The following is a 72,089-nucleotide window of genomic DNA, read 5'->3' as shown; positions in this document are numbered from 1 at the left end:
AAATCTGTCATTGAGTCATCATATATATGCACTAGGTAGGGAAAGTGACAGAGACAAATAAGCTGCATCTTGAATGAGGAGGGGTAGCCCCCTCTTTTTTTCTGTCCTTTCTAATTAAAGGGCAAAGATGGGCTAAATTTTCCAAGTGATTTTGGCGCTTTAATTTTTCACTGTCCACTCTGGCACCTTAAAGCACCAGGTTTTCACAGGGTTAGTGCTCAGCACTTCAAGAATCAGGCCCCTTTAGGGTATCTTGAGTTGGGTGCCAAAGAACTGATGCATCCAAAATGATGCATTCACTTTGGAAAGTTTAGCCCATTTTAATAAGGGAACTGTACTCCCCTAAAAATTTCCTTTATTCAATACAACTCCTACTGATCCGGGATTTGGCTCAGGTGTCAGAACCAAGGTTTACAAGTTCTTGAATGTAAAGAAGAAAAGTAGGCTTGAAAGATTTTAATTGGTTTCACCGTATGCACATAAACCGACAAAGCCACATTTCCATTGATGATAATCAACATTTACAGACAAAGAAAGAAAAATGCTGCTTGAGAACTTATTGGTTTGATTTAAGGGTATTTACTTTGAAGTGATGTTGACAAAAGTTGTGTTCTAACAGTTACCAAGCTTCAACTTTTTGAGGACTACATTGGTGTGAACTTGGGACCTTTAAATTTGTGCCTGCAGCACCCACACAGTGGAGTTACAGCATAGCACTCTGGTACACACTGCTAGTCACACCTCCTTAGTCCAAACTGCAGGGCACGGTAGACATGACCTTGGAGGCATGGGGATGGAGGAATTCTAATGCCCAACCGTCTTCCTTCTTTAGTGTTCCAGGCACCTTTAAACATAGTTTACAGTCCCAAACTGGGGACCAAAAAGAGGAACCTGAGTGGATTTTCACTATATGCACATTCATTTTATCTTTTTAGGTAGGCACTAAAATTATGCAAGATGAACATGTGTAATTTTCAAATGAAGATTGTAAAACTTTGATTACTTTTAACGGGACGCTCCAAGAACTATTACAGAAGATGTTATTTAATCTTCAGCTGAGAGAGTTCTTATCCCTGTTCATGTGTTACAGCAGTTGTGTTTGTGTGATGTCAGGCAGGCCAACATGGCCTTCTGGATACCACACTATTCTTAGTAAGACACAGGCATGAAAGGAGGAGGAGATTCTTCAAATATAGTTTAGGAGGCATCTGTGAACCAGCAGACACAAGAGATTAGACTTAGACCATTCTGTTCTTGTGCAATGCTCTTAGCAGTCACACAGACCCGAAGGCCAAATCACTACAAAACTAGGTCCCAATGATTCAGCCAGGTACTTAGACACATGCTTAACCTTAAGCAAGTGAGTAGTGCCAGTGAAGTCAGTGAATTAAGCTTGGATTTGCCACATGGCAGTGGAGAGAAGTACAGGGTCTCTTAAGTGTGCTAACGTCAAGAGGAAGCATTTCTAGTTGTGACCCAACTGAGCTTGTCAAATATGAGCTAATGAACCATGTAGAGGGGTGTAAATTCTAGTGCGCACTAGCGTGGTGTGTACTAACTAGCCCACATGGACCCTGCTAGTGTGCACTAAAAGTTCTAGAATACACATTGTTGTAGTACTGTTTGAAATAGGACTACATTAATACGTCCAAGGGAACTTTTAGTGCACACCAGCAAGGTCCATATGGGCTAATTAGTGCATAGCATGCTAGTGCGCACTAGAATTTACACCCTTCAAATGTGGGCTAACACACTGCATAGACAAGCCCTGATTTTACACCATTTCCAGAGCCCAAAAGCTTGCTATCCGGCTGGGATTCAATCAGAAGAATAGCTAATAGATATTTTATGGGTTTTGAATGTTAATGAATACATTACCTTACATTTTTAGGGCCTGTCCTAACTTCCATTGAAGCCAACAGAAATACTCCAATAGGAGCTGGATTTGACTAGTATTCACTTAACCCTTTCCAAATATATCAGATATTTTCAATGAAAACTGAATTTCTCTATTTACAGAAGAGAACACTTCAGAATTCCAGAATTGTACATTTAGCTACACATTTAGCTACACTAATGTTTAGAACCGGTACAAAGAACACAGGGGAAAAGTTACACAAACATTTAATCCTCCCGCCCCATGTATACTGGGTTTTCATTGAAATGCAAAACAAACTTGTGGCCTGCTCCAATGACAATACTGTACTTGGCTCTTACAGTGCTTTTCAGTCATGGCTTTCCAAGTAGCAGATGGCGTATTTACACGGCAACCGGAAGGGAGCCTCCCAGCCCAGGTCCACAACCATGTATTAACAGGGCACGTGCTAGTGTGCTAAAGATAGCTCTGGACCTTCAGATGGGACATCAGAGCCATATAGGCAACACTTTTGCTGGTTTGCCACAGACCTTGGCCAGGTCAAAGCCTCTGTTCACCATCTGTAAAATGGGGCTGAAACTTCCTTATTTCAGAGATGTTTTTGGGTGGGTGGTTGTGACGTGCTTAAAATACTATTGTGATGAAAGGTAAACAGACAACAGGTTACATTCTGAAAGATGAGAGAGAAATAAGGACATATCTTCATTAATGTATTCTTTTAAAGAGCAGAATCCCACTCCATTCGCCCTCTGAGATGGCCTCATATATAGCAACATTGTGAACCTAGAAGCGACATTGTTATGGGGGAGGGATGTGAACTGTGAATGTAGCTTTTACAGCGCTCATCCTAAAAAGCTATAAATGTTGACATGCATTTAGTCAATATGCCTTGAACAAAAGAGGACATCAATGAGGAAATCAGGACTCATGAATTACAAGCTCTTTTTTATTGAGAAAAGATTCATCAACCTGTTGAAATACGCAGACACATCTGATGTGTTAAACTGTTTGCTGGGAAATGGTCCTTTTCACGTGTAATATGTAATCTTTTATTTTTAAAAATGGCGTTAGTGAACTGACTGGTGAAATGGCTGTCAGATCACATCTGGCGCTCTCACTGCGTTTTGAAGTGACATTCCCACACCCTGGGTAGTGGAAGACATGACTGCACTATGAACATTCCCAAAGACAAACACCACAGGAAAGTCCTGCATGCTTTGGCAACACCATCAGGGAGCCTGGCAAAGATCACTCAACACGGCCTGTCCTCCTTCCATCTCTGCTTTACCTTTTAGTGCCTCTACGATAATGCGAGCTAGCAAGCATGCTCATCGTAATCCTGGCAAGGCAAAGCCAAGTAATATAAATGACTCTTGAGAGAGAAGAACAGATTCCACATTCCAGACGGGTATGATCAAATGTGTCACTCCTAATTTTTAAAAGGAGGTGGTCCTAGGAGTTCAGTATAAGTCAGAAAAAAAAGATTAGAACGCTCTCTTGCATGTACATCTTATATAATTGGATGGTTCAAAAACATTAAGAGTTGTTTGAAAGTGAAACAAGCCACCTTTTGAGGCTCTTAGGGTGTGGATTTTCAAAAGACCTTACCTGATTTAGGATCACAAGTCGCACTGAAAAGCAAAGCTTTTGAAAATCCTATCCTTAGTGTTAGAGTGCTTGTACAGAAGACTCCCGCACATATAGACCCTTTCCTCCATTACTGGGAGCTCCCTCTACAGCTACGTTCTACAGCAGGGGCGGGCAAACTTTTTGGCCTGAGGGCCGCATCGGGTTTCGTAAATTGTATGGAGGGCCGGTTAGGGGAGGGGATGGGGGCCCGGCCCCCAACTCCTATCTGCCCACCCCCCGCCCAGGAATACTGCCCCATCCACACACCCCTCGTTCCCTGTCCCCTGACTGCCCCCGGACCCTCGCCGCCCCATCCAACCCCTCCTCTCATTCCTGACAGCCCCCCCAGGACCCCTGCCCCATCCAACCAACCCTTCTCCCTGTCCTTTGACTGCCCCCGGACCCCCGCTGCCCCCATCCAACCCCTCCTCTCATTCCTGATGGCCCCCCGGGACCCCTCCTGGAGCACCGGTGGCTGGCGGTGCTACAGTCGCGCCGCCCGGCTGGAGCCAGGCCATGCTGCTGCCGCCACCACCCAGGCCGGGCTCTGCAGCTGCGCTGCCCCAGGAGCTCACAGCCCCGCCACCCAGAGCATGGCGGCGGCGCGAGTGAGCCAAGGCTGCGGGGGAGGGGCCGGGGGCCAGCCTCCCAGGCCAGGAGCTCGGGGGCCAGGCAGGACGGTCCCGCGGGCGGGACGTGGCTCGTGGCACCGTAGTTTGCCCACCCCTGTTCTACAGGATCAATGAAACCACCCACTGGGAGGATACTCGACTGACTGGGAAGGATGAGAGCAGGGCCGGCTCCAGGGTTTTGGCCGCCCCAAGCAGCCAAACAAAAAAAAACAAAAAAAAAGCCGCGATCGCGATCTGCGGCGGCAATTTGGCGGGAGGTCCTTCGCTCCGAGCAGGAGTGAGGGACTGTCCGCCGAATTGCCGCCGAACAGCTGGACATGCTGCCCCTCTCCGAAGTGGCTGCCCCAAGCACTTGCTTGGTAAGCTGGTGCCTGGAGCCGGCCCTGGATGAGAGGGATATTATTGCTTATTTCGATACCTAGGAGGTGTGCAGGTACTATGGTAAAGAGCACCTACAGACAGGCAGACTCTCCTTTTAATCCTTTGTTCTCCTTTAGGAAGGACCGAGTAGGAACAGAATTATGTAGATTACAACACTTTCATTTTCTCTAACAGAGAATTGATGGTCATACAATGCTAAATTTAACACATGTCCATTTCATTTGAATTATTTTAATCTAAATTAAACAATAGTGACTGAGAATCACTAAGAAGGAAAGGTCAGTCCACTGGATGTTTTATAACATGCATAAATTAAGCCCTTCATCTCATAGTAGATGTAGGCCTTATTCAAATGAGCAGATCCAGTGATTTAACTGGGAATATCCATGTGAGCAAGGGCTGAAAGATGTGGCCTGTAGTATCAGAAAAAGAAAGAATGATCAGGTCTAAATTTGTTAACCATTATTTTATTGCTGCTTTAAAGGTAAGGGAAGTGCAGAAGCACACCAGAGTGGGGCAATGTTTAGACATGCTGTTCGATTGGCCGGCGTAGAGAGAGCTGGGGCAATTGCCAACAGAGTTTTTAGCACTTTAGCTGGCCCTAGAATTAGGGTTACCATACGTCCGGATTTTCCCGGACATGTCCGGCTTTTTGAGATTCAAATCCCCGTCCGGGGGGAAATCCCAAAAAGCCGAACATGTCCGGGAAAATCCAGCACCGCTGGGCTGGGGGCTGGCCCGGGGCGCTGGGGGGCCGGGGGATGCTGGGGGGGTGCGCCGGGCCGCCGGGGGCCGGCGGTGCTGGGCGGCCGGGGGGGGGGGGGGTGCGCTGGGGGCCGGCGGTGCTGGGCCGGGGGCGCGCTGGGCCGCGGGCTGGGGCCGGGGGCCGGCTCGGGGGTGCTTGGCCGGGGGCCGGCACCCCAGGGCCCGAGCCGAGCCAGGCTGGAGACGCCGGGGCCGGCCGCCCGAGGGGGCCAGACTGGGCTGCGCCTCCTCTCTCTTCCCCCCCCCCCTTACCTGCTTCAGGCTTCCCGCGAATCAAATGTTCGCGGGAAGCAGGGGAGGGGGCGGAGTTGGGGCAGGGACTTTGGGGGAAGGGGCGGAGTTGGGGCAGGGGGCATGGGCGGGGGGCGGGGCCGGGGCCCCGTGGAGTGTCCTCTTTTGGGACACTCAAAATATGGTAACCCTACTAGAATCCCTAGGTCCTTACACATCAGGAATTCAAGGACTAAGACTGTGCCTGGTTCCTGTGCAGTGGTGCATGGCAGGAGAAGTTTCCATATGCCCTCTTGCTCATCCATGGTTCAATGTAATCTGGCTTAACAAAGGAGACACAGTTTAGGTAGGTAATCCTCCCCCGGAGAGGTAGTAGCACTGGCTATGTGTAATAATGCTGCTCAGGGTGTGGATTTTTCACACCCCGGCCAATAGAGTTAAATTGACCTAATTTTCTAGTGTAGGCCAGACCTTTGTAACACAACGCCAAACATCATGAGATTTCTCCAGTTGGTAATTAGCTGCCTATTAAAGAACAAACATTAAACACAACTGCATAGGATACATACAAATGACTGCTGCTCCCACCTGGCCTATATCCCTGTCACTTTAATAAAAGTGAAAGAAGGAACATGTGCTTGAGAAACTTGCACTACAGACAAGAAATTCCTTGGTATGCTTTATATACTAAGAATTAGGAATTTGGATTGGTAGAAATTTGATCATGAAATGATGGGAAACAAAATTAAATATAAAAGATTACCAATAGCTTGTAATAGAAATAATCCCCTCAAAATCAATTGTTACTGCAGCAAACAAAAGTGGTTTATTAGCTAATCAAATAGTAATTAAATGTCCCATTGATTCCCTAAGGATTGCTGGATGAAATAACTAACAAGGAAGTCTGTAATGAACCCGGTTTAGCCCCGCCCAACTCCACTGTGGAAACATCAGCCCTCACCTCTGTAAGACAGACCTCAGGTTGCCTTTGAGCGGAGTGCTTTCCTGAGCAGAGACAGTGACTTGTGCCATATGATGTGTGAAGGAATTGTGTAACTGGAGCTGTCAAGAGAGGGGAAACTGGGACTTCACTGCACGAGGCCTTGGATAAAGTCCAGTGTTACATCTCTCATGGCTACCGAAACAGACACCGAGAAAAAAAAAAGTGCAGGACATCTAGAGAATGGGTGAAATTCACCTAGTACACAGGGCCACCACAAAGGCTATGAACCACTTACATCCCATTTGAGCTATGGGCTTGGCTCACCATTTCTGAATATATTTAGCACTTGTATCATAACATCTTAATCTTCCCTTCTCCTCAGAAATGTTAGCTAACTCACCCTCACTAACCTGCTGTGCTGTATTGTGGAGATTGCTATCTAAGCTTTTTGTAGAACAATCTGTACGCTTGCAGGGAAAGATACACCGCACTGATTAAATACCAATGGCCACGTATTCAAAAGTCAGTCTGTTTGTACATTTACCCCTTTGCACATGCACGCCTTTTCACGAGCAGGGACACTGCTGAAAAACTTGAGTGCAACTGATGGAATTTCCATGTACAAAATCCGCTTGTGTATGTCCATGAAACTGAAGCTAAGCACAAATGGAATGCACATGGGTCGTGCGTGTAACCCCTTTAGAGGGATGCTTCTGAAATAACACACAGCTCACCCCTGGACTATACAGCAATGGCTACAGAGGTGCAGGACTCCCTTTCCCAGATTGCCTAGGGTCCAGGGTGGAGCTAGAACTGGGTAGCAACCCTACCAGAACCTATCATAAGCCACAAGTCAGAGACAAAGATTTGGTTTTGGCTGTTGTTGGAGCAGAGCAGAGCGAGATTGAAGCATCACAGCCCGGGAGGACCTTTCAACCCTCCACATTCCTACCCAAGGGGAGACTGAGTTTTTTGGGGATTTCTGGGACATTGAACAGCGTCATCTCAGCAGAGACCAGAAACCCAGGAGGCTGAGGAGAGAGTGATGGTCAGGCTACCAAGAGCCAGCTTAACTGCACATTAGAATCCAGACCAGAGAGCCTCAGGGACAACCTGGCCATCCTTGGGGTGGATACTTTGTAAGAACACCCCCATTTATTTATTTAGATATTGTGCTTTCAGCGCTGCACCGCCCATCGGAGACGGAGCCTAAACTCACTATTTGCCTAGGCAGGTGCTGGGATGGAGCATAAGGCGGCTTGTGCTGGCTGTAAATGTTGGGTGGGGGAGAATTTATGTATTTCTGTTTTTGTCTTATTATCCTGACCCTTTTTCGGTTGTCCCTCATCCCAAATCCTAATAAAGCCCTGATTCCGGTTTTCTCACTCTGGGAATAGGGATAGCTATTTTATTTTGGGGTTCTATGATTGACACTCTTCTGTATAAAGCAACAGAGGGTCCTGTGGCACCTTTAAGACTAACAGAAGTATTGGGAGCATAAGCTTTCGTGGGTAAGAACCTCACTTCTTCAGACGCAAGTTGCTTACTTGCATCTGAAGAAGTGAGGTTCTTACCCACGAAAGCTTATGCTCCCAATACTTCTGTTAGTCTTAAAGGTGCCACAGGACCCTCTGTTGCTTTATACAGATTCAGACTAACACGGCTACCCCTCTGATACTCTTCTGTATGAGATTGGGTGTTGAAAATTATCCCAAGGGCCAGGCCCTCTGTGTTCTCTGCACTAGGAGGGGCTTATTTGGATGGAGGCACCAGACACTCTTATAGGGGAGTCCAGAACCCATGCCACTGAGGAGAAAAGGGAGAAGGCTATAGCCATGTCTCAGTGTAAACACCACAGGCAGAAATTACTTCCCACAAATGGCCAAGTTAAGTCCCCCTGGAGAGTTTGGCACTTGAAGTTCTTTCCATTTTTGTTATTTACCCCAGTCAAAGTCCACCTTCTGCAATAGCTCATTGTGATGCTAACACAATAATACAAGGACTCCAAACTGACAGCGCAGCAGCAGCTGACAACGTGAGATGTCTTAACTCAGCCCTTTTCCAACAGGAGGGACATTTATAGGAAGACACTGTCACTGGGTTACATTAGTACAGTATTGCAAACTCAGTCTATCACATAGCACTGTGCGGAAAGGTTTTATTAGAGCTGAAATGCCGAGGTAAGGAACATACATTCTTCAGTGTACCTTCACAATACTAGACTAGAAGGATTTGATCATCCTTAAGATTAACAAAAGCCAACATTGGAATCACGTAGCTGACTCCACCCATCTCCAAGTTTTTGGATTTGAAAAAAAGGACAAGTCCTGCCTCTAAACCTGGGGGGTTTGTTTTGCAACACAAACAAGGAAAAGACAAAACAAAGAGGATTTTATATAAGAAAAAAAATTGCCAGTTTTTAACCACCATTTTTACCCATATTTTTTTAATTTCATATTTTTAAATGTAATTTAATTGTAGGGCCTACAAACCACACTCATGTATGAGACCACATTGTGCAAGGTGCTGTATACGTGCATCAATAAGATAGGTCCAAACAAGCCAGTACTTTGGGGTTTGGATAAAATGAGACCTAGGATCCAAATCAGCTCTAGTTTGGGTTTTTATTTCACAAAGTCCCAAACTGATGAATCAAACACCTCCTGTTTAGTCCAGGTGTCTGTGACTGCAGCGGCACCCTGCAGTTTGACACAGATGTTGTTGTTTTCTGTTGGAGAGAGAAGCCCATGGTTGGAGGGGTCAGATTCTGCTAGAAGGACTGAGATGAGTTTACCATATTAGGGTGGGGGAGGAGAGATTACGCAACATCTGCATGCCCAAGGCCTGGTTTTCACTTTCATGAACAAAACAGTCACTTATTAATGAAAACAAAATGATAACAACCCACTTAAAACTATAGCCTGAACTCCCTAGCTTGTCAAAGCCCTGCTGTGAGCAGCGAAGGGAGAATGTATGTGAGAAAGAAATATCATATTACCTGCTTGGATAAGTGTAACTGCAGCTTACCTGGCCCAACATCAGGTCATACGTTCCTCAGTTTCCCTTCTCATGTATTTAGTGGCTTCAGGAAGTTGGAGGTTTTAGTGCTTTGGCCAGTTTAGAGCCATCTTCTTCTAGGAGAAGGGAAGTAGAAAATCTTCCTCCCAGTCTCTTCACTGGGCCATAGGCTTCCCCCAAAAGCCTACCTATCTTCTCCCCTCTACAAGGCATAACACCAATTTACCATCCACCACCTACATCTTCCGCTCCAAGTCCTTCCCTCATTTGAGGGTATTACCACACCCCCACAGGGAAGCACACGGCAGTCTTCCTTCTACTCCACCCTCAAGCCCTGGGACCTTACATCTCCAAGCCCTGTTTCAGTCCTCCAAGGCCTGCTTCCTACATTGCCTGTCTCCAGGCCTTCTTCCCTGCAGGCCTCCACTGAACATCAGGAGCCCTCTCCTGAATTCAGGCCTTTTTTCCCACCTCTTTCCAGCAGACCTTTGCCAGATTGCTACTCTCCCACAGGCCACATCCCTGAGGAGAGCCCCATCCCACATCTTGCCTCAGCTCTCTCACAGTCCCAGGCTAACCACAAAGTTGGCCTTATATAGCCCTACCCCTATTACCCAGCAGGGTTTGCATCCAACTTGATCACATGATCCTTCTGGGGACTACAAGTCCCAGAATGGCTGTTCTTAAAGAGGCAAAATCTTGGAGCAGGGGTGGCTAGACCTGGGCCTGCCCTTAAAGTGACAGATTTCCTTGTTACAGGAGAAAATGCAAAACCCTTGGTTCCACTGCTGTATGTGTGTAATTGATAATGGTGCCCTCCAATGAACACAGAGGGCTCTTACTGAGATGTAAGCAAGGGCAGAATGAATCTCTTTTTTCCTTTGTTGTATCTGTAGGTAAGAAAGCATAGAGGAGCAAATTCTTTTCTATTGTCACTCTATTAACTTCAGGGACATAACACCAACCAACAGAGAATTTGGTCCAATGTAAGTAAAAAATATTCTTAACTTCTTATATTTTCTAGAGTGTCTAACATTACTCCAGATCTCCCTCTTAGCCTTTACTCTTAAATTGTTCCCTTAAAAAAAAAATTAAGACAAAACATTGCTATTTCTGGTTCTAATCCTAAAACTGCTGGATCTTGAGAAGTGTTAGGTTAAAAACAAAAAGCCATGGTGCAATCCAGCCAGTGAAATTGACTAGAGACAGAGAGGGATCTAGGGTCTCTCACCTCCCCAGGGTCCCACAGATTGCATGAAAATGGCAGACACAATTTCCTGAATATCAGACAAAGCAGAACATTGTCTTGAGAAACTAATTAAGTAAATGTGTTTGAAACAATACAAGTTCGATTGGGTCTTCACTCACTTTCCATAGAGAGGCTAATGGCTATTCACTCTAATAGCTGTTACACCTAGCAGCAGGAAGGCTTTTGGCTGCTAAATTAATCCCCTTCTCCTGTTTCCAGGGACAGCATATTGCTAAGGATTAAACCACCCTTTCAGTGAAATGGTGAAAGAGGAGTCAGAGGACCTTATATCTATAAAATGATGAGTGCTCCAGGACACTGAAAATTTGCTAAAAATACAGTGATCGACCCCGCTGCAGGGAGATGCTGCAACTCGGTGGGACACCAGTCGCCTATATGGTTGGTACCATGCTGGATATACCATGCACTCAGAGGCATGCACTGTTGGGGCTCCAACCACAGGGTCCTTCAGGCTCTAGTCCCCAGATTCCCATAAACACTCACGGGGTCTGGTGAATATCAAAGGCTTGCTTTACTGGGGTTGTCTCACATAAACAGTGCAGTTCCCTCAGCAGGATGGTTAAAAGTTGCTAACAAAGGAAGTAAGCCCAACACACACCAGTTTCCAGTCCAGTCCCTTGGGATGTTCCCATACAGGGGAATGAAGGTGGGGCTTCTCGGACCTAGCACCAGGCTACTTGTTGCTGGAGGCAATCACGGCCCGGCTGTGAGATACCCCAGGCAGAGTTCAGTTCTTTTGTCTGACCTGTTTGAAGCCATCTACATGACCCCCTTATTCGTAGCCCCCTGGACCCAGCTCTGGGTGAAATTTGGGCCTGCAACCCTTAATTGCCTAAGTAGTTATTACTCACACAAGTAGTGCCATTGAATTCTGTGGGACTACTCACCTAAGTAGGGGCTCATGGATCGGGTCCTACATTCTTTGCCTTTGTTCTTTGTTTCCTGCAAATTTATGGGAGGCCAACGCTTCACCAAATTCTCAGCAAAATGGCCCATGGTTTGCAGCTTTGCAAAGACCTCACAGAGCTTCCAATGCTACTGCAGAATTACATGATACTGAGTCAGGAGGGCAAGAAGTTGGTATCTGCAGAGCTCTGACTGTGATGCAGAAAACCCTCTTTCTCCCCCTATAGACAAAAACTCAGTTTTGGGTCTGGGGGTCTCCACAGGTAACAACATCTGGTGAGAAAATCAAGAGAAAAGAAATGCAAATGAGCATAAACAATGTACATAGAATAAAGGATATAGTCATATTCTAATTAGCTTTCTCTCCCCCCACTCTCCCTCCTTCTGTCTCGCTCATCGAGGGCAGGTCCAAAATATCACAAGATCATATTCTAAGAAACGTCCTCTCAGACATGGCACTCTGGACTTGACCCCTGTGGTTCTGGCTCCACAGAGCCTTCTGATCACTTCAAGCAACAGGAACTTCTGTCAGCGGCTGTGACAGATAGTTGCAGTGGGAGGGAAACCTACAGACCAACAATCTCACAAACACGACAGCAGAAATAAAAAGAAGCCAGATCTTTAAGTGTCTCAGAAAAGCCACTAAAAGCGGAATGGAAAAAAGAGCCACTTGGTGTTTAGCACCCAACTGGGAGTTTGCAGTAATAATGGAACAGAGTGACAAATAGCTCTTTCTCCAGTGGATCTGGCTGGCACTCATGTTGTTCTTCGTGGCTTATGCTAGAGGATGCGATACCTCTCTCTTGCATGAAGTACAGAGTTTACCAGCTCTCGGGGCTTCCACTGTCCTGATGTGGATTTAAGAAGTGCTGTAAAGCTTAATCATTCCATAGCTGAAAATAAGCCAATAAATAACCATGAACTTTCTCTCCTCGCTTCATGAACTAAGGAGGAAACCATGGCCTTCCAGACTGACCGAATGCCATTTTGGTGCAGCTCAGGTACCACAGGGGTGGGAGGATGCTAGAAAGAGAGAATAAGACTGACAGACCATTGGCTATATAGATATGCTGACTGATAGTATTGTCACTATTAAAAGCCTCCCAGCTGCCAGCTACTTCCTCTCAGTATGTGCAACATTCCCTAAGAATCTTTTCATGTGCTGTATATTTATACCTGCCTACTGTATTTTCCACTCCATGCATCTGATGAAGTGGGTTCTAGCCCACAAAAGCTTATGCCCAAATAAATTTGTTAGTCTCTAAGGTGCCACAAGGACTCCTTGTTCTTTTTGCTGATACAGACTAACACAGCTACCCCCTCTGAAACCTAAGAATAGAGAATAATGCAAATACCCAGCTTGCCTTTTCTTTTTATCTGAGGCAGAATCATTACAGTTCTAAGAGTGAGCTCTGTAGATAAGTTTCAGAGTGGTAGCCGTGTTAATCTGTATCAGCAAAAACAACGAGGAGTCCTTGTGGCACCTTAGAGACTAACAAATTTATTTGGGCATAAGCTTTGTAGATAAGTGGCCAGAGACAGACATGCTAGATATTCTGAGTCAGCTCCTTTGGTCTGGCTGAGACGAACTCAATGCAGGGCCCAGGGATGGAGGCGAGTTTAGCTGCTAGAGTATCTTTAGAGCAGTAACCATCCTCTAGAGGCCATTCTACCTGCTGGGGTCACTGGAGTCCAAGGTCATCTGGACTGGAGGACCTGAACTAGGGGAATCTCCAGCTGACCAATTAAGGCAGCCTTCCAACTGTTCTGCACAGTCTGAGCAACCCAAAGCTGCCAGAAGGGGGAAGGATCTGGCCCTCTATTTCTAATTCTATCTCCTACTCCTAGATAAGTGTTCTTTTTACAAGGGCCCCACCCTGCTGTCCATATGTGGGCAAAGCCTCCATTTAACTCAGTACCTGCACTAGGCCTACAGGATCAGGCCCAAATATGCACTTGCATCCAGTTTTATTTTGGTGACTCTTTAACAGAAGTAATATATCTCCCCCCCTCAAAAAAATGTAACCTGTCTTATTCATACATCCAAGGAATAAGTCTCCAAGCCCATCAGAGGAATAAATTACAAGCCCTGTTAAGCAGGCAGTAAACCGTGATAGAGATATCAGGCATGTCCCCAATGTAACCCAAAATATGGCTCTGTGGTTATTAGCATCATGTTGTTACATCATTAAGGGAACAGAGAGCTAAAGGGACAAGTAATAGGACTTTTCCTGTTGAGAAATATGTTAAAAACAGGAGCAGAGGGAACCAAATGCATATTCTTGTTTAAAGAGACACTCAAGTATCTTAGGCCTAAAATTTGACCTACACTCACTGGAATTTGTATAGTCTGAGGGGGGAAGCTGAAAAGTTTCTTAATTGGCTCAGTCATGCTTCTCTTGGAAGTTAGCCACGGTTTTCACGAAAAGTAAAACTGTGTACAATGACTTTTCTTTCAATTCCTATTTCTCTGTTGCTGAGACATGGATGAGATCTTCTAAGAGGATATATGAACAAACAGCAACAGTTTTTTGACATTTCGGGGCAGATCTCCACCTAGTGTGAACTTTCATAACTCATTGTCACTGACTTCAATGGAGCTAGGACAATTGATATCAGTTGAGGATCTGTCCCATCACTTTAACATCTATCTAATCTATCTATCTATCTATCTATCAATCACATGTGAATAAGAATTAATGATGGCATTATAGTGAAAATAAAGGAGTATGACACAAGATTTTTTTTTCTCTAGTATCATCACTGTGAAACAACTGTCATACAGCAGCAAAAGGAATTGATGAAGATGACCCAAATGAAAGCAACAGATTATAAAGCAGAAAAGTGATACGAGGCAAGTTACAGGAGAGATTATAGTGAAAATGATCTATAAGGTCCCTGGTTATGACTAGGTTTATAAGGATTAGATTTTTATCAGTAAATGTTGGTAAACATCAATCTCACCATACACATGCGGTCCCATGAAAAAATATTTCCAGGGATAATAATGAGGGTGACCAGACAGCAAGTGTGAAAAATTGGGACAGGGGGTGGGGGGTAATAGGAGCCTATATAAGAAAAAGACCCTAAAATTGGGACTGTCCCTATAAAATTGGGACATCTGGTCACCCTAATAATAATAGAAATTTACTGACAGGGAAAGTAAGAAAAATGCTGCGTGAGAACTTATTAGAGTTTGATTTAAGGATATTTACGTTGTATATTTTTGACATGCGATGTTGACAATTTGTGTATTAACGGATACAAAGCTTTAACTTTTGAAGCTGTGTCTACTGTCATTGAATAATTATTGTCTGACCCCCCCCATGATTCCTCACAAATGTGAAAAATTTAAATCAATACAAATCTAAACAAATGCATAAACTCCGTAATTTTGTGTAACTGTGAAAATTTTATCTGATAAAAATAAAAAACGCTTCAAATAAGCACTGATCGCCGTACAAATTAAAATCAGACTCTCACAAGTGTATTTATAACACTGCCTAATCTATAAGGCTAGACAATATTCAGTCTCCACCATTTGTCACTGTGCTTTAAATGAGTGTTTGCTCACTGTGTGGGTAGCAGATGAGTCCAGTGATTTGAGGTGAGGCCTGAGAGTCAGGCAAGCCCAGTTCCACCCCCCACCTCAGCCAGTGACTTGCTGTTTGATCTTGGGAAAGCCATTTACCTGCTCTGTGTCCCTTATCTAAGGAGAAACTCCAGTGTCAGTTCCATTACAGAAGTAGCAAAGGGCAAAAAATGAGCAAGCAGGGTTTCTTTCAAGTGTGCTTATAATGATCGGGAACAAAGACAAGTCCCTTGGAGATACTGACCATGACCAGTGAATCTGATGGGTTAGTAAAAGACAGTGACTTATGGTTGCTTCTCCATCTTGTCCCCATTGTCTGTGCCTGTTGCTTCACTATGTGCCAAGATGGGCTTTATGCTATGTTAGCATAAATGCAATTTAATTTCCTGTTATTAACCCCCCACGAGCCTATCGCTGTTTTAACAGTAATTTACATTGCTTCCAATTAGCGCTGCCCTTTGGTTTATGGTATGTTGTTTTTCTCGAAAACCTTTGAACTAGTTTATATACCAGTTGAAGGACATTCTCGGGGCTGTTAATAAAGATTAACCCTTTTGAGCAAAGCTGCCCCGATTGTGTCCTGAATCTTTAGCGGATGAGAATGAAATGGATTCTGTTAAATGATCCTTGGCTCCTTGCTCTTCAAATTTTTCAAGATAATTTTTTGCCTTATCCCTTCCTTGTCCCCATTTTCCAGCCTTTCCCAAGGAGACAATGTCTCCCTGGCATTGCCTTAACTGATGTGAACTATGTAAGGTCTGTAGTTAAGCAAACATTTTTAGAAGTCAACATAATCTAGAGTGGACTGTAAAGTGCTGTACAGGTATCAAGTATTATTCTTACTTTGGCACCTGGAACAAACCCCCCAGGTACAAAATAACCTTTTAACCGCAACCGGTTTCAGGAGTAAGTCACTTAGCAGCTGCCCTGTCTCTGGTAGATCAAGTATTTGGGGTACCTAAATCTAATACCGCTATAAAACACCCACTGAAAAGAGGAAGATCAAGAGGCCAAAAGAAGGAGAGAAAGTCCATCATAACTTCAAAACAGGTGGATTTGAGTCTATTTACCTACCTCTTCCAATGCTGACTCGCACTGCAAGTGCCTCTCCATCACTGTCATGAACTCTTATGCCCCTGTGTTAGCTTTAGTCCTCCTCTGGGGTCCTTTGTCTGGGGTCATTGGCTCCCCTGTTTACCTACAATAGCTTTAAAAATACTGGCCAAAAAGACAGAAATATAGAACAGATGATATAATCAAGTAAGCCCTAGGTACATTCCACCTTCTTTTTATTATTACATGTATGTTTTTATTCTGCTGTCAACAAGAAGGGTTATTGCCCTTTTCTCTCGGTTATTCGTTCTTTGTCTTTTTCTAAAATTTGACTTTTTTCCCAACAATTTGGGGGAGAGGAAATTTGACTTTTTCTGCCTTTCAGCCAAGAGCTCAAATGTCTTCTCCAGGCTCACAGGTTCCACGCAGGATTCAAAAGAGAAATGTGCTTTACAATGCAGGTGTTGGTACCAGTATTTTTGCATACAGGGGATGATGATCCAGAATACTATATAGTGTTTTATTTAAACCAGGTCACTTTAGCCAGCAATGTGCTGCAGTTTCACACACAACAACCTCAACAATGAAGACTTTCACGCACAACGACAGCAACAATGAAGTGGTCCAAGCTTCACACAGCATATATTTCTCTGTTAAATATTGCAAACATCTTAGTGTGACGTCTGGCTCTGAATTTCAGAGTCCAGGTTAAATATTACTGTATGTGATGGGGCATGTGATAAGGTGCCATAGGGAACAGACTGCAATGTATAAACACCTTGTATTATCAACAGCAGGCCAAACCTGCAGCCCACACTCAGGTCCGATCCTGCAAAGACTTATGCACATGTTAGCTTTACATGCTGTAAGTAGTCCCATTGACTACTCTACTTAGCGTGTGTAAAATCAAGCATGTGCTTAACTATTTGCAGGATCAGGGCCTCGGTGAAAAGTCTCAGTGAAGTCAATGGGAACTGTGCTTGGGCAGAGTCTGTATGATCTGGCCTATCGCTTTTACCGCAAAGAACTGTGATAACGATTCAACGATTGCTGCCAACGTTTTTGCTTTAAGTGCTCCACATTTCTCTCTAAATGGCTTGAGGTAAGACCAGCAAACCATTTATAATGAAGCAAGTGGCCCTTAAAATAAAGCAAATACAATTCTAGAAGCTGTTAGCCATTTATAACTGTATTAAACCATTCCTAATAAATTTCACCAACATATAAATATTATAGAACTCTTTAATAAGCCATTTACAATAAAACATGTAACTCTTAAGCTCAAGTAAAATCACTAGCAGTGGGGCACCATTGTCTTTTCCTGATTTGTTGTTAGGCAATCCTTAAATTCAGGCATTATTCCAGTGGAAGAGGCTATTAAAGGAGCTGCAACAGCTACCACCATGCAATCCTCAAAGTGTGACTCTTTCTTGGATATTGGTACCTTACCTCCCAAATTATGACTGGGCACTGAGTGGCAGTAAAGGACAAGAGATGAGCCAAACCTCAATAGCTAAACACCTCGGTCGATGGGGAAGTCTGTATGAGTCTGAACTTCACAGAGAGACTTCCTCATCTCTCGGGCCTAATATTATTTTGTGGTTTTCAGATCAGATCCCTTTTGGATCCTTGAGTCCCATTTCTATGTGTAGGGGCCACACCTGCATACTTTATCCAGCGCTCCCTTCTATACAAGACTGGGCTAATATTGGATAATTGCCCTGGGTCCTCACTCTCCACTGTGTGAAGGGAGGGGAGAAAAATAAGTAAACAGAAGCAAAACGGTCCCTGAAGTTTCAGCAAAGAGGAGCAGCGTTAACATTGAACGCTGCCCAACTTCCATAGGAGCCTACAGAAGACCCTCCATATGACCACCACATGGCTAAGTCGCTGTGGGTGTGGGGAGGCATGTAGGGGTGTGGGGAGGCTAGGACCAGGGGAGCAGCCCTTCTAGTCTGCACATATCCAGGTGGCTATCCAAGCAGAAATTCATGCCTCTCCTACTAGCATGTTATCAGGCGTAATTAATTCTTGTTTATAAAGCACTCTGAAATCCTCGGGTGGAAGGAGCTGTAGAAGTGCACATTTGTTACTGGCTTAGTGAAATCTAATTATAGAACACACCGCCAGTTTGGGGTGTCTGCCCTGCTTGGACAGTCTGCCCTGAGGTTGGTACTCACGGTTGTGAGCTGCTCCAGACAGCATGACAGAAGCATCCTTGATTCTTCAGTGGTGTAAACTAGTTATAGGGGCTCCTACATCACCCACCTTCCTGCTGATGGCGGAAGGGGCTTGGACCAAAGGACACATGACTTCCTTCTGTCCCTTGACTGCTCTTGTGACCCCTTACATGCTCACCAGTCAGACACTCACAAATTTACACTTTTAGGGTTCCGATCCTGAGAGAAGTTGGGTGCCTTTATCTCCCATTAATATCAGCTTAATTAAACTTATCTCCTTTGTCAAGTGCTTGAAGATCTATGGATAAAAGGGGCTCTGGAAGAGCTAGGTATTATTGTATTATCATTAGTATTATTCAATAGGCTCTCAGCCCTTTTCCAAACCCTAGGTGAAATACAATGTGTACCAAATGATCGGGGGTCAGTACATCCAACTAACTTTCTCATTCCATATTGAGGTGGATGTTTAAATCTTGACCTGTTTGAATGGGCTTATTTAGTCTACTAACTTAGGCGATTGCCTTGCCTGAAAGGCGGTATATAAAATGACAAGAGTGGGATCCTAAGTGGTAAATACATTGCACATAGCTGTTTTCAGTACTCCCATATATCTGCAAGTGAGTGGAATGGCTGCAACTCCAGTGGCTCTGTGGATATTTATTGTGAAAAAACAGCAGGGGAACAATCAAAGTAATTGCTCTGGGCTGATGTACATGTTTCTAATGAGTTCTGCTGCAGAGGGACTGACTCAGTGTGTCTCCATTATTTACACAAGACACCCACTATCAGTAAGAGGCCTTATTAGCTACTTTATATTGGTTTCTATATCTTTCAGCTCAGTGAGTTTTTGGATTTTCTTTCTTTCTTTCTTTCTCCTCAGTTACTGATATGATCTTGGAGTCAATAAAAATCCTTACACATTTGGTCCCCATCCATCAGATTCTGCTGGCTACACTATTCATATTTCTGAAAATGCCTCCAAGCAAATATAAAAGTCTGTTTGAAGCAATTGGGTTTAGTATTGCCATATGTACTGCCATTAATTAGGAAATAAAGCAAGCTCCATTTTATATCACTCATAATCAAAATGTTACAGTCAGAACACAAAGCCTTCCAAGTGCTGAGCCTGAAATTGGACTCTCCTTTTTTGATAGGCACAGCAGAAAAGGAATTAGGAGATTTTAATTCAAAACTCATGGCCCAGATCTTCACCCATATATTCACGAGTCTACACTGTGAGCATAGTCACCAAGACTAGGCATGCAGTCACAGTGATTTCACACGCAGTTTTGTAGCTAGATATCTAACTGGGCATTCACACATGTTTCTGCTACAATTGCATAATCACACTAATTATGGTAGTGTAATTACTAGTTCAGTTCCTAGTTTAACACAAAAACCGCAACTGGTATTAAATGATGCCCCGTTTAGAAGAGCTGATTAATAGATTTCAATTTAAAGTTCATTGTTTTTTTCACCGCTATGGAAAATGGCTTTTAGATTAAATGGAAATTTTTGCCCAAAAAATTCTGTGTTCACCAAAAATGAAAATTTTATTGAAAAAAGAAAACGAAATCTGCAGTTTTTTTGATTTTTCGGTGAAAACCCAAACAATTTCCAAGAAAATTTTCAATGAGGGCAAAAATAATTTGTTTTCATCAGTTTTTTTTTTCAGGGGGAAAAGGCATTCCCTAACCAGCTCTATTTAAAGAGTCCAAGGAATGAATGAGCCATTACAGTTTAACTATCTTTTTGCTCTCTTAGAATGCAGGTAAGATCCCTTGAGCTGTTGTTAGCACAAAACTAGTCTGTAGATAAACAGAGCTCTCCAGTTAGCAGTGCTGAGTATGGGATATGTTTCATGAGCACTGCATTGACTTTAAATATAAAAGCAAGACAAGGGAAAGCAAATCAGCTTGCATGTTTCGTTTGGGTTCAGGGGCCAGATTTACAAAGGGATTTAGGCACCTAAAGGTGCAGATAAGTGTCTAGTGGAGCTTACAAAAACGCCTAAGCTAGGTAATCTGGCTAGGTGCTTTTGTGAATCCCACGGGGTGCTGATTTGTCTCTTTAGGTGCCTAAATCCCTTTGCAAATCTGGCCCATATGAACAAATTGGTGGTGCAAACATTTTAGAAGAACATTTGCCATCTGCATGATTCAGATACCCAGACATGTACATAACCGAAGCAAAGATTAACCATGTCTGACAGAGCTGATGTGTCTCCAGCTTTGTGTATGTATAAGCGATAATGAATCAAAACTCTGTTTGCCTTCGAATAATGCATCGTATGATTAATTATATGGAGGAGCGTGAGTAATAACAACAATATTGTATGCTCCACCATCATGGAAACCTGCTCTCTTCTTGCTTTGTTCCTCTAATCTTTGAGAGCCAAATATCCACAGGGTGTTGCTGATTGAGTGGCAATGAGATTGCAGATGGCTACAGTTTATAAGGAGTATTTCTTTTCCATTGTGTTCTCACGCTGAGTGGATTTAGACAAAAGCTTTTTAGAAAACACAGATTGTTGCTAAAGGATTAAAGGGATCTATAGAAAACATACAAAGAACTGAGCTAGACATTATGAGCTTGAACTTAGTCCTAATAAACTCAGTGGCAAAACTCCCATTGATTTCAATGGTACAGTTCTGGACCAGAGCTGATCATTATGGATTGGCATTGAGACACTCTCAGGTAAATATTTATCACTTTGTCACTAAGAGACTTTTTAAAAATATTCTGTAGGCAGTTTAATCATCTCCTCTCAATACAGGCAAACCCGCCCCTTATGAGAACCTAACAGAGTGTTCAACAGTAATAGCCTCCAACCCAACAAAAGAGGGTCCTGTGGCACCTTTAAGACTAACAGAAGTATTGGGAGCATAAGCTTTCGTGGGTAAGAACCTTCTGAAGAAGTGAGGTTCTTACCCACGAAAGCTTATGCTCTCAATACTTCTGTTAGTCTTAAAGGTGCCACAGGACCCTCTGTTGCTTTTTACAGATTCAGACTAACACGGCTACCCCTCTGATACTCCAACCCAACAGTAACAGCTGCAGCACTTTGAACTGCTTCTGTAGGATACTCCAGCAATCTTTCCAAAGGAGCCCAATTCAGTGGGCGCAGGGAGGGTACTGGCAGAAGAGCCCAGAACATGTAAGACCTGCAGGGTCAAATCATGAAAGACTGGGGCCTCATTTGCAAGCTGCAATAAGCACAGGCTGCTCATTGTGCATGTGTGAGCAAATCTAGTACGTGCATGTGAAGCCATTTGCACGCACGGATGGCCCGATTGGCATGGGCATATGTTGCACCTGCGATTTAGGCCTCATTCGTGGGGAATTTGCCCCTTGCAGTGTTTTTCACTATCTCAGACAGAATCAGCAGAGGGAGCCGCAGACCCTACTTGGTTGGTTCACTTTTTGTCCATGGGATTCTCCTGTGTTTCCAGCTAAGCAACCAACACTAGCTGAAGGCTGAAAGGTGAGTCCAGTCCACAAGCCTTGCTGTACGTGCTGTGGGGCAGAAAGGAAAGGAAGTGGAACAGCTAAGAAATCTGAACTGGGAAGAGAAATGAGTTTGAGTGACACATCCTCGTCGAAATTTCCTGACTTGCTTTCAGAATCAAAGTCCTGGGCACCCCCTTCTCCCACACAATTAAATGGGAACTACAGGGGGGCTGAGGGAGGGAAAATACCCCCACTTAACAGGTCAGTTCCCCTGGGAATTATAACTAACCCCATTTGCCTGCATTTACTATATATAACTTAGCCGTCTACAGAGCTTAAAAATATTACTGGCAAATTCCTGTCTTTGGGATATTTTTAGTTGCTATTGTCTCCTCTGTTATTTTGGTGGATAGTATTGATGAGGACGTGAAAAGGTTTAGAAAAGCTTTTAGAATGAATGATTTTCAGTAGGAAATGAATGTGGAATGTTAACTGTGATATATTTTTGCATTTTATTTCATGAGTTAATTAGAACTCAATTCAAAAAGAGCTATTACATGCTAGTAAGCATCACTTTATCTCCTTCTTTAAAGTTCCTTTGGTTTTAATGGAATTACAAAGCAGAATTAATGTATCAGTTCCACTAACTATGCACCAAAAAATCATTTTATTGTAAGTGGAGCTGGGCAAAGAATACATAAGGAATAATTTATCCAGTGGATTTTGCCTCTTTTGCCAATATTCTGAAATGTCTTTTGCTATTCAAAAGTATGCCCCATATAATTTCTGCAAAGAAGCCTTGGTTTATGGATTGCTTGTGAGCTGTTCACATCCCAGGTGCATCTATCAAGCTCCCCTACATGTTTCATGGTGTCCTAGGGGCTCCTGTTCCACAAAAAGAGTTTCATTTCTGTGCTCTGGCTGTACCATTTGCACATGAGCTCCTATAACTGACCTCTGTGGAGCGAGAGACTGATGCAGAAGGGAAAATATTCCCTTCACTTGTCATACCCTACGTGTTAAAATGAAACAGACTGGTACAGAAAAAAGTCTCCCCTTATCAGTGACACATTATACAGTGTAATGACCATAATCCAATATTAGCGTATGATAGCAATCCTGGTGTTTGTACAGAATGTGCTGGAGGCGAGGCTGCACCTTGGGAGCGACCTCTTCTCTGCCCCCATGTTTCCTTTCACCTACTATAATGATTCTTAGCACTTTCCAGCTCTGTTTTACACTTTCTGACTGGACTATTTATGGGAGACAGGGGGAGGAGTTTGTACCCCAGTAATTCCCTCTCCGAGTATTGCACATGTATAAATGGCACCTATGTTTTCCCTAACGAGAGAAAGGAGCAGTCCAGCAAGAACTAGCCAGATGCTGGCTTCATAGAAGAATGACCAAGAAGACCAAAGAGAGGGGGAAAGCGCCTTGCTGGGGAATTGCAGAGCTGCCTAGGGCAGGGGTGGGCAAACCTTTTGGCCTGAAGGCCACATCGGGGTTGCGAAACAGTATGGCGAGCCGGGTAGGGAAGGCTGTGCCCCCCAAACAGCCTGGCTCCCGCCCCCTATGCGCCCCTCCCACTTCCTGCCCCCTGACTGCCCCCCTCAGAGCCCCGAACCCATCCAACCCCCCCACTCCTTGTCCCCTCACTGCCCCCCCAGGACTGCCCCTCCTGGGACTCCCACGCCAATCCAATCCCCCCGTTCCCTATTCCCTGACTGCCCCCTCCCAGAACCTCCCCGCATCCAACCGCCCCCTGCTCCCTGTCCCCTGACTGCCCCCCGGATCCCCCGCCCCTAACCGCCCCCCGGGACCCCACCCCCTATCCAACCGCCCCCTGCTCCCTGTCTCCTGACTGTCCCCAGGACCCCCTGCCCCTTATCGACTCCCCCTCCCCATCCCCTTACCAGGAAAGCCTGGGAGATGGGTGGGTGCAAGCTGCACAGCCTGGCAGGAGTGGCGGGTTAGAGTGCTCCCCGCGTGGCAGCGTGGCTGTGGGGGAGGAGGGCAGCAGGGGAGGGGCCGGGGGCTAGCCTCCCCTGCCGGGAGCTCATGGGCCATAGTTTGCCCACCTCTGGCCTAGGGGGAGGAGATGTGTGTAAATGAATTCTCCCATACCTCACCACGCCCTCTTCTACATCTCCCCCACTCTTTCTTTTCCCTTGCTGGGTCTCAATGCAGTTCCTACTATCTGTCTTTGGTACTTATATGGTCCCCATTACCAGAGTACCTGAGCACCACCCAAATCTTTTACTGGGTTTATTCTTACAGCCCTCATGTGAGATAGGAAGTAGTTCTATCCCTGGTGGTTGTTTTTTTAAATAGTTGGGGAATTGAAGCTCAATGACTTACCCACAGTCACACAGGGAGTCGGTGGGGGAAGCAGAGACTTGATCCCAGAGACCCAGATCCCCCCAGGTCTTAGCCTAGTGCCTTAACTAGTGGATGGTCCTTCCCGTTACCATGGTAGGACCCCTGCCTAGCATCAAGAAGGCCTCTCTCTCCCCGTGCCACCGCTGCCCCTTTAAATTAAAAGCAAGAGAAAAAAGAAAATAAACATTGGTGTTGGAGGAGCCTTTCCCCACTCAGTCCAATCCTCACTAATTAGGGACGGGGGAAGTCTCCAGCCCAATAGACCACTGGCTTCATCTCCTTCAGTGCCAAGAGGCTTGCTGTTAGGAAGGGAGATCCGGCTGCACCAAGGATTCCTGCCATCTCTATGGAAGCCTCCGGGGGCATAATGACATTCCCCCAAGGTCATTCTTATGTGTCTGGTGATCAGGCTGAGTGTGAAACTTTGGGCCACGCTCTGCTTTCACACTGGTGTACGACGAGAAGGGATTGCTAACCTCAGGTGTTCAAAAATCATGTGTCACGTGCCAGAAAGAACAGCAGCCCTACTCCAGCATCCAGCCTCCCTGCCAGCGAGACGTGGTGGAAGGATGCTGAGTTTTTTTTTTTTAAATACATAAAACTATCTGTCAAAGTGTTGTATTTGGACATGAATTTGAAATATCCCGCGCCGCATGATGAGCTTATAAACATTAAAGCCATATGCCTCCGTGAGGGATGCGGCAGCCAACTCCATTGCTGCATTCTGGCCCCAGCCTCGTTTACCCAGGGAGTTCTGCTTTAGAATTGGCAGCTGGAGCAGAGAGCGGCAGCACTGCTGACCTTCTGTGCATCGTTAGCTGAGCAGCAGGGCCGGGGAAGGAAATCCAAACCATTTACATGTGCCTTTTAATATTTATCATCCTATAATCTCTCTGGCTCAAGTCAGGATATTTAACGTGTCAGTCACATTACTGTAGCTATTCATTATTACAGTGGAATGAATGCTGAAGAAACTCCTGACCAGGCGGGGAAAGCAGTGTGGGTTGCGCAAGGCTAATTCACTCGGCTGTTTTTTTTTACTTTTAATTCAAGTAAAATTTAGTCAAATTTGCCCAGCATTTCTAACCAGAAAGTGAAATATGTCAGGTGGTAATATACTGCAGGGGTGGATGGAGGGGGACTAAAGATGGATCTGAACTGCAGTAAGGAGAACCAAACTGGATCTGAAGTTTTCCAAAGGTTGGGTGAGGGGAACTGAAATGTTTAGGAACTGGCTGGTGTCCCTTTCAATAGTTTATGACCCCTTAGTGAACCTATGCACCACTTGAGCCCTATTGTGAAGACTTAATGGGAGGTAAGAAGTGCATAGTCCTCAGGCTACAGCCCGGTAAATGTCACCCTAAATGCATTTTGGGGCTTCTGAGTTTTAGCTTTTGTCTGCCTGTGAAACAGAGAAACATTTCCCTGAAATACAGCAACATCTGTGAGCAAGCACTAGAGATGTGTAAAATATTTGCAATGAAACTCACCCATTTTCGTGTGTCAGCATAAACTTGAAAATCAGACTTGTTCCTTGAGAGGCCTGCTGGTAAGGGTCAGCTAGAGCCCAAGTGCTATGTACCAGCTGTAGTGCTCACTAGCAGGTGTGCTTACCACTGGCTATTGAGCTGACTACCAATTAAAGACTTCTCACAGAGGTAACAGCTACATCTGGTATTAAGGATTTGCAGGATTGGGTGAGTGCATGATAAGTATATTGGGAAAAGGGACCCTGTCTCTGTTTATATTAGTCTCTCTATATATGCCCCTATAGAAATGATAAATATGTAATAAAGTCAGCAATGTTTGGCTTAACATAAAAATCATATAAAATTCCTGATCTCCTGTGACTGCAGTATAAAACCAGGTAAAACTCAGTAGTCTTGATTCTATGTAGATTTGAGTTCATTTGCACCCCAACTGCAAAATGAGATCAAGGGTGAATCTTATGTGGGACAGACTGGAAGAAAACATGTAACAGCTATGTTGTGGCTCCTTGTCTCCCTCTAGTGGCTACACCTTGAAGGTGTAATTGCCATGCCCTCAAACCCTGCAGGCAACACCATCATTCTTCACAGGACTCTTAACAGGAGCCTCATGTTAAGATGTTGCAGAGAACACCAAGTTAAGGCAGAGGGACTGTGGGGATCTTAGCACTATGTAAAGGTTCTTTTAGGTCATAAATTTTATTTAAAGGCTCTTTCAAGACGACAAGAAAATTTAAGAGGGCAGTTAGCTTCTGGCACGTAGCTGCATAACTTTATTTGAGTATTTCACTTCCTCCCCAGTTCATAAAGTAAACATCTCTGATTTATCTGAAAGTGGCTGTACCCTCCTGCAGTGTTTTCTTAAAAGAGTCAATAGGAGCAAAGAGACATAAAATGATTCAGAGAGCTTGACCCAGGAAAGCATAGGTTTTTCAATTATACACATTCAGGAAACGGTTGAATTCAGCGTTTTAGATGGAAAGGTTAAAATGTTTGTGCTGAATTGTATTAAGTCTTTCACCAATAAATCCTGTAGGAAGTTGAAGGAACCTACTCATACTCAGAATCAAGGAAAGACTCCCATAGTTTCAAAGGAAAATGTCCATTAATCACATTGGACAAGTGCACTCTAATAAAAGCTGTTGTTAAATTAAGGCAACTTTTGTTATTAAACATTTTCCAAATTTAGTCTATTTTTTTTAAAAATCCCCTTTTTTGCTACAGAATGATGGAGGATCTTTGTTGCCTTTTAACCCAAAATAATATTTTTAGAAAGAAAGAGTGCCTGGCTGAGCATCAGGAAACCTAACAGGGAACAGCTTAATTTTTGACAGGGATTTCTTTACTGCCAGTATGTTGGGGGTGTTTTAATAAGAACAGAATAGAACTTGACCTAAACATCACCTTTGTGTTTTCGAAACAACCCAAGGCACTTCAAATGGTAACAAGTAAGGGCCATGTAGAACTCCTGGTTTTTAAGCAGATCTCCCCATTGCAGTCCAGAGGGAGTTCTGCTCCAAAGCTGTTGGTACAAGGATAGGCTCCAGAGATACATGCGCTATAGGCCACTGACTATACTGAGCAACCGTTCACACCCTGCATTCTAGGACAGTATTTTTTATGGAGGGGGGTACAAGGCCTAAAGCAATGGGATTATTCCAGGCTTTTCACTTGGCTGCTGAACTTCCATGTGCACAATTACGAACTGCAAAGTATCATGCCCGTCATCGCGCACCCCTGGAGCGATGCACCACCTCCTACTGTAGGCTGGGTGCCCTTCAGAGCAAGTCTGGCCTGAGTCTTTGATTCAGTGCCTGGAACACAGCAACAGGAGACAGGAAAACCAAGCTCTGTTCTAATTCCTGCCACTGACTTACTGTTTGACCTTGGACAAGTCACTGAACCTCTCTGTGCCTCAGTTTACCTACCAGTAAAATGCAGATATGATCGATAACTGTCTGTGTCAGAAGGGTGTTGTGAGGCTTCGTTAATTATTGTTATTACTTCACTTTAAGAGCCTTGGGTCAAATCCTGGCCCCATTGCAGTCAGTGGCAAAACTCTGATTGACTACAATAGGGTCAGGATTTCATCCCTTGTGTGAGGCCACTTATGAAATTTTGGAGCTGTTTGAATTTTGAATGTCCCCCCAACTTTGGGGTGTGTTTAGAGATGGGGGTTGGTTCAGGCCCATCTAGTCAGATACTGTGGTGGTGGGCAGCACTAGCAGAACCTGGGTAGACAGGCAGGTAGAACAGACTTCTAGTGACAATTCACTTTTTTTCTTGCCAGATGCTTAATTTCGTGCCAAGAATTCAAAATTCCCTTGCAGACCCCACTCTGAAATTATGATGTCCAGGGCTGCACAGAACACGGGGTTCTATGGGAAAGTACTTGACCATGATGTGAGTTAGACATCGTTACCCAAAGCCAGTGTCACATAACAGTGTCAAAGTCAATTACCTCAGGCCAGAGCTCTTGATGGTGGGACCATTGTGGTTAAAACCTGATGCGCAGAAGTGAGTTATTAATATTTAATATTTTAAATGGCTAAATCCTTTCTAGTTGTATTTTAATATTAGGATAAGTGTCCTGGTTTAAAACTGCTGACAATCACACATGTTGGAGTGGCTGGGAACAAAAGCCGAGGGCTGGAACTCTGAAAAGAGTAAGATGGCAACTTTGGACCCAGGTCTGCAAGGTGCTGAGCATCTCTTAAAAGGGGCTGAGGGCCTTCACCCACTCCACTGGCTGGAGTGGGACTGGAGGGTTCTCCATGACTAACAGGACTGGGCCCTTTGAAATTCTACCTTTATTACCATTAGAATGTGGAAATTCCTCTGTGGAGTTAATGGGGACTTCTCCTCAGTCACACTTGACTCTCCCAAGATTCTTACTGTATTTCAGAAAGAAGACAAACAAGAATAACTCACTGCTGGGAACAGAAAGTCAACCTATCCTGGGGCCTGATTCCTGAGAGGGCTGAGCACCTCCAACCCCAGCTAAAGGCAAAGAGGTTTGTGGTGCCCCTGGCTCGGAGGAGCTTGCAGATGGAATGATGATGGGCCTAAACCTCCAAGTCTATGGGTCTATGTCTGCATTCAGACGCTGCCCAGTTTCAGATTTGGGGTTCTGGTTTTGACCCAGAATCGAGATATTCTAGGTCTCGCTTGGAGCCGTTACGGAGTTGCTGTGGTCTTTGGATCCATAACTATTCCTAATTTAAAAGCAGGAGGTTTTTTTCCCAGCTGCTCCAGAACCATCAAGTAAATCCAGTTCAGACTGATGGAAAATTTGCTGTATTCCTCAGCTCAGCCGGCTGAGAATGTTCAGCTCCTTTTCGAGCCAGGCATTTTACTGTGCATCCAAGGCCTGGTCCACACTAACCCCCCACTTCGGACTAAGGTACGCAAATTCAGCTACGTTAATAACGTAGCTGAATTCGAAGTACCTTAGTCCGAACTTACCGCGGGTCCAGACGCTGCAGGCAGGCTCCCCCATCGATGCCGCGTACTCCTCTCGCTGAGCTGGAGTACCGGCATCGACGGCAAGCACTTCCGGGATCGATCCGGGATCGATTTATCGCGTCTAGACAAGACGCGATAAATCGATCCCAGAAGATCGATCGCTTACATCCGGACCAGGAAGTAAGTATAGACGTACCCCAAGTGTCTCCTGTCCATGGAGTGCTTGAAGTCACTCAAGAGACCACTGTCGTTGGAGCTGTAGAGACACTAAGGCCCGGCTCCTGAAAAGTATTTCGGCACCTAGCTCCCATTGATTTCACTATGAGTTAGGTGCCAAAATACCTTTCAGGAGCTGGGCCTAATCCACATTATCTATCACATGCACCAATTGAAGGACAAATCCAGTGGTGTCCCATCAGCTGGCAGGCACCAATGGAGCCATGGCCAACTGACTAGCGATGGGTTGCTTAATGGCCCTTAATCGATGATGATATAATAGATTTTAAATGCTCTCAGACAGCAGAAAAACAAACTTACGCTCTTCTCAGTAAATTCCCATGTAAGCTGTGAGGCTAAGAGGAGCACTACCATTTATTTTTAAATGCACAACGTTAACAATTGTCTACTGTGGAAATCTTCCACCCCTGTTTGTTGCTGGAGGGTTATTAATCAGGGACGAAAGATGACAAGGTCAGGCTCTGTGATCACCATCACACTGTGATCGCTACATATAAATAATCAAAATTTATATAGACACAGCAGTGCGGGCTGGCATGCAACAGAGTATTACCAGCAGCATACAGGGTATTCCCAGAGTCATTAGCACTCACAGGCCAATACTCTCCAACAAAACAAACAAAGGTGGATCCGAATGTGCTGCTCCCCCGAAAAGGCCAATTTATGGTGCCATATAAGCATTGGTTTTCCACATTTAAGGCTATATGCTTGTAGATCCTTATGCATACACTGCTTCTATTGCAGCCACTGTCCCATACAGGGTAAATGATTAACCCCTTCCCACCCCCCACCCTAGATTCGACCTGTCTGTTTCAACCTAGTCTTTCTGTTCAAATAAAGAGGGGTATGCTTTTCCCTATCAATTATTTTAATATCAATACTCTGTAAGGAAATATTTAGACACAGATCTCAAGTCAGATGTTACACTTAATTCCTGTAGTTAAATGCTTACCATTTACTTTAATGTCACAATCAGGAGCCATTCGTTTTTATTACACAAGAAGAAAGAACAGATGGAAAGTGATATTTACACCTGAAATAACAATAGCTTTAGGGCTGTTTCCCCCGCCCCCTTTCTTTCCTTAATTGATCTTTCAGGCGGCTCTGCAGGGGTGTTCTCTGCATGCTATCTTGCTCTGCAGCAGGGTGGAATACTAACTTAAGCATGGGATAGGGACACAGGCTGGAAATTTCCTCCATGGTCTTGTTTTTAGGTTATAAAAAGGTTAAGTCTTAAGCTGCAAGATTCAGAACTGGATGCTGAACCCCTCAAAAATCTAGGGAGATTTCTTTTGGGTGGTGGTGGGGTTTGATTGGGGCCCATTTCTAAGCACAAGTCCAAATCAGAGCAGGGACGATACTACAACAAATAAAAATAAAGTCTGAATTTTTTCCAGCGATAGTTTGGGCCTCTTTTGTTTGCTCTTCACGGACAGTTGGCTGAGAAAATTTTCCCCCGCAAGGTGTTCAACAAGAAAGGAAAAGTGCTGTGAACACTCATGCAAATATGTTTTGGCACATAAATGCTTGGGTGAATAGGGATTTACATAAGTGTGCAGCCATCCTGCCAAGGGATTGGGATTGGGATTAAGGCCATGGCTACACTTGTTAAATTGACTGAAATTACGCTGACGATCATAAACCGCTGTGGTTACATTGCTTGTGCATGTTCACACCATGTTCCTTGTGTCGGCAGAGCGCGGCCACAGCTTTGCGCCCACTAACTCCGCCTGAAAGCATGGATCCTGTGCTGCTCACCAGTCTTGTGATAAGCATTATGAACACAACACAGTTGATCCTGCAGTATGTCATGAGCTACAGATCTGAACAGGAATCCGTGCTGCCTGCCCTGCTGCGTGCCATGGAAAGAACCAATTCAAGACTGATGTTGGCATTCACGGAGCAGCTGCACACGGTGGACTGTCGCTATTGGGCTCGGGAAACAAGCACCGAGTGGTAGAAAATTGGATTGTAATGCAGTTATGGGATGATGAGCAGTGACTGCAGAACTTCCATATGCGCAAAGCCATCTTCCTTGAGCTGTGCGCGGAACTCGCCTCTGCCCTGCTGCACAAGGACACCAAAATGAGAACTGGCCTAATGATGGAAAAGTGAGTGGAGATCACTGTGTAGTAGCTGGCAACTCCAGACTGCTATCCACCAGTCACAAATCAGTTTGGAGTTGGGAAGTCCACCATTGGGGCTGCGTTAAAGCAAGTGTGCAGAGCCCTCGATTACCTTCTGCTAGGAAGGACTGTGACTCTGGGCAATGTGGGGGAAATAGTGGATGGCTTTGCACTCATCACATAATATTTGAATGCCTCCCGAAAGCTTTCAAAACCCAGAAAAGGTCAGTGGTTTAATATTTCTCGCTACTTCCCCTGAGACAATTGGGATGCTGCTTTTTAATCGTTTAATTCTTTATCCCTTTCCCTTTCATCCTCTATTCTCTTTCTCCCTCTCTCATCTCCCACAATCTTGGGCTACATCTACACTACGGGGGGGGGTCGATTTAAGATACACTTCGCGTAGCTGAATTCGACGTATCGCAGCCGACTTACCCCGCTGTGAGGACGGCGGCAAAATCGACCTCCGCGGCTTCCCGTCGACGGCTCTTACTCCCACCTTCGCTGGTGGAGTAAGAGTGTCGATTCGGGGATCGATTGTCGCGTCGTGACGGGACGCGATAAATCGATCCCCGAGAGGTCGATTTCTACCCGCCGATTCAGGCGGGTAGTGTAGACCAGGCCTTGAACAACACACACACAAGGACAAGATTAGATATTTGCTTCAGAGCAACATCCATTTACACTGGCTGGAGACCTGGCCCTCTAGGATTCTTATCAGAAGGTGAGATTTTCCAAAGCCCGCAGGGTTGGTCTAGCTCTGCTCCCAACTGAAAGGGAAATACAGAGCGTCTTTGAAAATCCCACTGTACATGTGGAAATCAGTCTAACGCCTGTACCTCCCTGGCCTTGATTGAGATTCCAACACTAATTTGTCCTTATTATACTGAAAAAATCCTACAAGAACAGCTTACCCATGCAAAAATATGGCCCTGTAACACCGTCAGGTTCAGTGAGACCAGAATGTCCTATGTCCGAGATATCAGTATGTAGGTAATTTGGCACTTTCTCCCTTTTCCTTGTCTGCTTTAGACATATATTACCTTAGGGGCATAGTAACTATCTCCTACACCATTCTTTTGGCTGAAAATAAACTAAAACCCAGGATCCTGAATATAGTAGGAAGGTAGAGCAGTGCCCTTGCAGTGTGTACGACCTCTAGCAAATTTCCACTGGAGAAAGCTCAGCCTTGAAATAAAAGCACTTTTCTTAAGGTCCTGGGCATGAGCACACCTCCACTAAGCGCTTTCTGGGCAATTTAGTGTAAATTCATGGCAAAGAAGAGGTTCTTGGAGAAACACCCCCAGAAAAAAAAAACAGTTTGTAAGAAGAATCCCCCCATGTGGTAAAAGGACAATGCTGTTTATCTTCCTCAACAGCGCATACAATGGCAGGAGTAAATATTCACTTCAGATTTATCAACAGCAGAAGTAAATTGCTCTGACTCTTAATGGCGACAACACATTGATTTGAAATGTAATGCTGCCTATTTTGCTTTCTTCCTCTCTTTCTGTGGGTGTTGTTTTTAGGTTTTTTGTTTCACATAATATCCAGTTTAATAGAATATCAGGGTTGGAAGGGACCTCAGGAGGTCATCTAGTCCAACCCCCTGCTCAAAGCAGGGCCAATCCCCAGACAGATTTTTGCCCCAGATCCCTATATGACTCCCTTAAGGATTGGTTCAGAGTAGCAGCCGTGTTAGTCTGTATCCGCAAAAAGAACAGGAGTACTTGTGGCACCTTAGAGACTAACAAATTTATTAGAGCATAAGCTTTCGTGGGCTACAGCCCACTTCTTCGGATGTTGCATCCGAAGAAGTGGGCTGTAGCCCACGAAAGCTTATGCTCTAATAAATTTGTTAGTCTCTAAGGTGCCACAAGTACTCCTGTTCCTTAAGGATTGAACTCACAACCGTGGGTTTAGCAAGCCACTGCTCAAACCACTGAGCTATCCCTCCACCCACATGGGGGAAGAACACGTCCACTGGGGGCTTTGGAAAGCAGGCCACATGACACAGGAACACAGACGTTCTGGAACTGTCCTTTCTTTTGGACTTGCAGGGAATGAACCTCAGCATAAGTGCAAATGTGAAGGCCGTGTGTGGATTTACAAACCGTTCTTTTAGCAAAGCCGGGGACCGCGTATGTTAAAGCCCCAGCTCAGACACGCGTTTGAAAGAGCGGGGGCCCAGTCCAGCTGTGGTGGCCTGACATGAAAGATCTACTCCCGCACCCATCACACAGGGTTTGATTGAGTGTCAGGGCTGGCCTCTGTCTCTTTCCCAGAGCTGACAGAGGCCAGGGTGATGATGTACAGCCCTGTTGGAGATGATCAACAAATAATTAAGGAGGGGCATTAGGATCTAGAAGGCAGGTTCATCGCGTGAAATGAGGGCTTCATGTGAAAGAGGGATTAAAGTGTGAGTGTGTTGCAGGGGGAGGGAGGGAGGGAATTGGGCAGGGCCATAGAACTCCATGCTGGGTAGAGGGCCCCATCAGAGAAATGGATAGGCCATGTAGGTTCAGTATAGACAAACAGGTGGCAGAAAGCAATACTAACCTTTGAGCGCTGAGATCCTAGTAGGCCCCTGGAAGCCTTGGATTCATCAGGCCTCATCCATAGCCCATTGAAACCAATGCAAAGCCTCCCACTGACTTCACTGGGCTTTGGATCAGGCCTGTGGTGCAACAGGAAGTTGGGTGCCATGGTTTGGAATGGAATCCTGGCCCCACCGAAGTTGCTGGGACTTTTGCCGTTGACTTCAGAGGAGTCAGGATTTCTCCCAGGGCTTCTATTGTTCGTCTTTCTCAAACCTGCTGTATTGTGAAAGGCAGTTTGCCAGGTTTGTGCAACTTAAAATTTCTGGCCCCCTCCTTGATGCCCCCATCACCCGATGCCTGGCCCCCTCTGAATTTCTATGGCCATTTGTTCCGTTACAGCCCCACAGCAGAATGACGTCCGGGGACGCCCGGACTAGGCTGCTGGGCATTGGGAGAGCTGGGTGGGGCAGACTCTCCTGGGCCTGGCTGACCTGTTCTGGCCCTGGGTCAGGCCAATTAGTTCTGCCTTTCAAAATTGGCATGAAAATGTATCAGCGCAGCTAGAAAAGTCCAGCTCCTTCGCTGGCTCTTTGCAGTTCAGAGGATGGGAATAAATAACACACCAAGCAGAGGATATTCCACTCACCTGTCCAAAACCGAAAAGCCTGGCCCAGGGAATGGTTGTTTAGGATTTGACAAGGCTGCATTAGCCCCTGCTTTGGCACCCAGCTCCTAGGCTGAATAGCCGGGGAGAGGTGAATGAGCCGTGACAGAAGGAATTCATCTCTCTGTGCCACAGAGCAGCTCTGGAGCCATTCGGCAGCTGCTACTGTAACCTTGAGACAACTCCAGCCCTGCAGGGAGCCCTAGATAGCCCATCCATGCTGCAGGGAGGGAGTAGCTATGGAGCCAATGGTCCTACCCCTTCCCCTCCCATGTTCATGGCTGGGAAAGGCCTCTGGAGATGACTCCAGCTCATACATGGGGGTGCAGCTGGCTGTTTAACTCTTCCAAAGCCTGCACCTGTTGCCCAGCGTGGCTCCTCTGGTCCCACTGCAGAAGCCACTAAACTAACCCACTTTGAAACATTATGGGCCAGATTCTCAGCTGGTATAAATTAGCATAATTCTATTGTCTTCCATGGAGCTACACCTATTTACACCAACTGAGGTTCTGGCCCTATTGATTAAATAAAGGCTTTCTAACGAGGAGCGAGTTTAACCACGCTTGTTTGTTGGATGACTCATATTCTAAGTGCCATAGCCCTCAGGCAGGCGCTCATTTACATTTGAACTGCCATACAGCTCGCAGCAAAGCAGTGAGAGCATGACCCTCTAGGTCCATTGTAAAAATTACACCCAATTAGAAAGTGGAAGGGAGTAAACCTTCCAACCAGAACTTTAGCGACAACTTTCCATTTTCCACTCAGAAGAATAAAGGAAACAATTAAAAGAAAGCAACTGCGCTGGCTAGCAATGATTTTATTGTGCTATTCATACGCGCCTAAACAAGAACAACATGTTTTTAGCGGCTCGAGTGCGTCATTAGTTAGTTGCTGACTTGGTGAAAACACCGTGGCATCTGCATCGAGTGCAAAATGAAACGGATCATTGTAGTCATGTTGTAAACTCATCTGGCCAGGTGACCTTTGCACAATGGCAAGTGATAGCTCAAAAGCAGCTGTGCAACACCACTCAAACAGATGGTTACATACAGGATGGCAAGCACACAGTCATGCAGATGCTCTCCTGCTACAGCCCAAGCCATCCAGGGGAACCAGCAATGCTTGTTTAGGAAAGGAAAAACCTGCCTTGTGGGTGACTCACTGCACCATTGCAGGCTGGATAAAATTAGATCATAGGACATGAGTGCCATGGGATAAAGAATAGATTTGCAATGATTATTATTGGTGGCACAATGGTCTGGAGTCCTCAGCCAGGATTTGAGTTAGGCGCTGTACATACATAGTAAGAAAAAGTCTCTGCCCTGAAGAGATTACAATCCAAACAGAAAAGACAGATGCGGGTGTTGGAGGGGAAACAGCAGGAGAGAAGGGGGATGAGGCTTGTCCTAGGGCACACAGCATCAGAACTGGGACTGGAACTCCAGTCACCCTGCAAAGGCCAGCCCCAAATCCATGGGACATAGGAGCAACATGCCCCATGGATCTTTGGCTGCATCTAATACCAATGCCTCGCTCCAGCTCCCTCTGGGCGGCTGCAAACCCCTCCCTCTGCAGACACTGAAGCAGCAACTCTTCAAAGGTGAGCTCCTGGTGAGAGTCCTCCTTTTCCACTGGTGGAGATGGCTGCTTCTGACATCATCCACTGGCAACACCCAGGCCCAGATCCTCAAAGAAATCAAAGGGAATTACTTACGTTTGAGGACCTGGGCCCCATAATCCTCCTCCAACCTGGCCCTGTCCTGCCCACAATCCTCCTCCTTCTTCCATGGTCTGATGGAGAGAGCTACCATGACACACTGCACCATGGTCTTCATAGAGCATGGGTCTCTCTGGAGTGTTTCCATGACCTAGTGCCCTCAATGCAGTGGCACACAGCTGGCTGTGCTGCATTTCAGGTCTTGGCCCCCAGGCCTTTGACTTGGTGGCAGTTTTGCATGCAGAAGGACTGCAGCACCAATTCTGCAAACACGCAGTGCAGGAGCAATTCCCTGACCAAAAGATCTGGTGTCAATGGGGGAAAAAAATGTTAAGCTCAGCCTGAAATGTGACAAAGGCGCCTCGTGGCAGGTGCACATCATTAAGTGCAGGGGACCAGCAGGAAAGGAAAGTTACATTGCACATCGCAATTACTTCATTCCTGTCATATCGTCTCATTTTGTCAGCCATCAGGCCAGAGAATATCCAGGCTTACAGTCAACATTTACTGACAAGCAGGCAATAAATAACATTGCTGGAGCCATCGGTGTCAACATCTTGGCATTGTTTGGGTCCTCTTGCCTGCCTTTCAAGTGACACCCACTCGGGGTCTCACACGCACACAAGCAAAAGCAAGAACCCCTGGCTATTGTCTGTAGAAGTTATCGTCTCGCAACGTCTCTTCAGATGCCCCTCTTTTGTATACAGCTCAGGATTTAATTGGTGGTTTGACCATGTGACTAATTTTGCATAAGGTGTTTTCTCCACTTGCTGCTTTCAATCACTGCCCAGCCAAATGCATTAGTTTGGGATCAGGAGTGCCTCCATTTTGCCTGAGGCAGGGCCAGAGGGGCAGTCCGCCAGGAGTCTGAAGGAAACTTTTAGGACTGGATCCTTAGCTGGTGTAAATTAACATAACGCCATTGACTTCAATTATACTGATTTACAGCAGCTGCGGCTATGTTCCGTGCTGTGTGAAACTGACCAGAATGTTGCATTCTGTCCCCCTCTTTAATAGGGAAGTAGGACTCTTGCAGATCACAGCTCAGAACACCAGTTCTCCATTTTCATAGGAGCACTTGGGTCAAGATCATAGAATCATAGAATATCAGGGTTGGAAGAGACCTCAGGAGGTCATCTAGTCCAACCCCCTGCTCAAAGCAGGACCAATTCCCAACTAAATCATCCCAGCCAGGGCTTTGTCAAGCTGGGCCTTAAAAACTTCTAAGGACAGAGATTCCACCACCTCCCTAGGTAAAGCATTCCAGTGCTTCACCACCCTCCTAGTGAAATAGTGTTTCCTAATATCCAAGATAGAGCGTAGCGTGTTGGGAATCATAGTGTCAGTGGGTCATTGATCTAATCCTATCCACCAAACTTTGGCCGCCCCTTTGTTTGCAGTTTATCCAGTGAAGTTTGCAGTGAAGACTATCTCATCTTCTGGCAAGTGAAGGAGAGGGTGAACTTGCAGGATTGGTACAACTCATCAGGTGAACTCTTCCTCCATTGCCAGGGGGAAGACAGAATCAATGGAAGCTCATGCCATTGAGTCAGTGGGCAATGTCACGAATGGTGAAGTACAAAACAGTGTTGTGGGGCAGAAGATATTTTTCTGAACACGATCGGCCAGGGCTGAGGTCAAGGGAGTTGGGCTGGTGTTAAGGAGAGCAAAAGCTCACCAAATATTTCTGGGGAGAGGATAGTGGTGAGGAACTGTGAGCTAGCCAGATCCATGGTGCCTATCTAAGGATCAAATTCTGACTTGGTGCAACGCCAGTGACTTTGGATGCCATACACCTGCTCACACCAGAGCTCAAGCTGATGCAGAAACTGCAGTGCCATCAGAAAGCCTCTTTCAGCCCAAGAGGCGGCGAAGCGGCAGGAGAGGGAGCGGAAGGCAGCATCGTAAGTGTTTTTAAATGACTATAGACGAATACCCATGAAAAGTGGGGGAGCTGCAAACAAGGGAATCAGGAACGGGAAGGCGTGTCTGATTTTCATAACTCCATCTCGGAGCATGAGAGGAGGTGGGATCAATGACTGTGAGTGAGAAAGGGCTCACGTGAGGGCGAGTGAGTGTGGGTGTGCGCACGGGTGTATGCACGAGTAAAATGGTGAGGTCTGAGACTCTCACAGGAAGGTGGATGAGAAGCCCTGATAGAGCACTTTAAAACAGCTCAGTGGGCCTGGCCCTCCTCTCTCGCACATGAGGTTTACATCAGTCTGAGGCCATGGAGCTGAGTGAAATTGCCACTAGGTCATACTACTGCAAGTGAGCAGAGGAGTCAGCCCACTGAAAGGGGAACTCTTTGACCCAGTCTGTGATCTGAGTGAAACCAATCAAAAAAGACTAAAGCCTCTTGTGAGCCACACCCTACTTTTACTGAGCCTCTGAGATCAGTCGGGGTCAGCCTGAGAGGCAACAGAAAAAAACTCTTGATTCTGAAATTGGACCAAAGCCCAACCACTAGAAACTGCAACCAGAGACGACCCATGCCTGCCGATGGAGGGAGGCCGGGGGGAAGGCAGAGTGAGGGCAGCTGGCTTCCGCGGTGTTACTGAGCATGCTCAGTACAAACCAACCAGCAAATCAGGAGGGGGCACATAACCCAGCATAGCCTCTCCCCCCTCCCCCCCATCGCCTCCGACTCCAACACAAAATGAATGATGCTTTGGGCCTATTGCACTTGAAAGCAGAGACCCAGGGATAGCTCACCACCACTACTTGCTCCTCTGCAGATATAGTAAAACCATGGAAAGATAGACTGGAGAATCAGATCCCCAGCAGGGATCAGGGCTTAGAAAGACACCAGCTCCCCAGACAGGTGAAAGCAGTATTGACTGGCGGGGACCAATGAGCAGGGAAAATTTGGGGAGGCCTGTCAGGCATTTATCTCAATAGAGTCCACTGTGTTTAATGCCAAGCCCAGCAAAGCACTAAGAGCTTGAGGGCCACATCAGTAGGTGTAAATCAGAGCAGATGCACTGTTGTCGAGGGAGCTGCACAGATTCACACCAGCTGAGTTTGTCACCCAGACTGTCTGTTTGGAGCATATTCTTAACTCACTGTAACAAAGGAGTGTTACAAAGGGGGAAAGTGTCTCTTCCAGCCACTTTGCAGCACCGAAGTTTCACCTGATCCGAGAAGCTAATAAGACTTTTGAGTTAAACTAAAACAAACGGCAATATTCTTCATTTAGGATTTTAGATAAAAGGCTGGATTGAAATCCGTAGTCTCTTTAAATGACAGCTAAGGGCAAAGCCAATGCAAGCCTGCAGCTATTTAGCTTCCTAGAGGGAATGAGTTTTTATGTCACTTTTGAAGTTAAGCAAAGTTGAAAGGGGACTAATGTTCCCCAAGTTGCTTGGAGCATCTGCTTTCTCTCTAACCAGGATTAAATGGAGGAAAAGTTCCACGCTCCATTTCAGATGAGACATGATTTGATGCCAGATCTCACTCTCCCCAGATTGTATTTATCCTGTTGTTTATAATAAAAATCGAGTGATCCATTTCTTCTGACAGGAGGAAGAGCGGCTTCAGGAAGCCTTGTACCAGTCTGTGTCTATATTAAGGGACTATTGCTTGACAGCTTCCTGACCATAAATAGCTATCCAGCTAGGCAGAGTTTTAATTTAGATGTGAGAAATAAGAGAGTCTGGAAAAATAATTTTATGACGTTACTCAACTTCTGCCCCCCCCCTTTTTTTTGCTTTTCAAAAATGGGGTGTCTCTGATCACGCTCCCCTCCCCCCATCACTGACTCTACTCCACCTGAGCTCACCCCCAACCAAGCACATCCCCTGTGTTCACAAAAGCTGCAAAGGGAAGTTAGGCAGCTCCCAGGTGCTAAGTGCATTACAAGTGTCACAGGGGAGGCCAACCTGAGCCGGAGAAGGAGCCAGAATTTACAATATACATTGCCAAAGAGCCACAATAATATGTCAGCAGCCCCCCATCAGCTCCCCCTCCCCCCCGCTCCCAGTGCCTCCCGTCCACCGGCAGCCCCGCCGATCAGCACCTCCGCCGATCAGCACCTCCCCCTCCCTCCCGCACCTCCCGATCAGCTGTTTTGTGGAGTGCAGGAGGCTCTGGGGGGGGGAAGGGGGAGGAGCGAGGGCATAGCAGGCTCAAGGGAAGGGGTGGAGTGGGGGCAGGGCCTGTGGCAGAGCCAGGGGTTGGGCAGTGAGCACCCCCCGGCACATTGGAAGGTTGGCGCCTGTAGCTCCAGCCCCGGAGTCGGTGCCTGTACAAGGAGCCGCGTATTAACTTCTGAAGAGCCGCATGTGGCTTCGGAGCCACAGGTTGGCCAGCCCTGGACCAGAGAGCTCAAAGGGCTCTTCCCTCACTCCTCTCCCCAGGGCCTTGTGGAGGCTGCTCTGGCAAGGCAGCTGTAGGGGGCAAAGGGAGGCAATGCACAGGGGTGAATGTCACTATGTAGCTCCCTACCGCCTCCATGAGGCCCCACCAACGTCATTTCCATGGGTTCATGGCAATTTGACTTGTCTTGCTGTTGCACAATCAAGGGGAATCGAGAACCCTATGTGATAAGACCACCTGATCTAAGGAGCTGATCCAAAAGCACATGCAAGCCAATGGAAAGGGCTCCCACTGAAGTCAAGGGCAGTCTTTCATTGATGTCAATGCACCTGTAACTGCATGGGTTCTCCATTGCTGGCAGGAGTAAAGAGTAGGAACAATTTATTTTCTCCCTAAAGTAATAAGTTATGACTCAGGATGCACACCGAAAATAGACCTGTTGTAGACCAGGCTGCCATTTTACAGAGCCAGTTCCCAGACCATAATCCCAGCTCTGAGTTCTCCGACAGAGGAGTCTGTAAGCCCTGCCCGTACTGCAGAGAAAAGCTCAAAAATGTGAACTCTAAACATTCCAACACCAGAAGGCAAACAAAAAGAACCACACATGTATTAGGGTTTTTTTTTTTTTTTTTTTAAATCTCATGAATTTAAGCCGATCTCATGATTTTTAGGGGCTTTGCTTGTGATTTTTGAATGCTTGGAGTTGGCAACACTGGAAACGACAACAAAATAACCCAAAAGAAAAAGAACATTTCAAGATTTTTTTTATTATTATCGGAATCTTTTTTGACCATTTTTGTCACTTGGTTTGCCTAAAAAGAAAAAGAAATTCTTTCTTTGGAGATAGAACTGGAAGAGCAGCGTGTTTATCTCATGGATGACTCGTGGGATCAGTGTTGAGAGAGTAAATGCTTCAGAAGCTAACACGCTATAGAGATGATTGTTTTTAATATAAAACAGTATATGTTTAAAACAACAGGTCTTTTTTTTCCTTTCCTGCCGTGGCCAGTAAACATAAGGAAGGCAACACGGTTTACGTGTTAATAGAATTAAGTTACCTGGTGCCATATTATCACAGTCTTTATTGGAAAGTGGAAGAAATTGCACACAGAGGAGTCATAGAAGGGAGAAATAATCATGAATAAACATAGATTCTGTGATGTATTTATTTGTTTCGTCTCGGGAAGATAAAGGATTCCTCATGAAAAGAGAGACATCCCCATTTCTTTTGCTTTGGGGAGGCGTCTCCAGAGTGAAAGCTTTTAGAGGAGTGAGTACCACCGAACCAGTCAGTCAGGAAGAATGAACTTGGCCAAGTACAGCCAACATTTTCTAAGCTTTCACTCACAGCTTCCGAGAGAAATCTGTCTTTGAACATAGAATCATATATTGACTACTTGAAACCTTTCAGTCCCAAAGCTCTAAGGCAGCCATTCCTTTTGCCTGTTATCCATTAGCGGGGAAGGTAGAAAGGTTGGTCCAAAGTGTTTTATTGGAAGCCTCGTTTCTAGGCCAATGCCAGTGCACACCAAGAGTCCTGACGGAGGGGAATGCTTAGTCCTGACTGTTGAGTCATGGTAGCAGAAGTGAAGGCGTAATCCTCAGGTTCAAATTTGAACTCGGAATGGCCGCTGGCCAGTGTGTCATCCGATTGGCTTTGAGCCTATGAAGATTATGATAAGGAGAAATTATTATAATGCCACTGATGTATTTTAATATATATTGAAAGCAGCAGTTTCAAAATGAGAACATTGAGTTACAGTTACTTTTATTTATTTATATTTGTCTTCGATCAGTGATGCAATAATCTAGCTCTAAAATCATCTAGCTAATCACTTAGGATGGGATTTCCAAAGAAACTTAAGGGAATTGGGTGTCTGACTTCCATCGAAACGTAATGGGAATTCGATGCCTATCTTCCTTAGGCTCAATTGAAACCCCAGCAATTTAGCTGACATTATTCCAATTTGGAATTAAGGGGATGTAAGCTAAACCCATTACTCGCACCATGTCATTAGCAAAAGAATAGTCAGATTTGTCATAATTTAATAGTATGAATATGACAGATCATGAATATGATAGTTTAGACCCTATCAGAATTGTATGCTCAAGAGAACCCCGGAACTAGACAAGAGGATTGCTTCATTCTAAGACTAAAGTGCCTTACAGAGCTCTCTGGAAGAAGCCTGTGGTATACCTGGCTCTACTGATTGATTAACTGATTGTGTCCAGTTCAGAGATCTTTGAGCACATGTATGTTCTTTATAATCATAACACCAATCAAATGTATCAATGTCAACCAAGAACCTCTACTATAAACTAGAGAGGGCACCAAGTCCTGCAGTTGGGATCTCAGTCGGAACTTCCCTTAAATTCAGACATGTTCAGATTCAGGGGCTTGGTTTGACCCAATATAAAGATGACACACAGTCAGAACATTTTGATTTAGAGCCATCTCTTCCACCAGAGAAACAAAGCACCAATCCGTGCACCCAATGCAACCCATTCAGACAAACTCGTGAGACAGGAAATGGGTCTGACACCCAATGATCTCTAGAGAACGCTCTGCGCTGCACTTTCATGAGTGTTAAATTCACTTCTAATTGCCAGCAGAATAATAAAGAAAACTCCATACAGGTAAGTATATACCTGTCTGACTAGAAAGCTGTCAAGAACTCTGCAAGTTCCTAATCTCACTTACACTGGTTTTCCATTGACTCCATTGTGTTATTCCTGATTGACAATGGAGCAAGAATAGAATCAAGCCCAGCTACCTAGCTTAGTGGTTTGAGCATTGGCCTGCTAAACCCAGGGTTGTGAGTTTAATCCTTGAGGGGGGGACCATTTAGGGATCTGGGGCAAAAATCTGTCTGGGGATTGGTTCCCCCTTTGAGCAGGGGGGTGGACTCGATGACCTCCTGAGGTCCCTCTTCTAACCCTGATGTTCTACCTAGACATAACTCCCATTGCTATCAATGAGAGTTGAAGCTATGTACCGGGTAGAACTGGACTCTGTGACAACTATAAAACTTGTGGTGACCCTTCATATCTGTGCCTAATAATTTCCAGAGCAAAAGGTGCGTTTACAGGTTAGAAGATAGTCTGAGGTGTGGATGGGAGAGTCTAATTATGAAACTGGCTTGTTATAGCAACAGACAATTAAACTACTTAGTCCTGTACCAGCTAGTCAAAAAATCAATGTGAACAAATACTCTCTGTTCTCAAGCTTTACCTGGGAGACTGACACTATGGTTTGCCCGGGGTACTGTGATGTCACGTTGGATTCGGTTTTTAAAGTGACGGTGCTGTCTGAGTTTGTAATGGAAGAAGGGGAGTTAGTGGCTGAAGTTGTAGACCCTGAAAGAGAACCGTTACAAGTTGATAAAGTAACATACACATAAAGTCAGTTCTCAAAGAAACAGTCGTTTATATTTTAATAGCTGCCTGGACTTTTTAGGGGAGAATCTCCTATCTCATGGCATTATTGTAGCATGACAGTACTTTTTGTGTGGTAGTTTGTTTGTTTGTTTCTCAGGTAAAACACGGCAAAAACAAAACTGATTGGTAAGTGTCACGCTAGAGGTACTGTACTTGGGAGGGAGGAAGGCATGTGATAGACATGAACATTATTCTTCCTGGGTGGTCCTTCCTGTCAGAGCCCTGAGAAGAGTCCACTCATTTGCTCCCCACCTTAACACCCATCCAACTAAAGGCCCCACGTCATGGCTCTCATCATGCATTTGACTAAAGAGGGCTGGAACGGTTTCAGAGTCCAGCAGCCCCGCTCTTAACCAGCAAGAGGGTTGCTGCTGAGGGCAACATGAGGCACTCCCCTCACTGGCTCAGCAGACCATCTGAGGCATTCCCAGCCCCCGCCTTTCCCCTTTACACCAGTCACACCCTTGCTGCTGAAGTTGCTATTCAGGAGCCCTTTGCCCACCCTGGCGTGCAGCATGGAGGAGTATAGCAGCAAAGTGAAATCGACAAGATCTCTCTCAAGTGCTTCTGAGGGGAATTTTTTAAATCATCTCTTAACCTTTCCTAGCTCCCTCTGCCCCAGCAACTCTTGACAATACCCAGCTGCCCTACTGCTCCCACCCCTATAGACTCCATCCATCCAACAGCAAGGGATACAGTGACCGCATGTTTCTTCTAAAATGCCCAGCAGTGAAATAGCTAACAGCGCTGCTATTTACATCGCCAACATGAGTGGACACCCCATTGAGAAGAATGGTACTCTTGTTTGAGGCTCAGGAAAACAACATTGCATCAGCTTGCATCTGGAGGATTTTTTCCCCAGTCATAAAGACTAAAAGACACTCTTTTTTTCTTGTCGGAAAGATTAGATTCTGCAGGCATATTCCTGTAGCAGGAATTAATTTTTTAGCCAATTCCACAGCTGTAGAATCACTGACAACATTAGGCCCTGCTTATGGTCTAAGCCAGAGGGAGGAATAATAAAAGAACCATACCTGTCGAGGTTTTGCTTTTGGTAATGTTTTTAGGCTTCCTTTTCCTTGTCTGGATGCTTTCCTTTTTCATTGCCAGAGGTCGTGGCACCTTGACACCCACAAAATTTGGAATCATTAATATTGTATTGTACTGAGCTCTACCACGTGTGTTGCTTTTATATTTACATACTGTAGCATGTGCAAAGACCTTGTCCTTCACTAAGTGCTATTTTTCTCCACAACAGGCCTTGGCTGGAAGATGTATAAGGCTGAACAGTTGAGGCTTTCCCACAATTTTTGTTTTTTTCCCATTATTTCCTATTTTCCTTTTTCTGATTTATTAGTGACCTTTGCAACTATGTCTTATTAAATTACACCAGTGTGTGGGGCACTGGATGTCTCACGGGGAATGGTCATGGGATAGGGAGATGTTAACCTCTAGGGCACTGGCTCAAATTGACCCAGGCTGAACCACAAAGTCTGCTTTGTGGCCTATGGACAATTCACTAGTTGTTCCTGCCCTGAGTGGATAAATGTCATCAAACCACCTCCACAACTTGGCGCTAACTGCCCTTCTTGCTAGAAACCAAGAATCGAATGGGTGTGCAGACCAAACCATCCAGTCTCCTCTAGAAATGCCCCTGCCAGGTCTGGGCAGGTGCATAGTCCTGGTCTGGGAAAGTTTGTCCTGCTGCTACCTTGGAGGTTCCTGTTCTGTGGAAACAGGGCACTCCAGGCTAGCAATCATACATCTTTTCTTATCCACAAAATTCATATTAAAATGTTAGCAGAAACACAATCACACTGGTGTCCCTGAGATAATAGAAAGGAAAGAAGCATTACAGTCTTTAAAATTCATAGATTTTAAGGCCAGAAGGGTCTGTTATAACCATCTACTCTGACCTCCTGCATCACAAAGGCTAGAGAACCTCACCCAGTAATTTCCGCATCAGGCTCCTAACTTCTGTTTGATCTACAGCAGATCTTTTAGAAAGACAGCAAACCTTGAATTAAAGACTTCGAGTGATGGAGAATCCACCACGTCCTTAGGTAAATTGTTCCAATAGTTAATTATCATCACTGTTAAACATGTGCACATTATTTCTAGTCTGAATTTATCTAGCTTCAGCTCCTAACCACTGAATTTCATTATGCCTTTTTCTGCTAGATCAGTGGTTTCCAAACTAAGGGCGCGGCTTGTTCAGGGTAAGCCCCTGGTGGGCCGGGCCCATTTGTTTACCTGCCGTGTCTGCAGGTTCGGCCGATCACAGCTCCCAGTGGCCGCGGTTCACCGTTATCAGCCAATGGGAGCTGCAGGAAGTGGCGTGGGCCGAGGGACGTGCTGGCCGCCCTTCCTGCAGCCCCCATTGGCCTGGAGCAGTGAACCGCGGCCAGTGGGAGCCACGATCGGCCGAACCTGCAGATGCGGCAGGTAAACAAACCAGCCAGGCCCACCAGGGGCTTACCCTGAAAAAAGCCGTGCCCCTAGTTTGGGAACCACTGTGCTAGATTAAAGAGCCAGCTACTATCAGAAATGTCTTCCCCATGTATGTTCTTGTAGATCATGATAAAAATCACCTCTTAACTTTCTCTTTGATAAACAAAACAGACTGAGTTTCTTAAGTCTCTCACTATAAGACATGTTTTCCAGACCTTAGATCATTCCTTTAGCTCTTTTCTGAATTCTTTCCAATTCCTGGACTGGATAAAGCTGCCCCTTCCAATAGGAAGTGAAGGCAGGATATTTTAAACCTGGTGGGAAATGATTAAAGACAAAATGGTTTCCTATAGAGGATAAATGAGCGCCTTACCCCATGGAGTTTCATGTATAATCCACAGGCATTGCAGACTGGCTCTCCTTCTGCATTCCGTCTCCAGAGGGTAGTATTGGTTGTGTGACAGTTAGTGCAACAAAGACCAGCACGTCTCGACGAAGACTAAAAAAACCCCACACACGTGAAAAAAAGAAAAGTAAGAGTTTGCATGCAGGGGGAAGAGGAAACATCTCAAATTACACTGATTTCCTGGACAATGAAAAATGTTGACTAAATGCACAAGATAACAAAATTCACATCAAAGAAATAGCAGTCCAGTGAGCTCACTTTGATTTGCAAACCTTCTTTTATGGAGCTTGATAAACCTGGCAAACATCCTTTTAATCCCTTCCACTAATGTTGAACAAATATGTTCCGAGAAATAATATTTCATAACATGGTGCAATAATTTCCAAGTGATCCACTCAGAGGGAGACGGCTCTTATAAGAATTATTATCCATGTATTGAAAGCAGAAATGTTGCAAACTCCATAGAAAAATGCTGTCGATTTAAATTAACTGTTAAAGTTAATAGGGGCCAGACTGATCTCTGGTGTAAATCATCAGTGATGTTTGGGCTTGGGAGGGGTTCATAAAAAGAGAATGATCCTCTGCACTTCCTGCATCTCCTGCCTCTCATCTAAAGAGCCCAAAGCACTTTCCAAACACTAATTAATTCCAATTTTTGTGGGTGGCTTGACTGCAGGTCAGGTCCCAAAGCTAATGTTTCTTTAGCTGGAAGCAGAAACACTTTGTAGAAGCAGCAGGCCTGTCTCTGTCAATTGTGTTCTCAGCTAGTGGGAAATTCAGAGCTCTCAACACAGGGTTTTAGCTTGTCAGCTTATGGGCATTTCATTGTAATGTCTCTTAGCGCTAGGCATTCCAGTTATTTGAACAGGAGACTTCAGTAAGTGTAAAGATATTGGTGCCATATTTAATATCACGGACTATTGCCACATTCAGGTGTTGGAGTGATATCCTTCAGCCTGGGGACAAAAATGTCAATTCATCGCGGAGATAGATGTTGGGTGATGCAAGTAACAAAGAATTCCACATCTGTTTTGTTTTTCCATTATTGCGTCATATCATTACTAAGCATTGTGATAAATTGGGTAAAGGGAGACGGAATAAAAATGAAACGTTTTACAAGGTTAGTTGTTAAGTGCAGATCAGATTTGAATTTCAGAAGACAGGGAGGGCAAAGTGACAGAACGCTCTTTGAGTCATTGGTTGCTAAGTGAAGCAGCTTCAGCAACTTGTTGCAGATCATTATATTCCTTTATACATTATTTATTTTTCAAAAAATAACCTGTCAAAACATAACCCTGAGATGCAAGCGGATTACTTTTGCACAGAAAAGAAGCTGATGATGTTCAAAATCTTTCCCTAGCAATTTCTGTCCTGAGCAAGAGGGATGGGGTCATGTTATACCTGGTATAGCTAGCCTGGGCAAAATCCTGCCCTCAGATATGCCTCCTTAACTCCTATTAGGCCCCATTTGCCTAGCTCACATCTTGTGTGGAGCTGAGCGTCCTCAGCTAACTCAGCCAGAGAAGAAGGAGATCAGCACCTTGCGGAATTGGCACAACCCAGCCTGCAAACAGTCCCATAGTCTCTCCTATCATCAATAGTCCCATGGAAGCAGCACATACAGCAAGCCAACAGGCCTACCCACAGTAGTAAGGACCACGTCTGGTATTAAGGGGAGGGTTTACAAAGTGCTTGGTTTTGGCCTAGCTGTCCTCGCTGAAGACAGGGGGACTTCTACCACTGACTGGATGTAGAGTAAGGCCAGCGCTCAGAGCTTTGGAAAGTTCCACCCTTAAGTGTTAGAAGGACCAGTACTACCTGAAGGGCTGGACCCACTGCCCAGGATGATCAAATAGGTCTCATGACATGAGGTCAGACTGAAAATTGGGCTCCTGACCACTGAATTCCAATACTAGGCATGGCACCAAAGTGGTCTTCCTATCTAGATACTTCTATAGCCTTCATCACCCTCGTATTTGAGGGCCTCAAATCACTAATGGATTTTATTCTCTCTCCACCATTGTGAGACAGGAAAGTGCTATTTCCACTAAACAAATGGGGAACCGGGGCACCGGGTAGATTAAATGACTTCTCCAAAGTCAGACACAAAGAGTTTGTCTACAGGGCATTCTAGTCCACACCATACAGGTGTCAATTTTAGTCTGTGCTAGGGTATTGTGCACTAAATGGCCCGTGTAGACCCTACTGGTGTGCACTAAAATTTCCCTGGTGCATGTTAATGTGCTCCCATTTCAAATGGTACTACATTAGTGTGCACCAGCGGGGTCCACCCAGGTACCCTAGCACAGACTAAAAGTTACACCCTCTTGTGTGGAGTAAAACACCATGTAGTAGACAAGTCTGAAGTCAGTGGCTGAGCTGGGAATAGAAACCGCATCTCCTCAGTTCCAGTTCAATGCCTAACTCAGTGGAAAATCCTTCCTACTCTGTAATCTTTGCATCATCAGTCACCTAGCAGTTCTGTGACGGAAGAGTGGGTAATATGTAACTGACGGCATTTCAGAACCAACTATAAGATAGTTTAATAAATTGCTGTTTCAAACAAGTTTACAGACCATGGGGTCATCCCCTTCTCCTAGGGAAGTCACTGGGAGCATGATCAGGCCCAGGGTTACCAAAATACTGGGTCTAAAAAACTTTAAACATTCTCTGAAGTTGCCCATTGTGATTTAACTTTCCACTGCAGCAAGAAAGACACAGTCAAGGCTACTTTTGCTTACTGAAGGACAAAGGTACAAAATGTTATTGCTAATTTCCCAGCAGTTTACTTAAAAGAAAGAGCGTTCTTGCCCTTCCCCACCCCCAACCCAAGTCCACCATTGTAGCATTCTGACCTTGTCTAGGAAGTTGTTGACTTCAACATTGTACTCCAGTGTTTATTTATATAAATGTAGCGCACACTTAAACAAAAAGCCCTTCATGGGCTGCACTTGACAGCCAACTGCTGCTGATAAAGCTCTTGGAATCATTCGTCTGAGCATATTTAATAAAATGTATGCTAAAGTTAGCTACATGAAGGTCTGACAGAGCTACTGGCCCAAGAAACTCAGAATTAACAGAGGATGGTCCCTCTGTGGAGCTGTCTGAGTGTTTACAGAAAACCACAAAGCCATCAGAGACTCAGAACATGGAAATGGAAGCAGGGGAGTTTCATAGAAAATACCTTTGAACCCTAAAAACATAAAATCAAAACTCAGCAAAACTTGCTGCCACTTTAGACAGGCATGACTGTTGGGGAACGGGGTCATTAGACAGTTTGCTACAGGTGGGCAAATGGTGGGTCTTATTGGTCAAATGAACCTTTGTGAAACCTCTGAAATCTGGATCATTGAGATGTCTCATGAAACCATACAAACCCAGACACAAGGCAGAGTGTTGCAAAACACACAAGTTTGAAATCTGCTGATAAAAAACACTACATGAGAACTGGGGATTATTAATTTGAGTTCCTTTGCCATTCTAGCTCTGAATGAGCCTAAAACTCAAGGAGTGGGAAAACACAGGAACTGAAACTGATGAGACAGTTAATCAAAACACATCATACATTTTGCACAGATCTAGATACCCATCAGTTAACATGGTATTTAAGCTCAAACCCCAAGTCAAGGTCCCCAAAGGATGTTACAAGTGGAATTACCTACGCATGAAGAGTTAAATAATGGCTATACTAACTCTTTTCTGAAACCTCTCTATCAAATGAACCTGCTTCCTCAGCTCAGAATGTGATTGGTGTTATTGATTTTCATGAGAACATTGTTCTTATTATAAGAACATTTTAATCATTTTAATTCTTTTTTTGTTCTTTGTTGGGTTTTTTTTTTGCTAATAGTGCAATAACTTGCATGTAACATATCCATGCTCTACTGAAATTATTTCACGAGGTGCTGCAGTAACCAGGTGGTATTTTTCTGTGCCACATTTGCAGTGGAAAGTTCTACGTTTGCCTTAAAAAAAAATTACAACCTCGGTAACTTGGACAATAGTTGATTCCTCAGAAAGGGCCCAATCTTACAATTGTGGATGTGAATAAGAACCAAGTTAAGAATAGAGCCAGCAGATAATTGATATTTTTGGTTTGGCAGCCAAAACAAAAGAATCTGAAAAATATTTTGTTTCATTTGACCCAAACCAATTTCCCCCCCAATTTTTCCATTTTGTTTTGTTTCATTTTGGGTGTTTTTACCCTTTAAAAAAAAATCTAGCTACATTTCTAAACAAAACGTCATGTTTTATTTTGAAAATGTCAAAACAAAACAGTTTGACTTTTTCAGGGGGGAAAATTCTCTGTTTCTTTTTTTGGGTGAAACTGTTCACCAGATTGGACTTGTATTTGCAAATAGTTTTGGTCGACCCAAAACTGCATTATGAGAGGCCTGCATCCAGCCTTTCTGCTGTGGGGTCTGACAGGTATCAGGTATTAGGCGTGTTCTCAGCATGCTGCCGGATTGTGCCCTGCTGGAGAGAAAGCTATTCCTCCACCTAGGCTGAGAATCCTGCTTCAGGCATTCCGGGGCTTCAGCTTGAGCCAGGGCTCCGAGCTGCTTGTTACCTGTGGGACAGGGTCACTTGTGCATTAGCTTAACTTTATACAGATGAGCAGTCCCATTAAAATCAATGGGACGACTCCCGTATGCACAGTTACATGTGCTTTCAGGATCAGGGCCTAACTTACTATTTTGTAAAGTGCTTCAAGATACCTTGACTATGAAAGATGCTCTATAAAACAAAATTCCATCCCAGCCCATCACTAAGTAATAGAGCTTTCTATGGAAATCAATAGGGTTGCATTCTGTTCATGTCAAAGATAAAAAATATGTCGCAAAACTGCTGCCTATGCTACTTACAGAACATTGCCGTTATCATATAAAAGGGGCTAGTAACTGTATTATTCTTACTTACCGTATCTTCATATACATGACTACACTACTGTACACAGAACTGCTAAATACCGTTCCTGCTGTACTGGGCAGTCATATTGAAATCTCTAGTGCAAAATATGCCTTTTATTTTAATGCAACTTTGCATAGTAAAAGCAACATATCCAGCAGGCAAAATAATACATAGTGAAATATCTGTCTAGGCTGGTTACAGAATGAAGCTCATAAGATAAAGACAACAGAGCATTATTTTATTACAAAGTATATATTTTTATGCACTGTAAGGGAGTGTAATTCAATGGTTCCTCATCTTAACAAGACTTTAGTGTTTCATTGAATTCACTGGTTCAAGTATAGCACCTTTTACTACCAACGAAGCTAGTGAAGACTCTATGCAGGGATATTGCACAGAAAAATTCTGTGCAGAAAACATTTTTTTTTTTTAAGTCTAGGACTTAGCAAAATCAAAGCAAATGTGAAACCCTGAAACTCGACTTTTTTTTTTTTTTTTTTTTAGGTTTTGGGAATGTAAACAGTGGTTTTATGGAGGGCAAGGAGAAATCAGACTTAGGATGACAACATGTGTCTTAAAAATTAATCCTTGTGGAATTTGTTCAGCTCAGATATTTCAAAGTTAATTAAATAACAACCACCACAAGCACCAAGTCTGTTGTAAGACTTTAAATAGGAACAAAGGGAAAACAATAGGGATAAACTGGACAAGAAGACATGGGTCCGTTTCCTGGAGTGTATTGAGAGCTCATTCCAGCTCCCTTTACTCAACTGTTGGTAACTAATATAGACTCAGTGATGTTAACAATTGCTTAGGACCCATTTCTGCAGAGCTTATATCAGTGGAAGGTTTGTTACATAGGTTTGTTACATAGGGATGGTAGTATTGGGCCCCTTAGCCCTGGTTTACTCTTAGAGATTAGATCAACCAAGCTATGTCGCTCAGGGCTGTGAAAAATGTTGTGTCCAGCTGTGTAATGTAGTTAGGTTGACTTAATCCCCTGTGTAGACACGGCTAGTTTGATGGAATAATTCTTTAGTCAACCTAGCTGCCTCCTTTTGAGGGGTGGATTAACTACATGGATGGGGAAAAAAACCCTTCCATCCACGTAGGAAGTGTCCATGCTACAGTGGCACGGCTGCAGCGCCATAACTGTGCCGTTGAAGTGGCTGTAGTGTAGACATGCCCTTAGAACCAGAGCACAGCCATCCTCAGTTTCACCCCTTTTTGCCCTCCCACTTCTGCCTTACTGCTTGAGGTTTAAATCTGTTTCCCAGGTGGTTCTGATCCTGACTCTAGCGAAGACAATGAGAGTTTTGCTACTGATTGAATGGGAGCAGAACTGTATTCTTTTTTCAAATGAGCTTGCGTATGGAGACTACAGACTGGCTTGTTCTATTCTGGCTGAGCCATTTCTCCATTTGGAGACTGGATTTTGTAACTGCAGCAGGAAGTGGTTGGTATTCCAGCTGTCGGCTTGCTGATGGACCAGTCACTTTGTTTTTAAATCACCAGAACAACCAGTTTTTTTTATATGACGAATAAAGAAAAGGACAACAGTGTTCAAATACCAGTAGAAAAATGCCAGTGGGAATCTGACATTAAGGGCTAGATTTTCCAGTGCTCAGCACCGATCAGCTCCCATTGTGACACTAATGGCTTGATTTTCAAAAAGGCCTGAATTATCCTGAAAATCTGGCCCCTTCCAGTGCCTAAATGGGAGCTAAGTCCTTTTGAAAATCTGCCCCCCTTAAGGCCAAAGCACTGTGCAGGGGACTCCTACCGAAGTCAATGGGAATTGTACATGTCAGTTGTGGGTTTCCATAGGCCAACCCCTGATCCTGCAATCAGACCCTTTGGTTCACAGGCCTGCAGGTGGGTACAAGGGTCTGCCTACGCGGAGTTGATTACAGGAGCTGGTCCCAATGTTTTCCCTTTCCAGTTCACAGCATTGAATCGGGTATGAATAATTGCTTAAAAATGATGAAAAATCGTTACTGTGCATGTATAGCCCTCTGGGGAATGGGTGTTACATGCTCAGCGGCTCGTTAAAATGTAAATGTATCAGACCTGACCATTTATTTTCCTGACAAATCCAAATGATATTAGTCTGTACTAGCCTCCTTGCTCAGCCAAGAGTCCTGTTGACTTCAACTGGAGTAACGCGCTAGGAATCGCTGCAGCAAAAAGAGCAGCTGTCATGAGCATCTCGTGTTTTCAACTGTCTGAAACTGCTGAGGTGCATGAGGTTCGCTTCACTAGAAGCGTGATCCTGCAGCACTTAAGTCAGTAAGAACTTTGCCATTGACTTCAATGGATGCCAAATCAGACCCTATAGGTGTAAAACCCTGTCCCTACCAGGGCCTGTCATGTCCAGAGAAAATCCTTCACATGGTCATGAATCCTGACCTGAATAGGATACTGCCTGGACATTAAAAATGAGAGGCTAGGCATGCGTGTGTCTGATAAAGGGAGTCTTTGGGAGGTGGGAGTGAGGGAGAGGAGCTGTGTGAGAGCTTGCCAGACAGGCTAAGGGCTTGTCTACACTTACCAGGGGATCGACGAGCGGCGATCGATGCATCAGCGGTCGATTTAGTGAAGACCTAAATCGACCACAGATTGCTCTCCCATTGACTCCTGTACTCCACCAGATCGAGAAGAGTAAGGGGAGTCGACGGGAGAGCGTCTCCTGTCGACATCGCGTAGTGTGAACTCCGTGGTAAGTAGATCTAAGCTACGTCGATTTGAGTTATGCTATTCACGTAACTCAAATTGCGTAGCTTAGATTGAATTTCCTCTGTAGTGTAGACAAGGCCTAAGACACACACCTGGCCTGTGTGCAGTAAACTTTGCACATGGCCCTAGACCTCTACAGCTTGAGATTTGGGGCTGGTCAGAAGAAGGATGGCTTGTACATGTTGGGGTTTATCTAAATCTTAGATTCGTTCCATTTGTCAGTCCTAGCTGTTACGTCTCTAAAAACTGGGAATTAAAAGTATTTAGTCAGTAATGATTCCCCAGTGCTAGGCAGACGGCCTGTACCAGGAAAGCCCCAACAATGAATAAGTCCTAATACTTCAACAAAAAACCTTAGCAGCATATCCCAATGCGGCAAGGCCTGAAGCTTTGAATATATACATATGCAAATGCATTACATCCCCCAGCTGGAAATACCATCAGAAATAACAGACTAACAACAGTTCCTCCTGATCTGGCGCTGAGGAGTATAGTACGTAGGTAATGCTGGACATATCAAATGGCTGTTACATATCTGTGTTTTGAGCTCAGAACATGCAATAAGTGGGACTAAGCTCTGAAACCATCTCTAACTTGATCACTTTTCCCCTTATGGGGAGAGCTGGTTGAAAAATTAAATTTCCATCCCATGGCAAATTCTGAGATTTTTAATTTGGTTTTGTCTCAAATCAGGACAAAAAGTCTAAATCTCTGAATGTTCATGTCACAAAATATTCTGAGATATTTCATTTCAACCTTATTGAACCTTTTAGTTTTGATAAGATCAAAACATTTTTTGACTTGATCATTTCGACTATATTCTAGTATATTATTGTCAAAATGAAGCATTTTGATAATTTCATACTGGATTTTTTGGTGAAATTGATACATTCTAGTGGAATGCTTTAGATTTTGTTGAATCATCATTTTCCAACAGAAAACCATTGCATCAGAAAATTTTTGACCAGCTCTACTGATGGGGCTGTTGCATAAAGGATGGGTGATCAGTGATCAGGCCTAACCCCCTGTAGCATAGGAAATAGCCACGGCGTCCTTAGGCAGCCTGGACATAGTACACAAGTGGGAAGGTGTGAGAGTTCGCCTTTCCTAACTCTATGCACCCTTAATAATGGTGCAACCTATTTGTCTCTATTTCATCTGCTATAGGTATTGAAAGAACTCTGAGAAACATCTGCTCTGAAGTCAGTTACAATGCCAGCATCATTCAGATCAGATAACAGTCCTGGGTATTTTTTGTTACACAGTTCTCTCAACAAAAAAGGCATTCAAAATCAGTGGAGTTGCTCTGGATTTACATCACTATACCTAAGATCAGAATCTGCCCCAGTATACAGACACTATACACATTACAGCTGGTTGGAAGTTTTCTGACACAATGTTTTTCCATCAGAAAATGCTGATTCGTTGAAAGCAAAACGTTCCATGGAAACGTGTGGATTTCAATGAAATTATGTTTTAAAATAATGGGATGGAGCATTCTGATGACGTCAAAATGGAGGCAACATTTTAATTTTCTGGTTTGAAACAACATTTTGTTTTGATATTATATTATGTATAATGTAAAAAAAAAGCAAAATCAGAAGGAAATGTTTCATTTTTATCAAAACGAAACATTTCCATTCACCTGAAATTATTTTTTTTTAATTTTGATTTAAGGGGAAATTTCACATTTTTGGGGGGTTGTTCCATTTTGGAATGGGAAGAATTGAAATCATGGAATAGTTCCGGCCCAGCTCTAATTCAGACACAAGCATCTTGACTATTTCCAGTGACTGACTTTGAAGATATCAATAAATACCAGAAAGCAAAGCACAGCAAGGCTGACGGAAGAATTACATTTTAAAACAGTTGTTTGTCTTAAGAAATTGGTTATAATAAGAAGTTGGAATCCATTAAAAATCTTATTAAAAATTGGCACTAGTTAAAACAGTTTAACTGATACATGTTAGTTTTAATTTTAAAAAATCGCATCTGCCTGGATAACTTGTAAACAAAGCTTCAGTGGCGATATGATAGAAAACAGACAATTTACACTGAAGCTCACGAAGCACAAATGTTGCACAGAGATTGTAATTGTTCATAGAAATATTTTGTTAAAAACCAAAGTCCCTGCATAGTGACCTTGGTAAGATTTATCATCATGCAAAGGAAAATGGGTTTCTTAGGGATCCCTGAGCTATATGGATCTGATCCTGTAAATTCTCGGTCAAACCTGTCCATTGACATCCAAAGAGAGTTTTACCTGAGTAATGAGTGTAATATCCTATTCATATTGTTACATTATATCGATAACTGTCTTTAATACCAAAATATTAGGGTCTTTACCAAATTATTTATCTATAAGCCCTAATTCTGCACACATGCTTTACTTTACACACATGCACAGATTACATACACATCTAAAGTTAACATGTGCAAATGTCTTTGCAGTTTTGGAGACATACATGTAAAAATGAGGGATTTTACATAAGCATTCATACCCTAAGCTCTAGCAAAGAAATCTATTTCCAACTGAAACTTCATTTCACTAAGGACTCATCCTAAACATTTACTAGTTTTTAGCTGAACTGATTCAGAGTTTGCAGTGTGAAAAGGTGAAACTTTTTACAACTAAATTCAAATATCAAAGGTGAATTTACATGAAAAAGACACGCCTTCTCCCCCTTGCAAGGAAACGCAACTGTGATGGAATCCAATGTATAATACCTGGAAGATTACTATTTTAATCTGAAAAGATACAGCAACTAATGAACACAGTAACCATAACCTATCCTTCAGCCAATGCTGACAGCCAGAAATGCACCAGTGACTGAATGCGATTCCAGCCTACAGTATTTATTTAACCAGGGACAATTCTGCTCCCATTTAAATCAGTGGCAAAGCCCTCATCGACTTCAATGGAAGTAAGGCTACATTAGTGTTCACTTGTTGTTCCATATTCAGCCCAGTCTAAAAAGTAAATTAGAAAGAGGTGATAATATGCATTCTAGTAGATAGATAATCAGTTTGTCTATCTAGATGCATGCACAACTATATATTAATCTGATACTATGCCTATTCTATGTGTTTGTGATTATTGAAATGGTTGGAAATTGTGAGGCATATTTAATCTGAAAATACTGCTTAGTTGCATGTCATTTAATTTCCTATTGTCCTGAGGGCATTTACACTATGGAGAGTAATTGTTAAGATATACTCATTATTTCAATCTATTAAAGGCCTGATGGACTTTAATGGGAGCTGGGTCTGGCCCTAAATTGAGACCTTAGGCATTTTATCCTTGAGCCCAGCCTGTACCTTCCAAAGGGGCTATTCCCCTGAATCAGAATTGCAAAATCAGCCTCTTCACTGAACACACATATAGCTAGTGTGTTCAGTGCCTTCGTTTTGGTCAAGGTTTTCACAAGGACAGGCACATGCCACACCACTAGTAACTCCCCGGTTGCATTTTTCAGCTAATTTAAACAACCCTCAGCCACAATCTATCAAAGTGGTTCCTGGCTTTGTACGGGGCCCACGCATCAGGTAAACATTCTACCGCCCATTTTTTTTTATGGTGCTCGCTTGAAAAATGGCTCCTCTCAATTAGCACCGAGCCATGATGTCTGATCAGCCTCCTCGAAGAGCCACACTCAGGCAACACACACCCACTGACTTCAGCACTAACTGTGACTGTGGAAGCAGGACAACAGGGTGGGAGCTGGTGACTTGCGTGTAGGGCAGATCTCAGACCTCTCTCTTGGTCTTGGGGAGCCTACATGGGAAAACTTTTCTGCAAACCCAGAAATGCACAAGGAGCTCTGGAAAGATGATAGGCATACTTAGTTAGAGCTCTATGCACAGAACCAGACCTTTCCTATTTGAGAGCAATATTAAAAATATCCTCAGCGTTCATACATGTTTTTTATTGATCAGCCTGTATCCACCAATGTGTTTGGAGCTGTGAATTCCTGCATTCAATAATAAGCAAGTTAAGTAATTAGAGGGTCCTAATAGATCTCTGCCTGTCACTTGAAGAGGTCCTTATACATTGGAGGCAGAAAACCACAGCTACTCATGTTAGCATTTAAATGTAAGTACAGTCCCACAGCATTGACCCTCATTTTTGAGATCTTTATTCCCATTAATATCTATTTTTTATTCTCTAGCTAACCTGGCTGTATTTTCCTTTGGTAGATTCTTAGTTGTCTACTCCTTACTTCTAAGAGAGCAATGCATACATGTGCACGCATGTATTTATCCCAATAAAATACACTCAAAGTGATCAAAAACCCAACAGAGGGTCACAGTCAGACACTCTATAGATCATTTTAATCTACCTTTGGCAGCCTTCCAAAATAAGTTGTTGTTTTTTTTGCTAGGCATTATAGCAGGAAATTTCAGGGGCCTCAAGAGGCAAAACTTTGGAAAGATAACTTTATTATTGACATGAAAAGCAAATTCACTTCTTCTACACTATAAACACACAATATTCTCTCCCACACAATATTGTTTTAACTGGCCACTGTATACTAGTATCCCAATTAAGCTCCGGCCTTTTTCTTTTTCTTTTCTTTTTAAAGAACAGTGTCAAAATATGTCAAATGAACATTGAATAACTTCCCCTGAATTTAAACACAGACTTTTTGTTGATAGAGGGGATAAAAAATATTTAGAGAAAGGCCAGTCCCGGGGTAATGAAAAGGTGGTCATATTAAAAACAAAACAAAAAGGGACATGACAGTTTGCTTCTCTCTTTAGATTCTGCTTTTATACAGCCCCAAACGTTAAAGATTTCCCCCAGACTAGCAAGAAACCCTGTCCTTTGTTTGAAACGCGAGGCAAGTGGACAGAGGAAAGAGGACAAGAGAACCCGCGCTTATCAATGTTAATTTCATTCTACCTTGCAAAAACGAAAGCACCCAATTGCTCTCAGCTCTAGATGTCGGTTAAGGGGTTTTACCTCTGTATTCTCGTGGCAAATACTATTTTATTTTTTATTGTTAAAGCAAGCAACTGGATTTCTCTTTGTGGGAACGATTGAGGGGAGATCATGTCACTATTCTGATTAGAGAAATCATATGGCAGAGGAAACATACAACCTTTGATTTCTTAGCCTATCGCTTTCTATCCTTTCAAATCAATCCTGTAGGACTCCCACCAGTGGTGCAGTAGCTGTGTAAATAGCTAGTTAATTTTCTTGCAAAATTGCACAGAAGTCGTAGGTTCTAAAATGTCTCCGTTTGTACGGAGCTGATGTCATTTCATCCTTCCACCTTTTTACCTACTGAACAGCTCAAACTGGGCGGGTGGGGTGTGCTCGCTGTATTCACACCAGCCAATAATAGCTAACGACTCACGAGCAATACTATCATCCTCATCGATCGCCACCGACCAACGGCGCAAATGGGGCTGGGATTGTTGCGTAACACTGACGCGTTCACTTCTCAGCTGGATTCCTCGAAGCTGCAACATCTCCGGGGCCGGATCTTTAATTCTCCAAGCCCCAGAAGACAGCGCCAAGGCACCTCACTCGCCTCTCCCCCCTGGGAGCGCACAAACCACCCCCTCTAGCCAGAGCCTGGCGCAGGCACAGATCCCTACTTCCCTAGCGCGGTGCGGGGGAGAGGGGGGGGAAAGATCAGCGGTTTGGGGTTGCCAGCCTTACCAGCCTCTTCTGTGGCTTGATGAGCGGTCGGTTGATGCCATTCATTTTGTGATAGAGCCCGCAGGCGTTGCACAGATAGTGCCCGGTGCCATCCTTTCTCCAGAGCGGGGTGGACATCGCCCCGCAGTTCACACACTCTCGGCCATCCCCGGGGAATTCTTCCAAGTACTCTGAAACTGACCCAAACGCAGCTTGTTAGGCGCTCGCTCCCTTCCCCGGACAAGGTCACTTCCCCCGGGGATCCCAGGCGACCCGGGCTAGGCAGAGCCAGCCTGCCTGTCCTCAGAGGAACCCAGTTTTGTCTTCAGAGAAATAAAAGGCAAAAACGTCATTCCCTAGCCCTTTCTCTGGGGGCTATGGGAGAGCATTTGGCTGCTGCGCATTCAGGTGCCTCTGAAAATTATCTTTAGCGGCCTCCCCCCTAGGCCCCGGCTACTTTCCTAAATACGACCTACGATTCTTTGCAAGAGCAAACAGCCCCGGGACACCGAGTGTCAGATACACCGGGGCGTCTGGCTTCTCTTCGGCCAAAGAACCTGCAGAACTTTCCTCCGTCCTTTAAGGGTTTTGTCAGCAATCTCCTGGCTCCAGCAAAGCACTGTGCTGTGTCCCCCTGGCTGGTCTCTGGCTTACCAGGATCCGGCCAGCTTGTTTTCCCTACATGGCAAATAGTTGTAACATCACTACTGAAAATAACACACCCGTGCGCCACGGATACCGTGACCCAGGAAGAAACGCAGCTGGAAGAAGGGAAACAGTACATGGGAAGTGACTGAGCGCCATGGTAAATAAGGACCAGAAATGAAATGTTATGGGAAGATCCCTCCCTAACAGGACTCCCACTGGAGCCACTGACGGTTTTGCCCACCTCCAGATCGCAGGTGAAAATCCCACGCGTGAAATCCTGGCCTCGTGGAAGTCAAAGGGAGTTTTGCCACTGACTTCAAAGGTTTCTCCTCATCTCACCTGTATTGGATTTGTCCGGCATGAAAGAAATCCTAGGCGAAATAGCTGAGGGCCCTTTCCCAGAGCTATGAATAGGGGAGTTCTGCTTAAGCAGAGATGGCAGCCGATAGCCAGGTCGGTTTGCCCATCCCGTCAGCCGGTCTCCCACTTTTCATGCCCTGGAGAAGTGTCAGACTCAGGGATGTCAGCTGCAAAACTCCCATTGACTCCAGCCGCAGCGGGGTCAACAGAGAATTGGAGAGAGAGAAAGAAAGAAATCCAGGCGAATGTATCAGCCCAAGTTCTTCTCTGCCGACCCTCACGGGAGCCTGGATTTTGAAGCTGGACTCTTCCCATTGGCTTCACTGGGCTGAAGATCCATTGCAAAGCACCAGAGGGGACCTGCTAGCAAGGACCCATTTCAGTTAACCCCCATCCCTGCTTTTAGCAGCAATCTCACGTGTCCCCATGAGCTGGGTACGAAAGAGAAAGAAGCCCCCGCCCTCTCCCCTGTTTTCGTTTTTATTTAACCTTTTAATGTATCATTTAATGATTTTTTTAAAATAAATAAATAAATATCCCCGGCAAGGGGCGATAATGAAGATTGATTTGATTTCATTTCCCCGCGGGCTCCCCAGAAACCGCTTCTCATGTGGCTGGAAGCGGGCCGGGTGCAGCCCCGCTCGGTTGTAAAAATAAATGATCGCTATGATGTTATTGTAAGATGATAAAAGGAGGAGGGGGGGGGGAGGAGAGGGAACTGGAAGACTTTCCTGATTTCAATCAAATGGTGTTGGTTGCTGACTGGTGGCGACAAGCAGGCTGGGGAAGGCCTGGTGGAATGTCTATGGCTGATGTACAACTTCGGGGGATGCTGGCCTGTGGGTATCAATCACACCTAGAGCTCCGAGCTGACAAATGACAGACTCGCAGGGGAAAGGGGGGTCAGCTTTCCCGAGTCAATCTTCCAGCTCCCAGGACCAGCGTTGGAGGAGTTTGAAGTTGTATGTGGTTGTAGACACACACAGCTAATTGTATTCTATATCCATACTGTGTGGCTACAGAACATATATGTAAAATAAACGTTGAATATAAAATAAATGTGCAGTGTGTGTACACACATATATACACACATACATGCGCATCTTTTACACACACACATATATACACACACTCAAGAATGACATGGGTTTTAAATACACACACATATTTTGCACATAGGTACACGTGTATACTTTCCCATCTGTCCCAAATATTATATATTCATAAGGCACTGAACTAGACATTTCAGAGTGAGATCTGACCCCCTTCTTCCAGAAATCAGAAGGGAAAGTGAAACGTTTTGTTTGTCTGATTAGCTTTGTGTATCTCCCAGCTGTATATTTTTGCCTCAGTTATTTTACAAGCAGGCAATACAGAACAACCCCTATTATTTCAGTCTTAGTATAAGGTGATTTAAAGCCTCATTTTTTTTCTGAAATAACTCCCTCCCTCCCAATCTGGAAGAAGCTGTTATTCGTGGTTTGAAAATTGCCTGTTTTCTTTCCAAATAAAAATGCACTCCTGGTTTAACCTTCTTTGAACTTATTAAAGAAGGGTTCCTTAAAAAAGAAAAGTTTGGACTTTTTGTTGTTGTGTAAAGGCACTTAACACTCACTCGCTTACATGATCTAAGAGCAAAAATAAATAACTACAAGAGATTCTTGAACACTGCATTTTGGAAGGCCAATAACATACAAAATGCAGGGCCAGAGAATGACTTTGCAAGGAATCCACATCTCTCAACAGAAAAGGGGATAGTTTATAAACTGGGGTGATTTTATGGAATTAATGTTTGCTTTAGGCACATTGAAGAGTTACAATTCAACTCATCAGGGGATCCTACTAATGCAGTGGAAAAAAAGATTGTACATGACTTTCAAAGGCAAAGAAAAACGATTCCCAGAAATCATAAGGAAGCAGCTGTTTAAAGTGCAGTAGAAGAAAGTAGGATCCTCAAGTTGGAAAAGTTGGTAAGAAACACGGAGTGGAGGCATTTTTTCCTAGTTTACTTTGTTCTTACTGGAGAGATAAGATAATTCGATTCACCGCAGTAAAGATGATAAGAAGGCTGAGATCCTGAAGTGGATTTTAAAGTACTTTTCAAAACATAATCTTAGGAGAAGAATAGACCCATGAGTTATAAACCAGAGCTGGTCCTATTTATTCAGCAGACCGGGAAGGGTCAGGGGGAAGAGGGGGAGAAGCTGGAAAGTTGGCTAGGAACTTGATTTAAAAGGGCTCTCCGTGTGGATAAAAACGAATTGAAGTGGGTTTTATTGTTCAACGCCTGACTAGATTTCACTGTCTCTCCAGAGGCAGCAGATTGATGCAATTGGGGAATTGTTTGGGTGAAGGCGAATTAGGAGACCAAGAGTCTGTTCAAATATAAACTAATTTATCACAATAAATTACTTAAAAGGGAAGGAGCTATAAATCTGCCCTCCTAATTCAAACACAAGGGCAAGTATTGAGGCGAAGGCACAAAGTCGATATTGTAGAAAGGAGGGATCATTTGGGGTAAAGGGCAAGGCGTTTAAACAACCTCCATTTTTCTGTCCTCCAGGGAAATTACTCTCCTTTTTAAATGTGTTCTTTCCCCTTCTTGCAATATATATATATATATATATACTGGCATTCACGTGGCAACAGCCCAGCTCCTGCCTGGGGAGGGGAGGGGACGGACAGCTGTTTCCACCACTGGACCCTTCCTAGGGTTAAAGACACAGGAGGTCTTTCTAGAGAACCATCTTTTCCTTCAGGTTCACTTAAAACTCAGGGGTCAGATTCTCCTGCCTCATTGCTCCCATTACCTGCCGCCTCAGATAGTCCCATTAATTCCAGCGGGGCAGAGCCAGGCGCTACTTTGACCACAAGAACCGGGCCCTGCATTAACACGCTGGGTTTTCTTTTTTGTAAGTTTTCAGTTTCCACGAGGCTCCCAGCAGTACTTTAGGGAGCGGATCCTGCTGCCCACTGAAGCTAGAGAAGTGGGGGCCTCACAAATCATTTGCATTTTAAAAAATATCTAAACCTACCCCAGGGCCGCCAGAATGGAGAGCTCCTGAGAGCTGGGAAGGGGGCGCAGAGGCTGGGAGCCGCGTGCGGCTCAGACTGGCTGGGCTCCGCGGTGCCTGGGGGCAGCTCCCAGGGCCCAGGTGCCGTCACCTACCGAAAGTGGATCTCCTGCCCGGCAAGGCAGCCTGCCTCGTCTGGAGACTGTGCAGGACGCTGCTTTCAAAGTGTCCCGCGGTCCAGGAGGGAGGCATCTCCGGGCTCACGTAGGCAGGGTAGGGGCTGGAGTAGGATCCATTGACCGAGCGCACCAAGGCATTGCTGTACTGCTCCCTGGCCCCGCTGCCCAGGAGCAGCGGGTTCTGGTAGGCTCCCTCCCGGCCGGCGTTGTTGCTGACGGGCGGACTGTGCGAGTAGGGGAAGCCCGAAGACGGATGAGGGCTGCTCGGGTTGAAGGCCGATGCCTCGCCGCCGGTCTGCGCCCAGCCTGGGTGGTTGCCCAGGGGGTGGCTCTGGTGGGCTGTCTCGCAGCCTTGCAGATAAGGCAGGGTCTGCAGCATGGAGGGCACCCGGGTGGTGGGCACGTACACCGGGGAGCTGGCCGACGAGTGCAGGAAATTGCTGGAGTCGTGGGAATAAGCCGATTGCCCATGGTTGGGGGCTAGGGCTAAACTCTGATACATTTTATATCCTCCAAAGCGGGACCAGGGCCCGGGGCAGCCGAGGGTCGGGGAAAGCGGCAGCCCAGTTGGCGCAGAAGTTTTCTGTGTTGTGAAGCTTAAAGATTCCTATGTCAAGGGCTGGGAGATTGACATGAGAAGCTGGGCTGCCCCGCAGCTGTCTCCAGATGTTCGGGTTCAGGTCAGTAACAGTTACCGGCACCTGAAACATGAAAGCAGCGAGATATGACTTTTTTTTAATGGCACAACTATTATATCATAAAAAACCCGTGTTGGTTCGCAGCAGCCTCTTGCACCTGTCCTTCCACACGGACACAGTTGCAAGAGGAGGGATGTTTTAACACGTCTTCAGTGAAGGAGATCGCGGCTCAATACGACGAAAATAATTAGGATGGGTAAAATCACCGGGCGAGAATTAAAGGTTTGGATTATTGCCAGATGCAGATGTTTCTTTCAGAACGGATCCCCCTTTTAGTTATTCAATTTGCCAGTATTATCCATAACAATTCACTCTACAGAGAAAAATCACTCTATTGGGTATTATTATATTGCATAATACAACACATATATCCAACCTATCTAATTATACCACGCATACAATTATATACATATGCACGATCATATACAACAGATATAATTTATATTTATTGTGTATATTTCGCATCATATGTATTGAAATATATGGCGTTACTTATATAAATATTGGCTTTGCAGTAGATAATATATATGTTGGATTTTGCTTTACAATATCTATCTATAGAAACGCCACTCAGAGTCCCAAAGTTACATTTAGGCTAGATAAAATAAAAGAGTGTTTTAAACGGGGGACTTCTGTGTTTTAAACAAATGCTCTTAACTTTTGTTACTAAGAGGTTTTTTTTTTTAAAGGATTTCTTCACAGATATTCTGCTTTCCATGTAAATTTCGCCAGGTTCTAATGTCATTTGCTTTTTCTTTACAACATTGATTTGTACAAATAAAAACCCTGAAGTCGGTTTAAACATTTAACATTGTCCTGTAACTGATTCTTGGTTTGTTTTTTTAGGATACATTTTTCAAATGAAATAATAGGAATAATCGTTCTCTAATGCACACAAACACAACACATAAAATCAACACTTTTCGAAAAGACTTTCCTGCCATATAAATAACGTGTTTAACCCTGCCAGGAAGAGAAATTACTGTTCGCTTTCAGCCATCACAGTCTATCCAAGAGCCACAATAATAAGTCGCAACACAACCCTACAACTTCCTCGGCGATTTTAAGAAGTCAGGAAATTAGGTGCCTTTTTAAAAACAACTCAGCAACCGTGGCTGTGTTGTAAATAATGGGCCTCGGTGAAAAGATAACCAGGGCAGCTGCTGCACACAGGAGCAACAGAAACCGTGGCGTTAAAAAGCTCTTTTGGGATGAGATAGCAAAGCGAAGAATTCCAAGTGTTGCTAATTCCCCCGGCCGGTACCGGCCTGCTGGGTAGGGTGGGAGGAAAGGTTCCTTTCCACATCAGGATTGTGCTGCTTCCTTGATAAGAAGCACACACACAAAAAATCCTAATCTGGCCCCTCTATAAAAGGACCATCTAAAAATGGGATTTTTTTTTTAAATCAAGAGACCACGTAAATCACGGAGCAAGCTCACTAGCTGCCTTGCAAAGCTAACAGAATCCCATCGGGAAACCTCCCGACTCCCGAGCCATTATCTCCGAGATAAGGACAGCTGGCAGATAAATTCGCAGAGAAGTACTTACAGTGCGGCGGGGAAGGAGCAAAACCGTGCATGGCTGGGTGGGAATTAAGCAGCAGCTGAATCCAAATCCTCGGGGAAATTCCAGCAAAAAAAGGGACTGATTTGCCCCCCCCCCCAGTAAAGAATCGGTGACTTTAATCCCCCCCCCCCGCCGCCGCCTTCCCCTTTGAAGGGAGTGGTATCGCTCTGACAGGGTTTGACCCAGCTCCCCTATCTGCTTTAACTGGCTCCTTTCTCTGCTAATCTCGGAGTTAAAGTGGTTCCCTTCGCTTTACAGCAGGGCAATTGTATGGCCCGGATCACGTGACCCCCCCGGCTAGGTAGGCCGTTGTGTTCTCTAAGGATTGGGTGTCTCCCAAAACCAACCTCCAGCAACAAACTTTCCATGGGAGGGGGAAGCGAGAGACTCCCGGGGAGTGAATCGCCCCTTTAACTCGCAGGGCTGCACAAGGGGCATTTGTTTTAGGTATTTATTTCTTACTGGAGTCCCCTTTGTTGGCCGGGATTTTTGCTACTTTGTTAGTGGAATGGGGAGGGGAGGTCGATCCCCTGTCTGAGTCAATTGACTAGCTCGGAGGCATTGGTACTATTAATTAATTAATTATATATATATATATATATATATATATATATATATATATATATATATATATATATATATATATATATATATATATTATTCGTATTATTTTATTAGTATTTATTAAGAACCAGAAAGTTTTAGAGAGCTAGATCCCGCCTTTGCCTAATTCTCCGCGGTGCTGACTACACCTGAGTCTCTATAAACCATGAGCTTAGAGGGGAGTTTGTTTGTTTGATCTGGCGCTGAATATAAGGACAAGCCACCTTCTTCCTCACAACTCCCTACCCCCACCACACCACACAACGCCACACACACACTTACTTTTCAGATCTGAAAATGAGGGAGCTGTTTTGCTAACATGTATCCGCTCTCAGACATTAGAGTTAAAATACTCGTGGGTTTTACAGCCAGTAAGGATCGCCGGGTCTGGAAATTACTTTGAAACGGTGTATATCTATTTTGAAGTTTCTGTTTCCCGCAGAAATACGATCAAATGCACAAAGTTCCCTGTCCTGGTGCCCTCGTTTTAAAGTGTCAGATGAGAGATTATTGTCTCCTTCCTCACCCCAAATCAAAGCACTTTTTTTTAAAGAGTCACTTTGTATGTTATCAAGTATGAAAACAATTTAAAACGTATCTACCGAGCTAAGAATTCTTCACTGAAATATAGGAAGCTGTGGAGTGATTTCTGCCTTAACAGCAACTTCTACATTTTTTAAAAACAAGATAATAAAGAAAGGGGAACCCGACTACCAGTTTACAAAATTACTCAAAACAACGACTGAACTAAACCTTCACAAATCCCAGATCCGGATGAAGATGTAGCAATATTTTATTCGCCGCGTCTGGGGTGAAGCCGACGGAACCTATAGGGCCCTGGGTCATTCCTAAATGTATTTCTAAAACTTGACAATTTCAATAAACTACAGAACAAACTGTTCAATAAACTTTACCCAAGACCAGGAGTGACCAAGGACAGAATTTAGCTCTAAGTAACAAGCCCCTAATTGTTTATTATTATCGTTATTAGTATGAAAGAATTTCGAAAACCAGAATTTTAACGTGAGTTTACTCAGAACTTGAAAACATTCCTCTGCTTCTTAGGGAGTTGTGGTTAAAGGTGTCACTGTTTGAAAGAGGTTAAAAGAGCAAGGAGCTATTATGGCAAGGAAAAAACCCCAACAAAATCAGAAAACAGTTTATTGGGAGTGTATTATCTAGTAGGATTTGCAGCCACCTTTTATTTAATACACACATTTATAATCTAGTCTAGATTTTCTCTCTTAAGGAACAAGGCTCTTAAATAAATATAAATCCAAGTTATAGCTTGTACCTGCGTAACAACTATTTTAATTATGATAGTTATATATTATTACGGTGAATATTAAAACAGCTCAAAGCTATAACTTGGATTTTGTCCCAAAGAGAGACGATGCAGAGTTGATTCGGATCGTATGTAATAAGCAAAGGGTGGCAGGAAATGAAACTTGATTTTATATTCAACATTTTAAGCCCTTTGGCAGAGATCGGTTAAACAGAACCAATAAAAAGTCCCTTTTCTGTTTCCATCGCTGGGCAGGTTCTCAGCCGGCTGTACCTGAGCGAGCTAGCAAAATTAATCTCGGGAGTCAAGGGGTCTATGATTATTTTCTACTGCCTTGAAATACCTGTGAAATTCTTTCCCTTCCACGGACAAGGAATTACACCTTAGTTAGCCATCAGCTCAACGCAGCAATCCAGAAGGGGTGATCCCCCTCTCCTCCCAGCTCATGCTGGGCAGCGAGTCCTACCGACTCTCCCGCCCAACCCCTTTTGCGCAAATGGAAACAAAAATCGGGGTTTAATTCCTTATCCCCCACTACACCCCACTGTTTACTGCTTCCCAACAAACTAGGGACCCGATCTTGCAGTCTCTGCACAGGCTAAACGCCCACTGACCACAATGGGAAGCCCCACTGCATGCAGGATCGGGCCCCCTATTCCAATCTGTTCAATTCCTGCATTGGAATTTATTGCTAACATCCTATAATAAAAATTAAATATTAGGCGGCTTTTTTAAAAAAATGCTAGTATTACTAATTAGAAAAGAAACACAAATAGACAGCAGGGAAGTAATAAGAGCTGGATGTTATTTCTCCGGTTTGGTTTATTGTGTACTTTTAGCTGGGATATTTGACAGTAACAAAAAATATGTTGGAGGCATAAAAAATCTCCGATTCAAAATGAATTTGTATAAGAATGCGAGCTATTTACCACGGAATAATACGATGTAACTGGCGAAACATGTATTTATTTACTTGCTACATTCTAGCTGATTCAGATAAGATTCTGCAATTTACCACTTATAATATATTCTCTGTACACAGAAAAGAAATTCAAGAAAAACAACGTATAGAAAATTCAGAGCTTTAGTCTGTGTTTCTCAGATGCAGCAGTTACTAAAACCCTTTGAAAATACCCTTCCGTTAGCCTTTACGGCAAAACTGGGAAAAACTGTGGAATTTGAAGATAACTGAAAATATTTCAATTTTCTGATTTTACTATTAAAACTAAAAACATTATTTAATAATATTTTAATTTAAAATCTTTTTGAAAGATTTCTTTTAGGATTAGCATGATTGTAAAATAATATTAAAACATATATATAATATATATATTTAATAGTATATATATATAATATAAAAGTTTGTATGTAGAAATTGACATCTCTCTATATCTATATCTAGAGAGAGCTAGATGTCAATATGTACTATATATATATTGACATCTAGCTCTCTCTAGATATAGATATAGAGAGATGTCAATTTCTACATATACATTCTATATATATATATATATATTTCCGCTAAAGGAAACTTCCATAAAGTTTTCTAAACTCAAACAAACACACACATATACCCCCCCCACACACATATATTCACACATGTAGACATATATATGTATGTAGATACTCATACACACATTATAGATATTAATCTTATGCCTAAACTTCAATCTTGCTGTACTTGTAATTAATTACTTGTAGATGGCTTTAAGTATCCTTGCTTCCACAATTCTAATTGTTGCAGAAGAAGGTTATATTTCCATAAACAAGAGTGGTCTAATGCTCGTGTGTGTGTGTTTAAAGGCTCTGGGACCCTTTTTCATTATATTGTAGACACACTGGTAGCCATTACAATGGACAGAAGCAGGTCTACGGTGGTTCCCCATAATTGGTATCAAGTGCAACACAATGCCCCTTAAAACTGTGGTCACTTTAAGCACCAAATAATTATAAAAAGCACCAGATAGAAACCCACAGTTTAAAAGTTCTCTCTCGATGTCTTTCTAGGCAGAAAATATGTCTATGGAAAATAATTGCTTGGCAAACCCCAAATTGTTTCCATCAGCCTTTCCTAAACGCTCATCATTTCAGTGGTTTAATACGCTCCTAAAAGAAAAGGGGTTCATTTACGTAGTTTAGGCTACAAAAGTGGGTCATTTGTCAACGGTGCATTATGTATGTACACATCACCGCATCTATGCATATGGAGTACTCACATGTATGAGCAAATACACGTTACATATGCATGTTACACACATACATTATATTTATAATATACATGTGTGTATATGCAGATGTGTATATATTCGTGGAGAATTTACATGAGTTTGTGTCTGTGTGCATATTATGTATGGATACGTCTCTGTAAGTGCACACAGTGTTAGTATTATGTAAGTTTGTGTGTAGATGTGCGCGTATTATGTATGTTTATATCTGTGTATACCCAGTGTTAGGATTATGTTTGTCTATATGCGCGTATTATGTTTGTGTGTCTGTGCGCGCATTATGTATTTACCTGTGTAGAAGTGTGTATACACCGTGTGTTGGTATTGTTTGTGTATGTATGTGTGCGTGTTATGTATGCAACGCATATATGATATCTCTATGTTTGTCTATATAGGTAGTATGATTTCAGTTTGTGTATGTATGTGTTTAAATAATACATATATATACGTGATCGATATGTATTTATACGTGCGCGTTACGTGTGTATATAGCGAGTCTATTTTTGAGATTGCTGTCCATGTGTCTCTTTAAAAGCCAGCTGTGATTTTAAGTCTAAAGCGTTATTGTACTTTTAGAAACCGGTCTTTGCAAATGTTTCTGGACCATCTGATTGCTGAAAACTGCAAACTTCTCAAACTCATCAAACTTAAACAAACAAACAATCCCCACCCCCAAAAGAAGCTATGGGACGCGCGTGGCGCTCATATTGACCAAATAAAGATCTTGTTCTGCTAGTTGGTCCGTAATCGCTGGGCTAGGGCAGATCTGGGAGATACAGTCAGCCAAGGATCTGCAGGATCTGTCCGAGGTTACTGGGGGGCTTTGAAAACGATAGTGGGAGGATTCTGGAGGCTTGTCAGAATTCGTCTGCGACCCCCCAGTCCATAGCCCAAGCGTATGCTTCAGATGTGGTGCAGAGTCCCTGTCTCGTTGCAAGGAAAAGAGCACTCGAAATTCACGGGGTTTACTGAACAATTGCCGGCTAGAAAAGAGACGCTGGGCGCATGGAAACCTAGAAGGAGCTCAGGTGCTGGGAATAGAGACCAGGGCTGGACCAGACAA

The 72,089-nt window shown here is 44.2% G+C and overlaps 1 protein-coding gene across 1 annotated transcript; it reads right to left on the bottom strand.

The window, feature by feature from the left end:
• Positions 1–42,365: 42,365 nt before the first annotated feature.
• Positions 42,366–65,150, bottom strand: GATA5 (GATA binding protein 5). Its single transcript, XM_065414598.1, has 6 exons — positions 64,625–65,150; positions 60,469–60,644; positions 47,121–47,246; positions 45,331–45,418; positions 44,091–44,215; positions 42,366–42,521 (listed from the first exon to the last, which is right to left on the bottom strand). Exons 1-6 carry the CDS (start codon positions 65,148–65,150, stop codon positions 42,366–42,368), a joined length of 1,197 nt encoding a protein of 398 aa, XP_065270670.1.
• Positions 65,151–72,089: the final 6,939 nt, after the last annotated feature.

Source organism: Emys orbicularis, chromosome 12, assembly GCF_028017835.1.
Source record: "Emys orbicularis isolate rEmyOrb1 chromosome 12, rEmyOrb1.hap1, whole genome shotgun sequence".
NCBI classification, from domain to species: Eukaryota; Metazoa; Chordata; order Testudines; family Emydidae; genus Emys; species Emys orbicularis.
This window is presented reverse-complemented; position numbering and strand designations above follow the sequence as displayed.

What these genes read in the sequence shown, in the direction of transcription:
- GATA5 (XM_065414598.1), bottom strand. Translation starts at nt 65,150, where the DNA reads ATGTATCAGAGTTTAGCCCTAGCCCCCAACCATGGGCAATCGGCTTAT. An exon ending in GGGCAGGAGATCCACTTTCG is followed by an intron (nt 60,645 to 64,624) that starts GTAGGTGACGGC and finishes CGTTTGGGTCAG; the next exon opens with TTTCAGAGTACTTGGAAGAA. An exon ending in TATACATGAAACTCCATGGG is followed by an intron (nt 45,419 to 47,120) that starts GTAAGGCGCTCA and finishes GTGGGTGTCAAG; the next exon opens with GTGCCACGACCTCTGGCAAT.